Below are 72,089 nucleotides of genomic sequence, written 5' to 3'. Positions count from 1 at the left end.
AGGGTATACGTATAAAAATCTTCCCCGATGTTATATCTGTGCCCTTATATTTCCCAATACCTGCTTAAAATAGACACTAAGATTGTTAAAATACAAGCAATACTTCTGATTTGTAATCTCAGCACCCGACAGGCTAAGGCAGAAAGGTAAGCAAGTCAAGACCACCTCGGGCTACACAGTGAGAACCTGACTCAAAGAAGAAAAAGGAGGAAGAGGAGGAGGAGCAGGAGAAGGAGGAACAGGAAGAGGAGGAGGAACAGGAGGAGGAGCAGGAGGAGGAGGAGAAGGAACAGGAGGAGAAGGAACAGGAGCAGGAGCAGCAGGAGAAGGGGGAGGAGCAGGAGGAGGAGGAACAGAGGCAGGAGCAGCAGGAGAAGGGGGAGGAGCAGGAGGAACAGAAACAGGAGAAGCAGCAGCAGCAGGAGCAGGACAAGCAGCAGCAGCTAGGCATCAGGATGCACACCTTTAATTCCATCACTTGGGAAACAGAAGCAGTCAGATCTGAGTTCCAGGCCAGCCTGGTCTACACAGAGAGTTCCAGGCCAACCATGGGCACACACACACACACACACACACACACACACACACACACACACACACACGCACACACACTAAAATAAACAATAAATGTGAAAGGTTTTTTTTTAAAGGAAGACAGAACACCATTTTTCAAAAATAAGTACATATATATTCACAATTTATTCTAATTAACATTAGGGTGGTGAATGACAGTAAAATTCAAACAAAATAGCTTTTCTTCATTATCCCCTACAATGGCTTCTGCAACACATCTGTATTGGCCCTAAAATGAGGAAGAATAAAGACAAGCAATATAAAATGTTAGGTGTAGCTATTTCAAAGGCCTCTGTAAGAACATTTTTTCTTTTCTTTCCTTTTGTTTTGAGACAGGCTCTCACTATGTAGCCCAGGCTGGCCTCAAACTCACAGAGATCAATCTGCCTCTGTCTCCTGAGTGTTGAGATTAAAGGCATAAGCCTGGAAAGAACTTTTTCTTATCAGTACACAACATTGAAATTGGTTAATATATTGTGGTGAGAGGGATCAAACCCGGAACTTGATGCCTGTCTGTCAATATTCTAGCACAGAGCTAAATTCCCAAGCCCAATTTCATTTTCTTAGTTTTCCAGTAAGATAAAAATCTGCATGCCTTTTAAAACTGTGTATGCGTGCATGTGTGCATGCATGTGCATGCCTGTGTGTGAGTGCATGCGTGTGTGGTGGGGAGAAGGAAGTTGAACATGCCACATCATTCGGTGATGGTCAGGGGACATTTTCTGGGAGTCAAGTCTTTCCTCCTGCCATGGGAATGTCAGCAAGAGAATTTCATTCATCTTGGAAGTGGGCACCTTTATCCACAGCCATCTTACAGGTCTCTGCATGCCTTTTAATTCGGTGAGCAGAGAGTCCATTTGTTTCTCAATTAGAAAATGAGGATTTTTATAATTTCTTTAAAATAGCCACAAGAGTCCAGAGGAGCTGGCTCAGAAGGGAAGGGTACTTGCTGTACAAGTGTGAGCTCCTGGGTTCGAATCCCTAGAATTGGCATAAAAATTAACAAAATACCTAAAGCCAAAACTCTTGACCATCTTAATTTAGATAACTACTCGGGACTGTGGCCACACTACCCGGAACATGCCCAGTCTCCATTGAATAACTATTCTTAAAAGTGGTGAATTGTTTGTTTCAATTCTTAACACCTGTGGTTTGAATAAGAATGGCCCTCACATGGGACTAGAGAACTGGCTCAGTGGTGAAGAGCACTGACTGCCCTTCCAGAGGACCTGGGTTCAAGTCCCAGCACCCACATGGCAGCTTACAACTGTCTGTGACTCCAAGATCTGACACCCTCACACAGTCTATGTACATGCAGCAAAACACCAATGCAAATAAAATAAAAATTAATTATAAAAAAAAAAAGAATGGCCCTCACAGACTCATAGATTGAGTGCTTAGTCACCAGGGAGTCGCACTATTAGGAGGTGTGGCCTTGTTGGAGAAAGTATGTCACTGGAAATGGGCTTTGATGTTTCAGATGCTCAAGCCAGGTCCATTGTCTCTCTCTCTTCCTGCTTCCTGCCAACCCAGATGTAGAGCCCTTGGCTCTTCCTCAACCACCAGCCTGCCTGAATGGTGCCTTTCTCACAATACATTACTGCAGAAGGTTAAGCAAGCACAAATTATTTCTTATACAGTACCTTAGAAAATAATATTCCCCTGAAGGAAAATGGTACTGCTGTAGTCACAGTCTCTGAAAACCAAGCACAAACATTATTAGTCATCTTAGGTGATTTTTCAAAAAAAAAAAAAAAACGGAGTGTAGTTTATGGAGTGTTCTTACTAACATCAGAAGCATTTCTAAGGAAAAATGTAGAGAAATGACTCCTATATCCTACCTACTAACCTCCTACAGCATCCTCAGTGTGCCACCCTGATACCCAGGTGCACCAGAGCCTCTCTGTACCAGCCCATATCTCATCTCCCAGGGCATCCGAATTTTGTTTTGTTTTTGTTTTTGTTTTTGTTTTTGTTTTTGTTTTGTTTTTGGAGACAGGGTTTCTCTGTGTAGCTTTGCGCCTTTCCTGGGATTCACTTGGTAGCCCAGGCTGGCCTCAAACTCACAGAGATCCGCCTGGCTCTGCCTCCCGAGTGCTGGGATTAAAGGCGTGCGCCACCACGGCCCGGCGGGCATCCGAATTTTTAAGACCTATCAGTATCAGTGAATTAATGAATATATGCATCAAACTAGATTATGTATGTGCATACTTTACTTTTAGCTATATTACTGTACCTTTAGCTGGATATAACAGATAAGAATCTCCCTAAAGGCAGAAGAAATGTTTCTTTTTGCAATACTGAGGACTGACCCTGTGGCCTCATGCATCCCAGGCACAATGTCATCTGAGCTATATCCCCCATGAGATGGTCCAAACACAGCCAGAATACTTACAATCTTTCCAATCACACCACCAAGAAGCCTAAGGATTCAGCCTCTGTTTAAATAAGCAGCCTTGAGACTAGCCCTGCACAAGCCACAGAGCATAGAGGCAGACAAGCAGTAAATAAAGCCAGACAACAAAATAGTGAACTTGAGATAGAGGTAAGGTCAGAAAGGTAGAAATGTCTTGAATGTCAAAGAAAAGAAATAGTGGTCTTTAAAAAGCAAAAGTGTGTGTGTGTGTGTGTGTGTGTGTGTGTGTGTGTGTGTGTGTACACTGCATGTGCACAGCATGGCACAAAAATGGAGGTCATAAGATAACTTGTAGCAGTCAACTCTCCCCCTCTACCATGTGGGTTCCAGAAGTGGAACTCAAGCCATCAGGCTCTGCATGGTGGCAAGCATCTTTACCTAATGAACCATCTCATCAAATTAAGTATTTAACTACAAAAGTGTGTACTTGTCCCTGGTACCAAGAGAGTCCACAAGACAACTCCTGATTCCCTGGATCAGATGGGTGGGTGCTGGGAACAGAACCTGAGTCCTCAGTGCTCTTGGCCATCTCTCTAGTCCCTTAATCTAAAATTTTAACAACAATTCAAAGAATATTAACTAAAAGCCCATTTTGTTCCAGGGAATAATGAGACAATAGTGGTTAGCACATAATTGTCTCTTCCTGAAAACAAGTTAATTTATTCAGAACATAAATATGTCAAGAAACATACAATGTGCAATGGAAGCTGGGTGTGGTGGTTCACACCTTTGCACTCAGTACCCGGGAGCAGAGGCAAGTGGATCTCTACAAGTTTGAGGCCAGCTCAGTCTACTAATTGAGCCTTAGGCTAGCTAGGACTACATAGTAAGACCCTGTCTCAAAAAAAAAAAAAAAAAAAAAAACGATACAGTTAGAAAGGTGTGCAAGGTTGTGGTCAGAGTGACAGCCCTCAGTAACTCTCCCTCCCAACATATTTTGTCACAGGGTACCAGGTTGTACCCTCCATGCACTATCTTTTTTCAGGAGGGGGTTCACTCCCACATGGTTGCTCATTGAGCAGTACCCCACTCCTGACACTGCAGAGCATCCATCCCTGCTTCTGACTCTCCCTGCACCCAGAAACCACCAGAGACAGAGGTGACAGGTGGCAGCATGTGGGAATGAGAAGAGAAGTGTCGTGCAGGTCTCCAGCTGCCAGCAGAGGAATGGACAGTGGGAAACGAAAAACCCGTCGAGCAGGGAAAGAGGCACACACACCATTGTCTCATCAAGTGTCACTTACAAAGCATACCCTGGTAAAATTATTAGAAATTTAAAGACTACAATCACAAGCCACTAAGCCCCAACCATAAAGCACTTCTGAGCACAGGGTCTCATCGGGAAGCCAACCGGCGCCCACATGTAGAGGAAAGGAGAAGGAAATGGCGAAGACTTCGGGACTGGAGAAGGAAATTAGAAGGAACAGCTACGTTTCTGTCCTGGGGGCTGCACAAGCACTCAGCAGGCCAGACAAGAACTCCAGCCGCTCCTGCTGGGCAGGCCTCTTTGTCAAGGGTCTGTCTGTCTTGGGAAGCACCTGTCGTGGTCAGCTGTCCCTCTCTGGTTTGAGGGGGCATTAGCTGGAAGCCTCTGAGTACACTGAAGAAGCCAGAAAGTACCAAGCTGGACCAGAGAAAAGAAAGACAGACGCCCTCTCTGGCCCTTCTCTACTCTTCCAAAAGGTGTCCACACAGATGACTGGTGGTCCCAGACCAGATTTCTTGGCAACACTGCAGGTTGTAGGACCCAAGATCCTGTTGTAAAGTGAATAACATCTCCCCCAAAAGATGTGTGGTAAATTTAGTTCCAAGAGACCATGAGCTTAACCTTATTCAGAGCAGGGTGTCTGTGAATCAAGTGAAGATGGGCCCAAAAGCTCATAGGCTAGTGTCCTTATTTTAAAAGGGGCGGGGCCAGGGGTGTAGATGCTGAAACAGACAAATGGAAGACCATTTGAAGAGACAAGAAAAAAATGGAACCCATGAAACAGGAAGTGCCTAAGGACACTAGAAACGTGCAGTGTGAGCCAGAAAAGATCCTCACCCTGGAACCTGCAGAGGGAACATGACCTGCAGGCACCTGACAGCAGAGTTCTGTCCTCTAAATCTCTATCATTCTAAGCTACCAATTAATGGCACTTAACTATACTGTCCTTCTACAAGATTACAGTAGCAAGACTAAAAGATTTATTGAGTTTAAGATGCCCTGAAAGAAACATTTATTTATGTGCTAATGTGTTTCAGAAAAAAAAGAGAGGGAGAGATATAAAAAGCAATGATTGTGAGTAATTTTTATTTTATTTTTACTTGCCATATTCTCTAAATATCATGGCCTAAAGATGTCATGCAACAATAACAAAAAATAATAATAATAAGAGAGAGAGGTGGTATTTGGAAATTATTCTCTGACTTCTGGGGTCTCCTGATACACCAATGCTTCCTAAACCAAAATGTCCTAAGCTCTGAGCCCACATGCTCAGATGCCAGATGGATGTGTTTATATGAATGTTCCAAAATTACCTTGCCCTCAACATGCCTGAACTTGTTATCTTTCTCTTTTCAAATCTGCCCCTTTTTTTTTTTTTTTTTTGGTTCCTCTGTGTAGCTTTGAAGCCTTTCCTGGAATTCAGTCTGTAGCCCAAGCTGGCCTCGAATTACAGAGATCTGCCTGCCTCTGCTCCTGAGTGCTGGGATTAAAGTCGTGCAACACCACCAACTCGGCCGCTGCCACCATCTCCACCACCACCACTGCTTGGCATTTGCTTGCTTTTCTGAGACTATACAGTTTTTCTATGTAGCAATGGCTGTCCTGGAACTCACTCTGCAGACCAGGCTGCCTCAAATTCAGAGATTCTCCTGCCTCTGCCTCCTGGGCGCTTCGATCAAAGGTGAGCACCACCACGCCCAGCTTGTCCCTTCTGTGATACACGTCATCTCAGATAACACACTTTGAGATGTCCAACCAGCAGCCTTCAGTGGTTCTCGGTTTTACCTGATCTTTGCTTCAGCAAAGGCCTTAGTACGCCCTTCCACAGCCTCTTCTCAGAGCCCAGTAACGCCATCTTTTCATCCCTAATGGTCTGGCTGTTCTTCCTTCAGGGCAAGTTGTAAGTTGCCTGCCTCAGCCACCTCCTTCCATAAGGACACTACTTATTGACAAAAATGGCGATCTCTGTGGGCCATTACTTCCTACTTACCATGGGATGCAGTCCAACATTCCGGACATCACGTACATCCTCCTCACCCCCACCCGCTTTGCTCAGCTCATCTGGAGCAATCCCTCATGAGCATATTTCACTCCAAAAGAGCAAAGAGAAAAAAAAGAACAGAAACCACTCTCCAAATGTGGCTGGAGGGGGTTGCAGACACTATTCCCTCTCCCAGAATGTGCTTCCTCCTCACCTCAGCCTCTGCTGTTCTCAGACTGAACACACTAGTAAATACGCTGAAGATTCACATGTGTTTTCCTGTGACAAGTGTTAGACGACTGAATAGACAGAATAGTGTATAATTCTATTCATATTTGTGGCCTTCCTCTGCACATTTTGTCTTTTCTAGGACACAGTAGCTTTTTTTTTTTTTTGAGACAGGGTTTCTCTGTGTAGCTTTGCGCCTTCCTGGAACTCACTTGGTAGCCCAGGCTGGCCTCGAACTCACAAAGATCCGCCTGCCTCTGCCTCCCGAGTGCTGGGATTAAAGGCGTGTGCCACCACCGCCCGGCCGACACAGTGGCTTTTTAAAGAAGGATCCCAAACCATCCAACCTCCAGGACCAAAATCATGGTCTGCTCAGATGATGTTCAGTATGTATTTTTTGGAAAGGGTGGAGAGAGAGTAATCAGGCAGGCCCTGTTAATTCTGGTGCATCTTAGATATCAAGAAAATGAAAGTGAAAATTCTGGTAGACTGTCAGCACAGTCCCGCAGAGACTCTGTAAAATCATTGTAAAATAGTTGTCCAGAGAAATGCACAAGGGGCTGAAGGGGGTGCTTTAAAAAAAGGTGGACAGCTTAAAAAAAAAAAAAAAAAAAAAAAAAAAACAGGAATGGAAAGGAAGACGTTTTCTTTAAGGGAAAATTACGGCAGAGTGGAGGATTCCACACTGAGAGGCAGGGGGCCACCCAGCTGCTACTTCCCCAAGCTGCTGCTGACTCATCACTTGTGGGGCATTTACCCACCAACCTACAGTTCCCCAGAGTTTTCTTGAGTGCAATCAGCAGGAAATATTAGATAGAAGGATTTATTGCGGAGAATCTTGCGGAGATAAACAGATAGAAAATAAAGGATAGCCTCGAGAGGGCCTGGAACCTATTCCAACGGGCCCCGATTGTCTCTGGCCCAGGGTTTTTATAGAGACGCCAAGGGGTGGAGCAAAAGACCTCCTCCCCCAGCACAGCCAAGTGCAGACCATCTCAGACACCTGCATTCAGGCCCGTGGTCCTGATCATCCTCTATGCGGACCTGCTGGGTAAAGCCACGAGGAACCTGAGAACGGGCTCCCACAATCACTGAACCACAGATGTCATGTCCCTTGACTGTAAAATCAGGATCACGAGAAGACTTCTAGTCTCAGCATGATGGTGGGCTTCTGTGGACATGTGAGTCCCACAGTCCCCATTTTACCACTGAAGGAAATGAGGCTGAGATAACAGTCACCTCTCTGAGACTGTGCTGCTGACAGGCACAAAAGCTGAGGCACACACCCAGGTCCCTGTGCCCCTGAGCCACACGCGTAAGGCACTTCTCTAACTCTGTACGGAGCAGGCAACTTAGGAATGGGGTGAAAAGACAGGCTAGCAAGCTGCGAGCATCACTTACGTAGCAAGCTCCCTGGTCTTCTTAGAAACCAGGTTTGTTGTTGCTGTTGTTTTTCAGTTGGTAGCCTCATTAGAGCAGTGGTTCTCAACCTGTGGGCCGTGACCCCCTTGGTTGACATAGCAGATGTTCTGCCTATCAAATATTTGCATTACGATTCATAACAGTAACAAAATTACAGTTGTGAAGTAGCAACGAAAATAGTTTTATGGTTGGAGGTCACCGCAGCATGAGGAACTCTGTTGAAGGGTCGCAGCCTTAGGAAGGTTGAGAACCACTGTCATAGAGCAAAGTTTACGCCTTTTTGTCAGGAACTTTTATACTTCTCTAATTTCATGAATTCTATATCCTTGTCCTCCACTTTCATCCCATCTATTCCTAATTCATGTCATGCTGCTAACTTAATTGCATGCCTGTAAACTACCTTGCATCCTCTTTTTTAAAAAGACAGGTCTCAGAATAGTGGTAAATAATTATATGAGAAAAACAAATTTCAAGAGTAAGTTTTTAAAGTCAATAAAAAAAATTAATAATTTATTTATTTGTATTTTATATACATTGGTGCTTTGCCTGCTTGTATGTCTGTGTGAGGGTGTCAGGGCCCCCGGGGCAAGAGTTACAGACAGTTGTGAGCTGTTGTGCTAATTTTAAAAAGTCTTCGTGCTGGGCATGGTTGTTGGAGCCCACCGAGGCTTCCTAGTGGCTTTGCTCAGCAGGACTGCATAAGAGGATGATCGGGCCATGGGCCTGAGTACCAGGTGTTTGGAAGGGTCTGCACTTGGGTGTATCTAGCAAGGGGAGGTCATTTTGCCTCGCCCCTTGGTATTGTATATACCTTGGTATAAAAAGCCCGTTTTTTAGCCAGGCGGTGGTGGCGCACGCCTTTAATCCCAGCACTTGGGAGGCAGAGGCAGGCGGATCTCTGTGAGTTCAAGGCCAACCTGGGCTACCAAGTGAGTTCCAGGAAAGGCGCAAAGCTACACAGAGAAACCCTGTCTCCAAAAACAAAAAAAAAAAAAAAAAAAAAAAAAAAAATGGATCTCCTCTGTAAACCAGGCTGGCCTTGAACTCACAGAGATCCGCCTGGCTCTGCCTCCCAAGTGCTGGGATTAAAGGCATGCCCCACCACCGCCCCGCTATGTCTTGATTTTTTGAACAAGTATCTATTCAAGGAGTAAATTTAATTTCTTGAAAAGAAAATAAAAACTTGCAGCACAATATACTTGCAACTACATAAACAACATTCATTCATTCAAAAACACAAGAACTCATCCCTAATTGAAGAAAAGTCTCCTTGCAACAGATGGAGACAATTACAGAAAACCACAACAATCAGGGCTGTGGTGGCACACATCTTTAATCCCAACACTCAGGAGGCAGAGGAAGGTAGATCTCCAAGTTAGAGGCCAGCCTGGTCTACAGAGTGAGTTCCAGGACAGTCGAGGTCACATAGAAAGACCCTGTCTGAAAAACATCAGCAACAAAAAAAGGGGGGGGGGGCGGGAAGGGGGAGATGGAGGCATGAAGACTAGGAAGTTCAAAGCCAGCCTTGACTACATAAAGAGTTTGATACCATACAGGGCTCAAATGACACTCTGCCTCCAAAAGTCAATGATGGCGGTAATAATAATAACAATTCCAGGACTGAAATAAAGAGGAGATCATTAAAGAAACCAATACAAGTGTAGAGCAAAACCAGACAGGTGCCTATGGAAAGCAGACATGCAATGTTTAGAAAAAGACATCAGTAGCCAAAAGTAAATGTGAGATCTTCATCTGAAAGGTGAAAATTTAATATACCTTCCGATTCATTCATGCCGCACCATTTTAGTAATGACATGGGAACACTACTATGAAATATGTATGCTTCAAAGAGTGAAACTTTAGAGGGAACCCGAGCATTATTATCAGTAAAGGAGCTTCATGTCTCCAGTGTTTCCTTGTCCTAACAGCCTCGCAAAGAATTATGGTCTACAATGTAAGTAGCACAAATCAAATGCTTACCTCCTTTCAGAACTCTGCAAAAAGAATAATTATCATCATATCCGTGGCAAATAACTTCTTTGCGTATTGGCACCTCTACAGAGTTGACACTGATGAAGAGGTTGAAATATAATTTTTTTAAGTCTCTCCCTTAGAAAGAAAAAAAAATCCCATTAGTCCCTCCAGGAAGACATTCTTCTGTACAGAGTGTTTGTTGTGTCCTTAGTGTGGGCCTTGTGCTTTTTTCCTACATTGCTTCATCACGGCTGTCTATGAGGCACTAGTATCCTTATTCCACTAATAAAACTGAAGTTCCAACAAGGCAATTTTGTAGAAAAATTGAATGTTCCACAGTGACAGCTATGTAAAATATGACACACACACACACACACACACACACACACACACACACACACACACACACACACAACTTAGCCCTTGTCACAAAATAAAAAGCCAAAAGCACAGGTGTTAATACATAGATCAGAGGCCATAGCAAGTAGGAAGCCCTGATTTTAAAACACATGTTTTTATGACTCTCCAGAATTATTCATTTGTCCCAAAAGGAAAACACGTATAATGTTATATATAATGAAAACTTTTTTTTAAGACAGGGTCTCCTTGTGTACCCTTGGCTAGCCTGGAAACCACTAGGTAGATCAGCTTAGCCTTGAATTCACAGAGGTCCAGCTGCCTCTGCCTCTGCATGCTGGGGTTAAAGGCGTGACAAATTCATCATAAATCACTGTAGGTCAATAACAAGCAGCTTTTCCATTTTCAAACTGAGCCCAGCTGTGCTTAACAAAACTGTCAGACCCTCTCCTGGCCCCTCTCTGAGGCTGGTTCTACCACCTTCCATTGTCCCCCAAAATCTCTGACTCCTCTTCACTCTGTCATTGGGTCTTCTTTCATAAGGTTCTGTTGTGATATCTTATTTGTGCACCCCAATAAAGCATATCTGAAGATCGGGGGGAAGCCAGCCACTATATTACATAGAAGTCAGGCAATGGTAGCACATGCCTTTTATCCTAGCATTCGGGAGGCAGAGTCACCTGGATCTCTGTGAGTTCAAGACCACACTGGGAACAGAGCCAGGCATGGTAACACATGCCTTTAATCCCAGCACTAACCATAAAGGTCTGGAGGTCTGTACAGATAGACAGGAAGTGATGTAACTGGGCGGAGAGGGGAAGTGAGATTGCAGAACAGAAAGGTATATAGGAGGGGTTGGGGATTTAGCTCAATGGTAGAGCACTTGCTTGCCTAGCAAGCACAAGGCCCTAGGTTCGATCCTCAGCTGAAAAAAAAAAAAAAAAAAAAAAAAGACAAAAAGAAAGGTATATAGGTGTGGGTATACAGGACGTAGCTTTCTTTGGAGACTGACACTTCTGTAAAGTGGTTTTTACCCCAATATCTTGCTCCGGGTTTTTTTTATTAATAAGGCTATTTAACAATTTGTGTTATAAGGTTCATGTTCAGTTCAGTTCAGTTCACCCTGAACTTTCTCCCCAGCTTTCAATACCACATGACCATATACTTACTCTACATCTTTTGTCAAATGTTTCTTATTTCCCTCATACAACAAACTCAAAAATGATGTCCCCATTACGAACATCAAACTGGTGTTACCAGGAATGTTTCTGGAAAAAGCACTCTGATACCACCAAGAGCGGAAGACAGCTGTCACCCGTGGCTTTCTTCTCCTTCACTGACAGCAGAACCCTGCTGTCCTACTAAATCTTACTGGTGCCCTTTCTATCCCTGCTACCAGTGTCAGCAGAGTACACAATACTCTAGGCCTGAAGACCAGCAAACGGCCTACATTTTCTCCACATCGCTACTTCCTGGGTCAGGTGTGGGAAAGATTATTATGGGGCCAGTTAAAAATCTTTAAAAAAAAGGGGGGGGGTTGGCCCCATGGACTCTCTAAAAGCAGGGGTGTGTGTGAGTGGGAGAGATGATTCCACAAGGAATTCCTGAGACCCGGCGCTAGTGCTCTGTGCAGCACACATGGCGGACAGGATGACAGCACAAAGCCAAGGGCCTCTTTCTAGACCCCCAGAGGCCCAGCAAGCTTCCAGCCTCCAGCGGCTCCAGGAAAGGAAGTCCTGCTGCTGTGACATCTTAGTCTTGAGAAGCCTTTGGTCTTGGACATGACTCCGGTCATAGTTACAAACAATGGTTATGGCGACATATCACGTCTGAGGCTTAGCTGGTCAAGGACAGCAATGTGAGCTGAGTGCTGGAGTGGGAGATAAGAAGCACAGTGGCCATCATGACGGAACAAAGGGAAATAGTTTTGAATTTGCCTAGGACAACTCCAGGAACTGCCAGAAACAACACTGAAGGGACTTATTACATGGTTTGTTGCTGCAGGCGGTAGGAATATATCATAACTCAGCTGGTTATGGCAAAGTCACTACCTGGAGGGATCAGGGAATTCCTCCAGAGGAAGCCAAATTCCAAGGAGTTTTTGGTGTTACTTGGCTTGTCATATATCAGCTGTATTCTGTTATGAAAATCATGTGTGCCTTCATAGTTTTCCCAATTGATTTTTCCCTAAGAAGGGCTAACAGTGTGGACTGATCACTCTCTGGACTTACACATTCCAGGTATTTGGAGAACAGCCTCAGGAAAGGCTTTCTCTGGGATCAGCTATCTCCCTTGGCCACTTTCAAGGACGAACAGGAGACACCACCTAGGTTGACGCCCAACTTTCAAGGACTAACAGTGATAACAGCCCACATGTAGGTCTCCTGACTTAAGGTAAATTCCACAAGGAGACACCACCTAGGTCAGGTGGATATTAAGTAATAGCTTTACACAATTTAGCTCAGACCCTCCCATCTTATACCAAGACTTTCAGGGCACGGGACAGAGAAGGGAGAAGAAAAACGAAAATGGAAGAACTAGATGGGTAAGAATTTGAGAGGAACAAACTGAGATGGGAAAGAACTAGATTGAAGGGCTAGAAGAGAGTACTAGAGGAACGAGATGGAAGATGAGGAAGAGCCAGATGGGGGAGAGCCAGATGAGAGAGAAGGAGATGGCAAAGGAACTGATAGGGGAAAGAACTAGATGGATGAGAACCTTGAACAGACAGAACTAGATGAAGGAATTAAGATAGAACCTGGAGGGGACAACAGATAAATGTAAAGAGATATTGGTCAAGAAAGGAGCTAAAAATGAAAGCAGAGTATAAGCTTGTAGAGAGAAAACTGACAGAATAATAGAATGTATTGACTAGGGAATTTAGTGTACATAGATTCATTTCTTTTCATCAAAGATTAATTATCAGCTGGTTGTAGATTCTTCCCGGACCCTGGGAGGGGACTATCGAGGGGCTGGATCCCAATAGTCTCCAATAGTTTGTTTGCCGACTTGTTTTCATTATACAAAGACTGTCTAGTAAGCCTGGAAAGAACCAAAAGCTACCATTCCCATTCACACTCAATTTTTGACTCAAGCTTATTAATTATAGCTCTTATTAAATTTAGGTAGAAATAAAACCACAAAAACAAGCCTGGTTTTATGAATGGGTTCCAGGCTTTATAGAGATAATAGTAAATTCTAGGGATCATAATTGTGAAGTACTATAAAAGATGACTAAATAATTATTTTGCTACTGGATTAGTATAGTTTATTATGTGATATCGAGTGAATAATAACATATTTGTGGTGGCAATGAAGGTATACCACTCCAATTTCTTGCTAAAGAAACTGTTGTAGGAGGGTAGTTAGCTGATAGGCTATTGCTTCAGGACCTTAGATCTATTTAGCACTCAGTTACAGGCCTTACGCTTGGACCAGCTTACCCTGAAGTGGTCAAACTCTTCAAGCACCCTTGATGCAAGCTGTTCTTATTAGTCTTGACATGGCTGGTTGATTGGTTGATTTTGAGACACGGTCCCACTATGTAGCCCTGGCTATCCTAGAACTCTGTGTAGACCAGGCTGGCCTCAAATTCACAGACATCCTCCTCCCTCTGCTTCCCAAGTGCTGGAATTAAAGATGTGTGCACTGTAACATGAATCTTTTTTTTTTTTTTGGTTTTTCGAGACAGGGTTTCTCTGTGTAGCTTTGCGCCTTTCCTGGAACTCACTTGGTAGCCCAGGCTGGCCTCGAACTCACAGAGATCCGCCTGGCTCTGCCTCCCGAGTGCTGGGATTAAAGGCGTGCGCCACCACCGCCCGGCTGTAACATGAATCTTAAAAGGTCTTATTAATTAAAAAAGCCCAGAACCAGGTATTGGGGTGAACATTGAAAGATCCGAGAAATACAACAAGCCACATCCAACCTCACCTTGCCAACTTCTTAGCTGATTTTGTTTCCTCAGACTGAAAGCCTCTGAGTCCTCATCCAAATGGATCTCAGCTGAACTGCTGCTAAAAAGCCTAAAAGCTTAAAAGCCTCTGGTTCCTGGCCCTCACGCCTTATATACTTTTCTGCTCCCTACCATCACCTTTTGGGATGAAAGGTGTGTTTCTCTCCCAAGCAAGACATGAGATCTCAAGTGCTGGGATTAAAGGTGTGTGCCACCATGTCTGGCTCTATTAACAGTGTGGCCTTGAAGTCACAGAGATCCAGATGGATCTCTGCCTCCTGAATGCTAGAATTAAAGGCGTGTGCCAACACTGTCTGGCATCTATGTCAAATCTAGTGGCTCTTCTGTTCTTTGACCCCAGATAACTTTTATTAGGATACACAAACTATTGGAGGACACAATGCCTTATGTACTTTTCTGCTCCCTACACATTTCCCCTTTTTGTCTAAAATAATAAAAGGTTATAACTATTATTAAAAATACTATATCAGCCGGGCGTGGTGGCGCACGCCTTTAATCCCAGCACTCGGGAGGCAGAGGCAGGTGGATCTTTGTGAGTTCGAGGCCAGCCTGGACTACCAAGTGAGCTCCAGGAAAGGCGCAAAGCTACACAGAGAAACCCTGTCTCGAAAAAACCAAAAAAAAAAAAAAAAAAAATACTATATCAAATAAGTACAATAAGTGCATACAATATATACAGTCAATAATTACATTAACAATGTCCAGTCCATTAACATTTGACAAATTCAGACCCAAAAATTCATTATTTTATTTTGGTGAGTCCAATTTGTATACAATATAGAAAAATCCAATCCAATGTAAAATATTTAAAACAAATAGTTCCTTTATAAAAGTAGATTCACTAATCTACCTTTTTATCTTATCATATCCATATTCTCTTTTTTCTTTTCATAGTAGACTCAATAATCTACCTTTTTATCATTTCTGTATCTTCCCTTTTTTCTTTTCAGAGTAGATTCAATAATCTATCCTTTTATCCTATAATTTCTATATCTTTTTTTTCAGAGTAGATTCAATAATCTACCTCTTATCTAAATCTTTTTTTTCCTTTTTTTTTTTTAAACAAAAACCCTGAATCTAATCTCCTTGTTTAGCTTTTTGTCCTGACCATTATCAAGTAACAACTTGTAACTAACCATCCTAAACAATGACAATTATCCATAACCCATTGAATGACCAAAAACCACCCACCCCACCTCTTGGGAATGTGGGCATCACTTTCTTAAATTACTTCCTGCTTTCTGGGGGTGAAGGCATCTTTGGGGGTTCCTGAAGAGAAAATTTTGGGGTTAATTGTCAAGTCCTGAGAGAGTTAGCTGTATCAGTTGTCCAGTCTCTGCATAATGGGAAAATGCAGGGCTTGTCTGAAGTCCTTGCTCTAGTAGTCTGTGAATCTGGATCATCTCAGCTAACCATCTCAAAAATGTCTTGAGATGTTTATAGTCCAAAGCCAATCTTTGGGTGGTGTTTGTCAGCTTAATGGCATTATTACTGTCCTAATCAAATCATTGTTGTGGGGTCCCATCCTCGTTTTGGAGATTTCAAAGTCGCTGTTAGGTGTGGTCATGGTTCCCTGCAGAATTTTTGTGTGTGTGTGTGCCTACTCTGTGGTTTGGAGCAATATCGATTTTACCTGTGGCAGAATCATGTCTCACAGCCAGTCTCAAGTCTGCAATACAACAGGCTGGATTCTTCTTCACCAAGATAGTCTTTGATTTCAAATCTCTGTGAGCAATAACTGGCTTTCCTTCGGTATCAACAATCTCCATGTGAAGATGGACAGGGTGAGTTTGATCATCCCTTCTACTGTAACAGTGTATCTATCCAAGTCATCAAAAAGGGATCCATGCTCGTGGTAATCGGACACCAGCCACAGCTGAGTCCATGTGCCATTGTCTCTGTTGTCTGCTGATATAAATCCTAGGATGTTTTCATGGCATAACATCACAGTCTGATAGATCTCTGCCTCTCAGAACCACCAACGTTCTTCCCTAGAAGAGAATATCTTCACAGCAACTTCTCCCCACCAACCTTTGCTGATGTTTTCTTGTAACACGGGGGTCCTGGCGATTGTTCTCTGGACAAGCAGCAGTGAACCCTTCATCTCCTTCATCTCCAGCAGCAATGTCGCCACCGCCACCAACACAGTGAAAAACAGCCGGCAACTCGGAGCAGCAGCCACCGCCGCCTCCGCCTCTGTGGTCCCGCTGCCACCGTGTGGTCCGTCCAGGCCTCAGTCGCAGCTTCTCCTCAGTAAGCCTCCCAGGCTGGCCTCGAACTCTGGATCCTCCTGCCTCTGCCTCCTTCAGCAAATCTGACCGGTGTGCACCACCACAACCGGCAACGTGTAGCTCAGGCCTAAGCTGGGGACTGCAAAGCCAAAGGCAAGCGGCCTTTTTGTGAACTCCTGCCCCACAAGTTGGGCGCGAAATGTAACACAAAATGCTAAACAGTCTTATTAATAAAAAACAAAACTCAGAGCCAGATATTGGGGTGAAAATTGAGAGAGCAGGGAAATACAACAAGCCACGGCTAACCTCACCTCGCCACCTTCTCAGCTAATACTGTTTTCTCAGACTGGAAGCCTCTGAGTCCTCACCCAAATGGATCTCAGCTAAACTGCTGCTAAAAAGCTTAAAAGCTTAAAAGCCTCTAGTTCCTGGTCTTCATGCCTTATATACTTTTCTGCTCCCTACCATCACTTCCTGGGTGTGTCTTTCCTAAGCAAGACATGAGATCTCAAGTGCTGGGAGTAAAGGTGTGTGCCACCCTGCCTGGCTATTTCCAGTGTGGCCTTAAACTCAGAGATCCAGATGGACCTCTGCCTCCCAAATGCTAGGATTAAAGGCATGTGTGCCACCACTGTCTGGCCTCTATGTCTAATCTAGTGGCTCTTCTGTTCTCTGACCCCAGGTAAGTTTTATTAGGGTACATAATATATTGGAGGACACAATGTATTACCACAGTGTACCACACCCAGCTCCTGATTTTTTAATTAAAAGATTATTTCATTTTATTTTATTTTTCTATTCGTTTTGGATGTCTTGCCCATGTTTGTGAAACATTTGCCTGCCTGGTGCTGCAGAGGTCAGAAAAGGTCATCGGATCTCCTGGAACTGGAGTTACAGACAGTTGTGAGCCTCCATGTGGGTTCTTGGGACTCGAACCTAGGTCCAGCAGCTAATGTTCTTTCTTAACCACTGAGTCATCTTTCCAGTTCCTATTGATTTATTTTTTTATTCTGTATATGTGGGTCTGTGTGAGACTATTTGTATGTGTATGTAGTTGCTTACAGAAGCCAGATCACATCAGATCCCTTGGAGCTGGAGTTACAAGAAGTGAGCTGTTCCATATGCATGTTGGGAACTGAAGAGCAGCAAGTCCTCATAATTGCTACACCATATCTCCAGGCTCTGCCTTGGAACTCTGTTTTGTTTTGTTTTTCGAGACAGGGTTTCCCGGTGTAGTTTTGGTGTCTTTCCTGGAACTCACTCTGTAGCCCAGACTGGCCTTGAACTCACAAAGATCCACCTGCATTTGCCTCCCAAGTGGAATTAAAGATGTGCGCCATGACCGCCTGGCATGCCTTGGAACTCTTATGACAGATGATCTTTATACTGGGAGTCCTCAATGACTTGCACTCGATGGTGAATTTCTGATTGATGATGATCATCCTAACTCTCTTCCTTTCTTTTCCCTTTTCTTTTAGGTTGGTTGGTTAATAGGTTAATTTAAGTGTAAGAGTTAGCTAATAACAAGCCTGAGCTATCGGCTGAGCATTTACAGTTAATATAAGCCTCTGTGTGGTGATTTCAAAATGGCTGCTAGGACAGGAAATTTCCACCTACAGATATGTGCTGTGCTAAGCCACTAGACTAAGAGCGTGGTAACGTATAGTATGGCAGTAGGTAACAAACACAAATATATTTGGAACAGAATTATTCTGGTTGAATTTCTAAAACCCTTCAGCTGATTACAAAAATGAAAGTCTCTACTTGTACTTACTTGGAATAAACTTGACATATATAAATCCACTGGTTCCTTTCAGTGTTATACATGGTTCAACAGTAATCGTAATAGGGAATTTCATGTTATCTAAAAGGAATAAGGAAAATGTTAGCACATTACTGTAAATAACTTCCAATAAATGTAGCATTCTGAATATCAGCCCCCAAAAGATGCTTTTTGTGTTAAAATTATATAATGAGAACAACTGAAGATCATTAGAAAATCTCTCTCTAGAAGACTAGCACTTGTAGTACAGTTGAATAAGAGGACCTGTGTTTCCCCTCAAGTACAAACTCCACGTGTAAAAAGCCAGAAAGGAATGAAGCCTCCAGTACCTGCAAACACATAAACTGTATTTCCCAGTGTCCCTACAAAGATTCAGGACATCCTCTCTTCAGAGACTCTGACCACAGTACCACCATACAATTAGGAAGCGACTTCCAGACCCCCTGGTTTCACCTGCATGCTCAGTACCCTAGCTCTTCCAATTCAGCTCCCCAAAGGACTGACTTCCAGGCCTTGCATCTTAGAGTTCTAATAATCTGGTGCAGTCTAGCTACACAGCATCTGAGCTGGCAGACACTACTTCCTGTTTCTCCCCTCTGCTCAGCATGTGTGAAGACCAAAACTCCCAGCTCTTAGTGTTTCCATGGTAAGGGAAAGAACTGATAGTCTTCTAGCACCTCCAGTTCTCCAGGGATCCATCTCACTAGTCCTGGAATTCTGATGAGTGTGGATGACACTGAAGGGAACAGGTACAAGTCTGGGCTAGCCTGCACTACTGAGTGAGTTCTAGGTCATCTTGGGTTACGGTGAAACCCTGCTTCAAAAAACAAAAAAACGTAAGGTTTCACTTCTTTTTTTTGTGGGGGGGGGCAGGTTCGAGACAGGGTTTCCCTGTGTAGCTTTGCACCTTTCCTGGAACTCATTTGGTAGCCCAGGCTAGCCTCCAACTCACAGAGATCCACCTGGCTCTGCCTCCTGTGTGCTGAGATTAAAGGTGTGCACAACCACCGCCCAGCCCACTTCTTTTTTTGGGGGGGGGGGTCTGGAGGGGGACAGTTGGAGACGGGGTTTCTCTGTGTAGTTTTGGTGCCTGTCCTGGATCTCGCTCTGTAGATCAGGCTAGCCTCAAACTCACACAGATTTGCCTGCCTCTGCCTCCCGAGTGCTGGGATTAAAGGCGTGCGCCACCACCACCACCACCACCACCACCACCACCACCACCACCACCACCACCACCCTGCTAGGTTCAACTTCTTACTGCTATTACAAGGACAAATAGATTTGACATGAGTTTGGCAGTTTACACATTCAAAAACCATAGCACCTCATCAGCAAGCCAAGGAGAATCCAAATGTGCCAAAATCTTGATATTGAATTCCAGATCAGTCCAAAATAAATGTTTCTTGTTTAAGCCTCCCAAACTATAGTGATTTGGGTGTTGGTTGGTTTTTTGTTTTGTTTTGTTTTGTTGATTTTGGTTTTTGGTTTTTCCAGACAGGGTTTCTCTGTGTAGCCCTGGCTGTCCTGGAGCTCATTCTGTAGACCAGGCTGGACTCGTACTTAAAGAGATCTGCCTGCCTCTGCCTCAATGTGCTGGGATTAAAGGCTTGTACCACCACCATACCTGGCTCTATAGTAATTTGCACAGGCAAGCCAAAATAACTAAGCCTGTCCAGATAAAAATGTAACTCCTCTTTCTTGGAAATTGTCCTCACAGTCAAGACTGAATCCGATGTCCCTGTCACTAACACTTGCCTACCGATTCTAGAGGAATTAATGCTTTCCAAAGGGAGGTGTTTTGTCTTAGTGGACTCTCCCAGAGGAGTGGTAATGCTCTGGTATGGCAACCTGCAGGTCATAGGGTAGAGACCCTTGTTGCTCTCTCCCAGCCTTGTATCAGGGTGCCCCAGGGAAAGCCCACCAGATTTGTTGGTGTTACAAAGCAAAGGGGTTAGGCTGTACCTCAAAAATTCTCATCAAAAGCAAAGGAAGCCAGGTGTGTGCCAGGTGTGGTAGCCCATGCCTTTAGTCCTTGAAGGCAGAATCAGGCAGGTCTCTGAGTTTGAGACCAGCTTAGTCTACATACCAAGTTCTAGAACAGCTAGTGCTACATAGAGAGACTCTATGTCAAAAAAAAAAAAAAAAAAAAAAAAAAAAAAAAAAAAAACAACCAAGCAACCAAAGAAAAGTGGGGCTAAATTGTAACTAAAAGAGTAAAGTTGAATAATGTTTATTATACATTACTAATAGGCATATGGAGAGTCACTGTGCAGTACCAAAAGAGGGGATTAGGGACTACAGAGTTGCCTCAGTGGTTAAGAGCACTGGCAGAGGACCCAGGTTCAATTCCCAACACCCACATCAGTCAGCTCAAAGTAGCCTGGAACTCCAGTTCCAGGGAATCTGATGTCTTCTTCCGACTTCTGGGTACACACACATATATATACATATACCCAGAACACACACACACACACACACACACACACACACACACACACACACACACACACGTAAATTGACAAAGTAGGGGGCCAAAAAGGAAAGGAAAACAGAGATTGGCAGACTGGGGACCTTCCTAATACCCCAGAGGAGACCAGACACTAGCCCTCATTAGAGGGCTTCACAAGTCAGTCCCCCCAAATAATCAAGCTGGAAATGCTGTCACTAGGCAGGCGTCTTTACCACGAAAGCCCTCAGTGCTGCAGGGGTTCTCAGAGTGCATCTGTAGAGTCCTGGCTCCACTTCTGGACAACCAGGCGGCAGATCCTGCTCTTCAAGGAACTGGCATTTTGGAAGGCATCACTGCAACCATCCAGATATTTTGGGACGGGGCAAAAAATGGACAACCAACCGAGTGATCCAGGAAAGAGAAAACGAGCTGGAACAGCTCTCAAGCCCTCCGTGCTAGGTCTTCAGAACCAGGCATCTGCTCCAGTGCAGCTGAGCGGTGACAATAGCATTGGTTATGAACCATTAGCAGCGGAGTTTAGCTCAACTGGAAAATATTTGCAGTTCCAGCTCTGGAGAGGCTAAGGCTACAGGGAGCTTGAGTTTGAGGCCAGCACAGTGTATATAGTGAGTTCCAGGCAAAAATAAGCAAGTAACTCAAGAGGCAGAGGAAGGGGGAAATCTCTTCAAGTTCCAGGCCAGTCTGGTCTATATAGCAAGTTCCAGGGCACCCCAGGGCTACATACTGATACCCTGTCTAAAAAATAATAAAACATGCAGGGTGTGGTGATGCATGCATTTAATCCCAGTAAGTACAGGCAGGCAGATCTCTGTGATTTCTCGGCCAGCCTGGTTCCAAGCCAACCATGGCTACATAGTGAGATCCTATCTCAAAACAAATAATAGAGTAATAATTGCTAACCTAAATCCAAAATCAACATTACTTTTTCTAAGTGTCTCTGCGGTAAAATTCTTCACTCTAGCAAGCCTCATGAAGCAAACTCTAAATTCACTTTCATTTTGCAACTTAAAAAAAAAAAAAAGAGGCCAAGAATGTCTAAGTACTTTCTTTGCTCAGGGTCATACAATTGATGAGAGAGAGCACGCTAACACCCCAAGAACAGAGATGCTCCCAGGAGCCCTCTAGGACCACCGGCCGATCAGGAAGCAGCCACCTGCTGCTCAGAAGGAACCAGTTTGTGCCGGGGCCGGGACTCAGAAGCAAACAGTTCTGCTGGAACTGAGAGATCTTGAAACTCGGCTCGGAGTCCTCCTCGAGGGGGCTGACCACAGCAGCACACGGAGGTTAAAAACAAACAGTTCAGAGATCTATAAGGGCGGAGGGGGGTTAGCTCCACATCCGGAAGTGATCGGCATGGCTCCACCCCCACCGCCCCACCCCACCCCCACCCCAGACCTCAGCAGCCCCCACAGCCGAGCCGCGGAGGCTTTCTCCCCTGCCCTCCAGGTTCGGGTTCGGTGAAAACTTTCTCTGAGAGTAGTTGGCCGCTGAGGTGGCGATGCGGCGTCACTTACCGCAGTAACTGTAGGAAAGAGTCGCGTCGGAGGAGTTGCAGATCCACTGTTGCTCAGATTCAGTAACTAGGGGAGAAAGCAGCGTAGAAAAGAGGATAAATGGCAGCATGATTTAATACTGCCAACACTTCACTCGAGGAAGATCATCGGACTGGACAGTCAGGAGGAAAGATTAAACTTAGTCACCAGTCATGTGATTTCCAAGTTCCCATCAAACTGTTTCCTCATTTTATTCGCACGGTGTGTGTGTTTGTTTTCAGTATCTCAGCACTTCCTGCTGCAAGGCAAGAGAGAAAAAAATGACCTAGACTATACTGTTTCTGAACACTTAGTGTAAATTAGAGTAATTAGCACTTAAAACACAGCAAGTTTTCAGTGAGACCAAATGCCCTACAGGAGACCCTGTCTTAAAAAGAAAGTCTGCTGGGTGTATTGGTGCATGACTTTAAACCCAGCACTTGGGAGGCAGAGGCAGGTGGATCTCTGTGAGTTCCAGACCAACCTGGTCTACAGAGTGAGTTGCAGAGCAGCCAGAACTACATGGTGAGACCCAATCTCGAGAAAGAAGGGCCGTGGTTCTCATTACTTTTCTGTGTACACGCTATTCTCTCCTGCAGGTTCATACAGTGCTTTCTCCAGGCCTAGAAAGCTGCATCTAGCTATGTGAGCTGATTGGTCTCTTGAAAACTATTTCTACCCCAAAACAAGCAGGTTCAACCACAAAATAGACAGGCTAGATGATACCCCCACACGGGGATGTCAGCTGCTGTTCCCAGCTGGGACCTCATCAGTCTTGAGAATATACTCAAAAGGAAGTTGAGCTTGAGGCAGTGGTGTTGAGCTGGGGTGGGTTGGATTTGGATTGGTGCTTGCCTTCCAATAAGTGCTCCCCTACTGAATAACACTTTGAGGTAAAGATTGAATCCCAATAATAAAATGGGATTGCTTTGTTCTGGTATGCATATCATGTCAAAATTCAGTTTTAGGAAAAAATGCCTCTTCCTTCAGCTGCGTTGCTACTTCAAATCCTTCAGAGAATATCAGTTTAGGATTAGCAGCCAAAATGGCTTGGAATTGTGGCCTACAATCTTGTTCTGGTAGTAACACTGAACAGCCCACACAGATCTGTAAAAGTAGCAAGGAAACTTTATTGAAAGCAGAGCAATAGAAAAGATCAGAATAGGGCTAGAGAGATGGCTCAGTGCTTAAGAGCACTGACTGCTCTTCCAGAGGACCCAGGTTCAATTCCCAGCACCCACACGGCAGCTCACAACTGTCCGAACAGGCACAAGGGGAGTCAAGATCATGATGGGGAAATCTACAGAGACAACTGTACCAAGCTGGTAGGAACTCAAGAACTTTAGACCCACACCTGTGGAATATGTGTGGGATCGAACTAGGCCATCTGCATGTGGAAGTCAGTTGTGTAGCTTGGTCTGCTTGAGGGGCCCCGCACAGTGGGATCAGGATCTGTCCCTGGTACATGGGCTGCCTTTCTGTAGCTCATTGCCAAGGGTTGTTCACTGATGCAGGGGGGAAAGGCTTAGTCCTGTCTCAAAACTGAATGTACCAGGCTTTGCTGACTCCCCATGGGAGGCCTTACCCTTTTGGAAGAGGGGATGGGGGGGAGTGGGAGGAGGGATGAGAGGGGTTCTGTGGTTGGTATGTAACATGAATTTTTTTAATTTTTTTTTTCGAGACAGGGTTTCTCTGTGTAGCTTTGGAGCCTGTCCTGGAATGAATAAAAAAAAAATTGTTGTTAGTTTTTTTGTTTCGTTTTTGAGACATGGTTTCTCTGTGTAGTTTTGGTGCCTGTCCTGAATCTTGCTCTGTAGACCAGGCTGGCCTCGAACTCACAGAGATCCGCCTGGCTCTGCTTCCTGAGTGCTGGGATTAAAGGCATGAGCCACCACCGCCCAGCACACACACACAAAATTTGTTTTAAGATTTATTTATTTATTATGTATACAGTATTCTGTCTGCATGTATGACTGCATGCCAAAAGAGAGCACCAAATCTCATTATAGATGGTTGTGAGCCATGATGTGGTTGCTGGGATTTGAACTCAGGACCTCTGGAAAAGCAGCCAGTGCTCTTAACCACTGAGCCATCTCTCCAGCCCCACAAAAAAAATTTTTTTAATTAAAAAAAATTAAATTTTAAGAAGGAAATACACTGGGATTTGCTTTAAAATAACATAGTAAAAAAAATAAAACAACATAACATAGTAGAGTAAGTGGCCTGGGTCTAGAAGAAAGAATATCAGCTACAAATCTGTCACTAGAGAGTAGTCAGTCAGAAGTTCAATCTAACAAATGTAATGAAAATAGGTATTTTTAAAATTAAATTAGTGAAATAAATGCACTATCGTAAGTTCCAAAATCTACTTACTGAAATGAATTGTCCTCTTATTTTCTGGGAATAGAGTTAGTGTGGTTGGCATAAAATAAAGAGCTGAGTGTAGTGGAACTGATATTCATAAATCAAATGCAAACAATACCGTCATTTAATCTTGGGAGCACATTCTAAACAATCACGTTTTCTCATGTGTAATAGATTGGTAGGGGAGTAATGTTTGTCAAAGTAGTATTTGGAGTGTGCTTGGCCCAGAATACATATGCCACTTGACCTTTCTCAAATCTGTTCCTTTCCTGGTAGACAGCTACTCTCCTAGAAATTAATGACCTTCTGTATAAGAGTATATAGTGGTAGCTATGAAAGTTGACTAGTTTCAGAGAATGCCAAAACAAATTGGAAAGGAACTATCTTTCCGATGACAAGAATAACTTAGCTACAAACCAAATGTGCCCAGTATATAACTTAAATAGCTAATAATTTTTAAAAAATGTTTTACATTTTTATTTTGGGGGCTGGGGGTAGGGACTCATGCTACATTATTTATGTGGCAGTTGGAGGACAACCTGTAGGGGTTAGTTCTCAGCTTCCACGGTGAGAATAATGAGAGTCAGACTCAGGTTTTCAAGCTGGTGTCAAGTGCCTTTTCCTGCTAAGCCATTTCTCTCGCCTCTAATAAAAATTTATAAAAACATGAACTAGCAGTTACAATGCTAGTTATACAAAGTTTAGATTTTTGTATTTTTCAAATAACCCTGTGTCCTAACACAAATGCTTATTATCTACTGCCATATTATGAGAGTAGACTTAGTCATTAGAATAGACCCCCTTTTGAAGTAAGAAGAAACTGATACTAGGCCGGGCGTGGTGGCGCACGCCTTTAATCCCAGCACTCGGGAGGCAGAGCCAGGCGGATCTCTGTGAGTTCGAGGCCAGCCTGGGCTACCAAGTGAGCTCCAGGAAAGGCACAAAGCTACACAGAGAAACCCTGTCTCGAAAAAACCAAAAAAAAAAAAAAAAAAAAAAAAAGAAACTGATACTTGATTTTCAAGTAATATAGTATTTATTTTTGATACATTAATTTTTTTAAATTGCTTAATATTGTCATTAAAGGAAGTAAATGAGCAAAACTGGCTTTTGAGGTTTTTTTTTATTAGTAGCTAAGAATTTAGTTGCAATAAACTCTTGATTGCAACAGAGTTTGATTGCCTAATTATATTATTAAGCTCTTCTCGTTTCAGTCAAACTCAGCGAAGTCCCCGTGTATTTTATCATCATAACTTAATCAATCAACTTCAGCACAATCATGCCCTAGTTACTTTGGTAGCAGAAAACCTTGCAACTTACATGGAAAGCATGAGACTGTATGCCAGAGGTATGTATTGTAAGATAACTGAAACAGTGATCGCTGTTTTCTATTGATTACCTTAGGAATGATAATTTTGTTTATAAAAAAAAAACTCAAGACAATTGGCTTTATGAATTGTTATTTCATTTCTTAAGATCCACATGTACTCCCAGATCTTATATAACTTAAACATCAGTCTAGCATTCAAAACTTTTTGCTCAGTATTTGCCTTCCTCAGTTAATATAATTTCTTTTTCTTCCCTATTTGTAGTTCTGCCAGTCACTACTAAGAATTTCTTCTTTGGACCTTTTGAGATATGTGTCTGATTTGTTTTATGACTACACCTCCTTCATCTTTTAAGAAAACATGTTTTCTGTAAGCCTTTTTAAGTGCCATCCATGTGTGGAGCCTTAAGTCAACATTTTGCCTTCTAAACAGCCACGTCAGAACCTCTTCACTGGGGTGCTTTTTAGTACACACTCTCCTTTGCCTTACGCCAAATTTATAGTTCAGCACTCCCAAAAGAAAAACCATCTCATAGGTTCTGATATGTTCCCACAGCCATAAAGAACATTACATACTATCAGCATTACAGGCTGAGTTAGACATGGTTCCTATATATACCATTCATTTGATATTTCTTGGGATCTGCGATGGTATATATTAAAAGTGAGACTATTTATAACACTATGTCAATTGAATGGACTAAGCATTAAATCAAATTCATGGCATTTATAAATCATCAAACTTGTTTAACACTAAAAATTCATATAAACAAGATGAAAAATCAACTCTTAAGATAGTCCTACTGATTGTGTTGACTCTGCTCTTAAATTTCTCCCTTTTAGGCCAGGAAAGTCCTCCTAGATAAGGTGCTAGAAAATAGTTAAAGTATCAGCCAGCTGAGGAGAACCAAATGGTGTTCTTTGATCATTTTAGTCTTAAGTTCCTTCTCATCACCACACTGAAGACCATATAGGTATACAATCATATGGTATTGTAGATGTAACCAACCGTCTTATTAAATAAAAAACACAGAACCAATGTAAAAGAGAAAGACAAGAGGTCAGAAATCAGAGCTTAAATCTCACCCTTCCTCCTGCGGTGGTCCTAGCTTCCCGAAAGAGAGCTACTTCCTGTGTGTATGTCTTTTCATAGTCTTTTTTTTCTGCCTTCTCATTGGTTGTAAACCCAAACACGTGACTGCCTCATCACTGCCTGTATGTACAGCCCCCCAGGTCTTAAAGGCATATGTCTCCAATGCTGGCTGTATCCCTGAACACAAAGAGATCTACCTAGCTCTTCTACCAAGTGCTGGGATTAAAGGCATGTGCCACCACCACCACCACCACCACCACCACCACCACCACCACCACCACCACACTCTTGCTATGGCTCTAATAGCTCTGACCCCAGGGCAACTTTATTTATTAACATACAATCAAAATCACATCTCAGCACAATTAGAATACCACTACATGGTATAAATGTTTTATACCAACAAAAACCATAATCAGTGAGAGAAATAGAAGGTCATAACACTATATTTTTCTATGATCTCTTGGTAATACAGAATCATTGTAATTATCAGTGCAGTCTTTGCCCCAAGTAAGAGCCATGCAGGTTATGTGTGCTTTGCTGTTGATTTTTATGTACTTGCATTTCATTGTCAGAGGTTGGGGACTCTGCTTTGGGGTACTTAGGAGGTGGTACATGTGTAGTTTAGTTTCTACTCCATTGAGTCAAATTCTGCATGAATTATTGTCTTGTCTTAGTTTCATGGTCACAAGAATGCTTGCATTCTTCAAGGTTTTTTTCTAATATTGCCTATTTCTGTATGCAAATATGTGTCAGTCTGCATACATATTATCTGATTCTGAAATAATGACCCAAACATAGTATCTGTTATGACCTTAAATGAGTTATTTATGCTGAAACAATATCTGGGGCACATAGTAAGCTCTGGATTTTTTTCTCCCCTCTAAATTCATCAACATCACACACCTTCTCTATGTCCTAATCAGTCCTCATACCATTTCTTCTTCTAACTCACAGCACTATTCTAGTGAACACTAGCCTGTAGATAGTTCAATATGGGCAAGAGGTAATTTTTAAAGCTACTAAAATCCTATTGAACTCACATTAAGTTACTTCTGTGATACTATCTGCCAACATTTCTGAATTTGCAATTGTGTAGTAAATTATAGAACTTGCTTGTGCATAGTTAAGGTTTTGTGTGAATCTCATTATAGATAAGATGTATGGGCCAGGCGGTGGTTGTGCACGCCTTTAATCCCAGCACTCAGGAGGCAGAGCCAGGCGGATCTCTGTGAGTTCAAGGCCAGCCTGGGCTACCAAGTGAGTTCCAGGAAAGGCGCAAAGCTACACAGAGAAACCCTGTCTTGAAAAACAAAAAAACAAAAAAACAACAACAAAAAAAAGATGTTCAGCAGGCTAATGTCAGAATTCCAGTTTACTGATACTCTGAATTATAGGTAACCATTGCATCAGCATTGAGTATATGTAGGCATTGTTTTCTGTCCTGCCAACCCATTCCCAAATAACCACACAGAGACTTACTATTAATTATAAATGCTTGGCCAATAGCTTAGGCTTGTGATTAACTAGCTCTTACAACTAAAATTAACCCATATTTCTTATCTATGCTCTACCATGTGGCAGTACCTTTTTTCAGCATGCCTCACATGGCGACCCCGCCTTCCTTCTTCCCAGGACCCTTTCTGTCCTCAAGTCCTGCCTAACCTCTATCTGCCTGCCTAACTGTTGGTGATTCAGCCCTTTATTAGACCAGTGAGAGCAACAAATATTTAAAGTGTACAAAAAGATTGTTCCACAGCAAGTATATGTTCTGTTCGTGTTCCATCACCACAAGCATTTTCAGCTTGGAGGGTGGGTGGGCATATCCTTAGTCAAATGGTCAGCAGATTCTACCTTTTGCTTTTGGGTGTCTACCAATCCCCTCTACTCCCACCCAACAGGGTCTTACTGTGTAGCTCTAGCTGTCCTGAAATCCACCTTCCTCTGTCTGCCTCCTGAGTGCTGGGACTAAAGGTGTGCACCACTTTGCCCAGCTCCACCTTCTATGTTAGCATTCTTAGATAAAGGAAGATGGACTTACTAAAAATTCTTACCAGTATTTGTTTGTGTTATAACAAATTATTTTCATAAAGCTTACCAGTCTTCTTGAAGTTTTTCTGCGCATACAGCAAAGTGTAAACCACCTTTCAGTTATCACAGAAGCTTTAATTGGTAATTTAATTGGAAGTCTTAATTGGTTTCCTGAATGGTAGGATAGTTAATCTACCAACTTAATGAAAATGTGATTTACATAATTTACCATCATTTTTCCTTGCTTATTAGCCATGAGATACTAAGTCTATGTGGTTTCTTCCTGGCTTTAAAGAAAAATAAAAAATTAGAGGTAGAATTAACTATTTTGTCAATGTTTTCTACCTACCTGGAGAAATGGAGCTGTTTTCAGGCCTGAAGCAAGGACATCTTACTGGGAAAAGTATGAAAGTGACCAAAGAATTGTGTTTATGTGAAAAGAATAAAGGATTTGGCTTTTATTGGCCAAAACAGAATCAAAATAATGAAAATAACTGTACCCATTGAATAAATAAAACATGAATATATTCATAAAGGAAAATACCAAATATTGGGTGGAAAGAAAGTAAGTAATTGAAAGATTTAACTTCTGGAGCTATAAAAATAAAACTCATTAGACTTTAACAAAACAACCTTGATAAAATTAAGCTGGGCGGTGGTGATGGCGCACACCTTTAATCCCAGCACTCGGGAGGCAGAGCCAGGCTGATCGCTGTGAGTTCGAGGCCAGCCTGGTCTACAGAGCGAGATCCAGGACAAGCACCAAAACTACACAGAAACCAAAAAAATAAAAATAAAATAATAAAAAGTTTAAGTGCCTAGAAATTGTTGTTAAGGAGTTGTAAAAAATAAGATCCAAATCTCAGAAATGGCATTGGAGCCACAACTTGCTCCTTTGTCTCCAGTCAGCTTCACCATGTGGAAACTGTTCTGGACTGGTTTGACTAAGGAGTAGTTCCCTCCTCCCCATGGCTCCTAGTTTTGGGCTGCACTTGGCCTCTCACACAGCAAGCGGCTGACCCTTTTATCCTTAGTCTTTTGTTACAGAAGCCTCTTATAGGCAGATGTGGCTAAAAGGACTCTGTCTTCATTATCCTGCCCACTTAGTACCCACATAAGGTGAACTGTAACTCTAAGCATTATAGGCCCAAATTAGGGCCCTAGTTACCACTACCACAGCTGACTCCAATGCTCCATACCAGGGGAAATTAGTGACCCTATTTTCACCCCAACACCTATTGCTAAGGCAGGGATATCATTTTTGGAGAAGCAGCTGCTGTCCTGCCTCTGAGTCCTATCCAGTGTCAGACATTCTGCCCATAAGGAAAAGAGAAGAAGCCATATGGACAGAGTTCTACAGTTGGTCATACCGGAAGGAGCCAGAACATTCCATGCCAAGTGAATTGTCTACAAAAAGTGGAGGTGGGTGAAGAATAACTAAAAAGGATGGCTGTAGCTCCCTTTTACTTCTGTCACCAAGGGAAACAGTACAGCAAACAGAAGGCAAAATGAGCCCTTCTGTGGTTCCAGTCTCTCTGAGGGCTCAAGTGTGCTGTGTGAATGCATGACGCTGCATTACCTACTCAGAGCTGGATATGGAACAGGTTGAAATTTTTCCAGATAAGCTATAGATAGCTAATAAGAACTTTAAAAGATACTCAGTATCATTAGCTAAAGTAATGTGAATCAGAACCACGGTAAGATAAGAGTACATCACACATACTAGGCTGATAAGGTGGTATACATTTGGTATTGCTGAGACTGTCCAGAAATTGGAGCTTCATTCTTTGTGTGCTTATAAATTAGTACAGCCACTTTACTAAATAGATTGGCAGTTCCTCAGAATATTAAACAGAATTTACCATAATATAGCCCACACTCAACTAAAATGGAAATAAACATAAAAACTTGGATTTGAATGTTCATAGCAAACTTTTTGTAATAGCCAAAATGTATTAACTAGTCCAAATGTCTTACTTGATAACAGACTTAATAAAAAGTGATATGTCCATACAGTATTGTCCAAAATATTCCTCAGCATATCAAAAGAGTAACATGGTGTAACACATGAATCTTGAAAAACCTGCTAATTGGAGGAGGGCTCACTCAGAAAAGACTATATAAAAGGCCTTAGGGTTGGGTATGGGGAGGAAATGGAGATGATTCGTATAGTCTTTGAGGTGAAAACGTAGTATACTACAAGAGTGATGCTAATTATACAGCTTTCCTAAAAACCTAAAAATTTAAAGTTGGTAGGTTGATGATGATTGAAACATATTTCATTTAAGTCTTTTTTTTTAAACAGAACTTAATTGTTTTAGATGTATTTTATTATTTTATATGAATGAGTGTTTTGCCTGCATGGATGTATGTACTATTATATATACATGTCTGGTGCCTGAAGAGGTCAGAAGAGTGCATCAGATCTCCCCAGAACTGGAGTTATAGACAGTTTGAGCCACCTTGTGCTGTGTTGGGAACTGAACCCAGCCCCTACTTAATTTTTTATAATGCATTCTGAAATGACTCTCACAACTTGATATTTAAAGAAATAACTGATCTATGTTGGTTCCCAGCTGTGATTTATTACCACTTCCCACCCATTTTCAGAGATACCTGAGTTGATCTCTCTCTGTCTCTGTCTCTGTCTCTGTCTCTGTCTCTGTCTCTGTCTCTCTCTCTCACACACACACACACACACACACACACACACACACACACACATTTCCTCCATGGGATACCTGCCACATAGTCTCTCACAAGTCAGCAATAGACTTCTTTATTTGCTAACAAATCAAAGAAGTGTTAGAACTGAATATTTACAGTCAAAAGTATGGACTTTTGTTTTTGAGGCAAGATCTCTTTATATATCCATGCCTGGCCTGGAACTTGACTGTGTAGACCAGCTGAACTCAAACTCTCAAAGATCCGCCTGCCTCTGCCTCCCCAGTGCTGAGACTAAAGGTGGGCACCACCATGCCAAGCTCAACTATGTTTTTTGCTCTGGTTGTTGTTTTTCCCCCGACACAGAGTTTCTCTGTGTAACAGTCCTAGCTATCCTGGAACTCGCTCTGTAAACCAGGCTGGACTCGAACGTACAGAGATCTTTCTGCTTCTGCCTTCCAAGTACTGGGATTAAAGGTGTGCACCACCACCACCACCACCACCACCACCACCACCACCACCACCACCCAGCTCAACTATATTTTTAACAGTCTGATGCTTCCTGTGGAAGGCCTCTCTTCCATGTAGCACAAAGCTACTGTCAGATTTCTTGACTTTTCTTGATTATTTGGCTTTCTTGAATTTTTCCAAAGCTCTATGTCCAAGGTGTTAAGAACTAGACACAGAATAGAGCACGGCTGATATTAGTGGGGAAAAACAGTATCTTGACCGTGGAGAAGCCCGGTGGAAACTACTTCAACTATGTGATCAAAGTGAGCGTCGTGAGGATTGACTCAAGGTGATGGGATCTGCCTTCCGATTGCAATACCAGGAGGATGCAGCATCACTTCTCTAATATTCTTGGCCAGAACTTACAGCATATGAAAGAGGAAAAGGATTGGGCTAGAGAGTTTTAATAGCATATTTAACAGATCATTTACTTTGGTTTGTATCAAAGGAAAATACATTTTGTTAGGATATTAAATAGGTTGGAAAGCACTGATTATCAACGTACCAATTACTAGTAGTTTTGTTTTTTTTTTTTCCGAGACAGAGTTTCTGTGTAGCCTTGGTAGTCCTGGAACTCGCTCTGTAGATCAGGCTGGCCTCGAACTCATGGAGATCCACCTGCTTCTACCTCCCAGTGATGGGGTCAAAGGTGTGTGCCACCACGGCCCCAGCCAGATTAATGATTTTTTTTTTAAACTGACAGACCATTGGTTAAAATCAGCAGTAGTATGTTTATCCATATGAATAATGCATTGTATTTTTCTCAGTTTGCAGATCACAAAGACTGTGACCCACAAACTGTGAGTCTGGGAAGTAGATATAGTCATGTTCAAGAAGTCCAACAACGGCTTAACTTTCTTAGGTTTGTTTGATATTTGAATACGCTCTTTGGTGGGTTTTTTTGTTTTGTTTTAGTTTGGTTTTTCCTTTTGCCACATCTTATTTTCCCACATAAAAAGTCCCATGTCCAGCACTCAGGAGGCAGAGCCAGGCAGATCTCTGCATGTTCGAGGCCAGCCTGGTCTACAGAGTGAGGTCCAAGGCTACACAGAGAAACCCTGCCGGGGAAAACCAAAAGAAAACAAACACAGGCCAGGCATGGCAATGGTAGTGAACTTCCTACTTGGGAAGCAGAGGCTGGCAGAGGCTGGAGGATCAGGAGTTCAAGGTTAGTCTCAATTGCATAGTGAATTCAAGGCTAACCCGGGCTACCATAGACCAGAGTTCAAATAAATAAGCTAATAAAGAAATCAGAAAAACAAAGCCAGAGAACATAGAAGACTGAGAAAAACTGCAGTGCCCTCACTTGGACACCATAATTAGGTCCTAACACATCAATGGCACCACCACTGGCCCCAAGCCCCGCCCCCCCACATCTGACACCTGGTGTGTGCTGGGGGAGGGGAGATGGGGACCTACAGTAAGAGAACACTCAACTGAGCCGGGCGGTGGTAGCGCACGCCTTTAGTCCCAGCACTCGGGAGGCAGAGCCAGGCGAATCTCTGTGAGTTCGAGGCCAGCCTGGGCTACAGAGTGAGTTCCAGGAAAGGTGCAAAGCTACACAGAGAAACCCTGTCTCGAAAAACCAAAAAAAAAAAAGAAAGAGAGAACAGTCAACTGTCACCCATGCTTTACTCAGTTCTACTTGACATAGCCCAAATTTTCATCTGTCTGTCCGTCTGCCTTATACCTGTGTAAGCCTACCCTGCAGCTCTGCATCTTGGCTGGACTTTACTATGCTGGAGTTCTGCTACCTCCAGCAGCTCTCCAGTGGAATTTAATATCTTCTGACTGTCTTACAACTGTAACAGCTCTTGGAATTCTGCCAGCCTCCTAAACTCCTTTGTAGACATCCTATAACCTACATATATATAAATGGGCAGGTGCAATTACTACATATGTAAATATGTGATCTGAGAGTTAATATTAGTCATTAAAATTGATTTAAAAAAAAAAAAAAACAACTGTGCTTGCCCCATGGCCAGCTACCCAGGGACACTGAGACTACTTGGCAAATTGCAACCAACAAAGTGATATGGTCAAATTCTGCTAAAATAAATGCTGACGTCCCATGCAACCTAAGTCAGAAGCTCATTTATTAGTAAAAGGGGGACCTGTAGGTCCCTGGTCCCCGTTTTGGGTAACTGTTGCTTTGCTTGCTGACCTTGACCTTGACCTCCTCCCTATGCTAATTCCCTGCCGGGTTCCACTCTCCTGAATACTTAAGGGAATCCTGCATAATGGGCATTAACAGCCTAGATGCAAGATTGTACATCTGTAGCGAACTTCTGCCTCCAGGGTTCTCCCATTGTGCTGTAAACCTGTATTCAAGACCTCCTCCCTCCTTCAATAACCGGCATTCATCATTAAAAAACAAAAAAAACGAGGAAAAAAAAAGGGGGGGGGGGCTGGAGAGATGGCTCAGAGGTTAAGAACACTGACTGCTCTTCCAGAGTTCCTGAGTTCAATTCCCAGTACCCACATGGTGGCTAACAACCATCTTTAATGAGATCTGGCACCCTCCTCTGTGTACATAATAAATAAATAAATAAATAAATAAATAAATAAATAAATAAATAAATAAATAAATAAATGCTGATCCCTTCTATGTCCTGGTCTCACTCCATACTATGCCCTTCAGAGGTCTTATCCTCTCTGGGCTTCCCTACCCCCAAACAAAATGTCATCTGAATGTCAGTTACAAACTATAAAAAACTTTCTCACAAGTGACAAAATGATTACATGTATGCAGGACATTTTAAGCAGGGCAGTGACACACTCTGGCATCTCTAATGATCCTGTTTCCTAGGTTTGCATCTTCTGAAAGTTTTTTTATTTTGTTAAAGGTTAACCATTCGTATAAATTGTAGAAACTGGGTAGTCCTCCCCCGAAACCCTTCTGCTCTTGGGAGTTCTTTCTCCGCTTTTCTGTAGTAAAAGAAACATTAAGTGGACATGCTGGAGCTTGCTTGTGATCCTTACAGTGAGGAGGCTGGAGCAGAAGGATCAGCTCAAGTTTGAGGCCAGAATGGGTTATATACTGAGTTCAAGGCCAGCCTGAGCTATAGTGACCAGCCCTGCCTGTCTCAAAACAACAAAAAACTTTGTACATATGTCTCTTACTACATCAGAATCAGCAGGAGAGGTCATTAGGACTAAAACAAGTTATAAAGATCCCTATCCTAGCCGGGCGTGGTGGCGCACGCCTTTAATCCCAGCACTCGGGAGGCAGAGGCAGGCGGATCTCTGTGAGTTCGAGGCCAGCCTGGACTACCAAGTGAGCTCCAGGAAAGGCGCAAAGCTACACAGAGAAACCCTGTCTCGAAAAAACCAAAAAAAAAAAAAAAAAAAAAAGATCCCTATCCTGACTACTTTAAAATGTCGGGACCGAGGAAGTGGTTCAGTGGTTAAGAGCATTCACTGCTGTTGTATGGGACCAGGGTTTGGTTCTGAGCACCCAGATCAAAGCTCACAGTGTTCTGTAACTCCTGGTCAAGGTCATCTGACTCCTCTTTCTGGCTCCTGCAGGCAAAATGCTCATACACATAAAATGAAATTTAAATTAAGAATTTAAAGTTAACTAATGTTCTTCCCTAGGTGGAACTAATGTTCCTGGAGTTTTTAGGGTCAAAGCCTCAGCCTTCACAACCTTAAAAAGTTACGATTGGCCACTTGTCCCCAACACCACCAATTAAGGAGACAGTAGGGAAATGCTGGGAGAGAGACAGGGTGAGAAGATGCTTTGGGGAAGAGAAGATACAAGAGCTGCTCTTTCTGGAGTTCAGTTGATGCCAGCTGAGAATTCCATCACACTGACGTCTGTGATGGTTGCCAACAGAGACAGTATTTCTTCTGGAGAGAAGTATTTTTAAATGTTAAAATAACAACATACCAAGCTTAAGGCATCCTTCTCCGGTGTATTCTGGGGATCTCAAAACTATTAACCTTTGTTAAAAGTAAAAATAACCTATCTTCTGGCATCCCTGTGATGAAGTTGTTCTTACATAAACTTACTAATTGTATTACTGCCGTGCAAACCTAAGGTTTACCAAAATCATTGTGTATGTGTGACTACTGTAACTCAGAAGTGTGTGACTCCCCTCTGAAAAGCCCATCCACACTCTGCCATGCCTCATTCTTCCTAAGCATCTATTCTAACCATTGTGCTTAATTTGTTCATGTTCATGATGTCGTCCCCACCCCCACCCCAGCTGAGAACCGAACCCAGGGCCTTGTGCTTGCTAGGCAAGCGCTCTACCACTGAGCTAAATCCCCAACCCCTCATGACGTCTTTTAACAAACCCTGAGCCTACCTCAAACTGGCTCAGTCTGAGATTCTTTTCTGTAGCGAAATCAGCAATCTGCTTTTACCTGAGTGGGTCTCTGAAAAGAATGCTCAGGCTGCTATTGACGGCAGCATGAAGCTACAGCTCTGCCTCCACTGCCGTCACATTGCAAAGAGGAGCAATTCAGGAGGTGCAGTGGCCCCACGTCTATTTTTGGGGTCATGACATGCAGGTTAGGTTGAAATAGTTTCAATGCAAACAGCATGTGTTACTAACTAAGCAGTCCTGACCATTGCTGACCATTCTGTGGCTCCTGGCTCCAGGAGTACAGCTGTCAGAACTGTGTGTAATCTGTTCCTGGGAGACAAGCTCCCCTCTGGCTTGCACCAGGGCCCCCAGCATGAGACTCCTGGACAGAGTCCACTTCTTTGGAGTCCATTGTGTCAGTAGTCTAACAGCTAGCAGAAGGGAATGATTCAAGTGTCTCTCTAGGGTCCCTCACTCCTGCCAGGACTTAACATCTCGGTAGAGTACAGGTTGATGACAGGAAAACTTTTTCTAGGGAAGCATCTCATTCACCACTAGAGTAACAATCAGCATGTATCTGTGCAAGAAAGCAGCAAAGGCAGAGGCCCAAACTGAGATCAAGACAGCACAGCTAAATGTCCAAGTTCCATCTGCTGAACTGCCTGTTCAGAACACACTTTCTAGGTCCTAGGAAAATGGCTTCCTGCCTCAAGCTATCCCCTAACATAAGCTTCTAGCAACCCTAGATTTAAACGATCTTTCTCCTGAATGGTGTCTGTAATGCTCAAGCCCACTTACACAGTCACTTAAATTTATTATGTCCTGCCACAGATTCTAGGTATCTCTGTAAGACAACCTGTGTTTTGCTCTTTAATTTCACTCTGGTATCCAGCAAAGTACTAAAACCCAGGTGCTTAATAAGCATCTACCGATCCAAATCCAATGGTTTGAAGACTTGCTCTTGGCTGAAATTTTTCTAAGAGTCATGTTTTCCTGGGCATGGTGGTATACACCAGTAATGTCTGTCTCCCAAGAGGTTGAAGCTGGAAGATCCTGAGTTCAAGAGAAGCCTTGGGGGTACAGAGCAGCACACATCCTGTCTCAAGAATTAAGAAAACAAAACCACCGAGCGGTGGCCCGCAGAGGTAGACGGGCTCGGCGGCAGTGACAAGCAGAGGTAGGTAGGCCCGCAGCAGCAGCTGGCAGAGACATACAGGCAGCCCACAGAGGCAGACAGACCCAGCGACAACTGACAGGGACATACAGGCCTGGCGGCGGACCGCAGAGGTAGACAGGCCCGGCGATGGAGACAAGCAGATGCAACTTGGAACAGGGAAGCCTCTAACCCCAACACCCGGGGAAGAAGCTATCTCTGTGGGACGGAACCAGAACGAATCTGAAAACTCCATCTGAGGACAACCCAGGGCCCAGCTGCTGATCCTGCGAAACCCAACAACTTGGAGGTGTTGGTGAGACTACCCCACTCAGCTGAAACCCATCAGGGAGAGGATTCAGATGCCTACAGTTGGAAGTCTGAAGAAACAAGATCAGCTGAGGAGTTGACGAATGAACAAAACGTGACCTGGGAACACAGAAGAAGGCGCTGCCCAGCCACCAAACCAGATCACCAGAATCATAAGTATATACTTCACCGACTGAGATCAGCTGCCCCTGAAGAAATAGCCCAATAGCACCAATTTAACCAAGAACTGCTACTAAACCAAGACTAAAAATTAGAACAAGAGAGGCACTCTCAGACACAGACACCACCTGCACCGCACAGAGGAAGAGATGAGTAGACGCCAGTGCAAAAATACAGGCAACAACATAAAGACCTATATGGCAACATCAGAACTTAGTGATTCTACACCTACAAGACCTGAACATACCAAGACAGAAGAAACAGAAGAAAACAACACGAAAAAATGACTTTAAGAAGATGATAGAGGCCCTTAAAGAAGAAATAAAACATTCCCTCAAAGAGGAAATAAAAACTTTCCTTAAAGAGGAAATGAAAAACTCCATTAAAGAGGAAATAAAAAACTCCCTTAAAGAAATGGAAGAAAAAATGAATAAAAAAATGGGAAGAAATCAAAGAAAGCCAAGAAAAAACAATTAAACAGATGAAAGAAACATTCCAAGATCTGAAAAATGAATTTGAGACAATAAAGAAAACACATGCTGAGGGAATGCTGGAAATAGAAATCCTGACTAAACGAAGAGGAACTACAGAAACAAGCATAACCAACCGATTGCAAGAGATGGAACAGCGAATCTCTGACACTGAAGACACAATAGATAAAATAGATTCGTCAGTCAAAGAAAACACTAAAGATAAAAAAGTCGTAACACAAAACATCCAGAAATTTGGGACACCATGAAAAGACCAAACCAGCTGGGCGGTGGTGGCGCACGCCTTTAATCCCAGCACTCGGGAGGCAGAGGCAGGAGGATCTCTGTGAGTTCGAGGCCAGCCTGGGCTACCAAGTGAGTTCCAGGAGAGGCGCAAAGCTATGCAGAGAAACCCTGTCTCGAAAAATCAAAAAAAAAAAAAAAAAAAAGAAAGAAAGAAAAGAAAAGAAAAGACCAAACCTAAGAATAATAGGGATAGAAGAAGGGGAAGAATACCAACTCAAAGGCCCAGAAAATATATTCAACAAAATCATAGAAGAAAACTTAGCTAACCTAAAGAAAGAAATACCTATGAAGATACAAAAAGCTTACAGAACACCGAATAGGCTGGATCCAAAAAAAATGTCCCCTCGCCACATAATAATCAAAACACTAAACACACAGAATAAAGAAAAAATATTAAGAGCTGCAAAGGAAAAGGACCAAGTAACATATAAAGGCAAACCCATCAGAATAACACCAGACTACTCAATAGAGACTATGAAAGATAGAAGATCATGGACAAACCTCATGCAGACACTAAGAGACCATGGATGCCAACCCAGACTATTATACCCAGCAAAACTCTTAATCACCATAGGCGGAGTAAACAAAATATTCCAGGATAAAACCAGATTTAATCAATACCTGTCCACAAACCCAGCCCTACAGAAAGCACTAGAAGGGAAAATTCAACCCAAAGAAGCTAAACACATCCATGAAAAATCAAGCAATAGATAATCCTACACCAACATACACCACAGAAGGACAACACAACACAACCAAAAAAATAACAGGAATTAACAATCACTGGTCATTAATATCCATCAATATCAATGGTCTCAACTCACCTATAAAAAGACACAGGCTAACAGAATGGATTAGAAAACAGGACCCATCCATATGCTGCATACAAGAAACACACCTTAACTCCAAAGACAGACACTACCTCCGCGTAAAGGGCTGGGAAAAGGTTTTCCAAGCAAATGGACCTAAGAAACAAGCTGGTGTAGCTATCCTAATATCTAATAAAATAGACTTCAAACTAAAATCAATCAAAAGAGACCAGGATGGACATTACATATTCATCACAGGAAAAATCCACCAAGATGAAGTCTCGATTCTAAACATTTATGCTCCAAATACAAAAGCACCCACATTCATAAAAGAAACACTACTAAAGTTTAAAACGCACATCAAACCCCACACATTAGTAGTGGGAGATTTTAACACACCACTCTCACCAAAAGATAGATCTACCAGACTGAAACTTAACAAAGAAATAAAGGACCTAACAGATGTTAAGACTCAAATGGACCTAATAGATATCTACAGAATATTCCATCCTAACACAAAAGAATATACCTTCTTCTCAGCACCCCATGGAACCTTCTCAAAAATTGACCATATGCTTGGACACAAAACAAATCTCAACAGATACAAAAAAATTGGAATAACCTCCTGTATTTTATCAGACCACCATGCCTTAAAGTTAGAACTCAATAACAACAAAAATTATAGAAAACCCACAAACTCATGGAAATTGAATAATACCCACCTGAAACATCAATGGGTCAAGGAAGAAATAAAGACAGAAATTAAAGAGTTCCTAGAATTCAATGAAAATGAAAGTACAACATACCCAAACTTATGGGACACTATGAAAGCAGTGCTAAGAGGAAAATTCATAGCTCTAAATGCACACATAAAGAAGATGGAGCAATCCCATACCAATGAATTAACAGCACAACTGAAAGCTCTAGAACAAAAAGAAACAAACTCACCCAGGAGAAATAGACGCCAGGAAATAATCAAATTGAGGGCTGAAATCAACGAAATAGAAAACAAGAGAACAATACAAAAAATCAATGAAACAAAGAGTTGGTTCTTTGAAAAAATCAACAAGATAGACAAACCACTAGCCAAATTAACCAAAAGGCAAAGAGAGAACACCCAAATTCACAAAATCAGAAATGAAAAGGGAGACATAACAACAGACAATGAGGAAATTCAGAGAATCATCAGATCATACTTCAAAAACCTGTACTCCACAAAAATGGAAAACCAGGAAGAAATGGACAATTTTCTGGATAAATACCAAATACCAAAATTAAATCAAGACCAGATAAACCATTTAAATAGACCAATAACCCCTAAAGAAATAGAAACAGTCATCAAAAGTCTCCCAACTAAAAAAAGCCCAGGACCAGATGGTTTCAGTGCAGAATTCTACCTGACTTTCAAAGAAGAACTAATACCAATCCTCTTCAAAGTGTTCCACACAATAGAAACAGAAGGAACACTACCAAACTCTTTTTATGAGGCTACAATTACCCTGATACCCAAACCACACAAAGATGCAACAAAGAAAGAGAACTACAGACCAATCTCCCTCATGAACATTGATGCAAAAATACTCAACAAAATATTGGCAAACCGAATCCAAGAATACATCAAAACAATCATCCATCACGACCAAGTAGGATTCATCCCAGGGATGCAAGGATGGTTCAACATACGGAAATCAGTCAATGTAATACACCATATAAACAAACTGAAAGAAAAAAACCACATGATCATCTCCCTAGATGCTGAAAAAGCCTTTGACAAAATCCAACACCCCTTCATGATAAAGGTCTTAGAAAGAATAGGAATACAAGGAACATTTCTAAACATAATAAAAGCAATTTATAGCAAGCCAACAGCAAACATCAAATTAAATGGAGAGAAACTCAAAGCGATACCACTAAATTCAGGAACAAGACAAGGCTGTCCACTCTCCCCATATTTATTCAATATAGTACTAGAAGTTCTAGCTAGAGCAATAAGACAACAAAAGGAGATCAAAGGTATACAAATTGGCAAGGAAGAAGTCAAACTTTCACTATTTGCAGATGATATGATAGTATACATAAGTGACCCCAAAAACTCTACCAGGGAACTTCTACAGCTGATAAACTCCTTCAGTAAAGTGGCAGGATACAAGATCAACTAAAAAAAATCAGTAGCCCTCCTATACACAAATGATAAAAGGGCTGAGAAAGAAGTCAGAGAAACATCACCCTTTACAATAGCCACAAATAATATAAAATACCTTGGGATAACACTAACTAAACAAGTGAAAGACCTTTTTGATAAGAACTTTAAATCTCTAAAGAAAGAAATTGAAGAAGATATCAGAAAATGGAAGGATCTCCCATGCTCATGGATAGGTAGGATTAACATAGTAAAAATGGCAATCTTACCAAAAGCAATCTACAGATTCAATGCAATCCCCATCAAAATCCCAACACAATTCTTCACAGACTTGGAAAGAAAAATACTCAACTTTATATGGAAAAACAAAAGACCCAGGATAGCTAAAAGAATCCTATACGATAAAGCAACCCTTGGAGGCATCACCATCCCGGACCTCAAACTCTACTATAGAGCTATAGTAATAAAAACAGCTTGGTACTGGTATAAAAACCGACATACGGACCAATGGAATCGAATTGAAGACCCTGACATTAATCCATGCACATATGAACACCTGGTTTTTGACAAAGGAGCCAAAACTATACAATGGAACAAAGAAAGTATCTTCAACAAATGGTGCTGGCATAACTGGATGTCAATATGTAAAAGATTACAAATAGATCCATATCTGTCACCATGCACAAAACTCAAGTCCAAGTGGATCAAAGACCTAAACATAAATCCAGTTACACTAAACTTAATAGAAAAGAAGATAGGAAGCACTCTTGAACGCATTGGCACTGGAGACCATTTCCTAAATAAAACACCGACAGCACAGACCCTGAGCACAACCATTAATAAATGGGACCTCTCAAAACTGAGAAGCTTTTGCAGGGCAAAAGACACAGTCAGTAAGACAAAAAGACAGCCAACAGATTGGGAAAAGATCTTCACCAACCCCACATCTGACAGAGGATTGATCTCCACAATATATAAAGAACTCAAGAAACTAGACATCAAAGCACTGAACAGTCCAATTAAAAAATGGGCTAAAGAGCTAAACAGAGAATTCACAAAACAAGAACTACAAATGGCTGAAAGACATTTAAAGAAATGCTCAACATCCTTAATCATCAGAGAAATGCAAATCAAAACGACTCTGAGATACCACCTTACACCTGTTAGAATGGCTAAGATCAAAAACACCAATGACAACCAATGTTGGAGAGGATGTGGAGCAAAGGGAACACTCCTCCACTGTTGGTGGGAATGTAAACTTGTACAACCACTATGGAAATCAGTATGGCGGTTTCTCAGAAAATTAGGAATCGAACTACCTCAAGACCCAGCCATCCCACTCTTGGGCATATACCCAAAGAATGCTGATACATACCATAAAGATACATGCTCAGCTATGTTCATAGCAGCACTATTTGTAATAGCCAGAACCTGGAAACAACCTAGATGCCCATCAACGGAAGAATGGATGAAAAAAATGTGGTACATATACACAATGGAGTACTACTCAGCAGAGAAAAACAATGAAAGCATGAAATTTGCAGGCAAATGGATGGAACTAGAAAAAATCATCCTGAGTGAGGTAACCCAAACCCAGAAAGACAGTTATGGTATGTACTCACTCATTGGTGGATTCTAGATATAAAATGAACAATCAGACCACAACCCATAGAACCATAGAGGCTATATATATAGCATGGAGGTCCCTAGGACGACTGTGGCATATAATAAATTTCAGTTTTACTCAATTATTGAAAAAAAATAGCCAAATGAATGGAAACACATGAACTATGAACCAAAGACTGAGGGGCTCCCAGCTGGATCAGGCCCTCTGAATAGGTGAGACAGTTGATTGGCTTGATCAGTTTGGGAGGCATCTAGGCAGTGGGACCAAGTCCTGTGCTCATTCCATGAGTTGGCTGTTTGAAACCAGGAACTTATGCAGGGACACTTGGCTCAGTCTGGGAGGAAGGGACTGGACCTCCCTGGACTGAGTCTACCAAGTCGATCACAGTCCTCGGGGGAGGACTTGTCCTGGAGGAGGTGGGAATGGAGGGTGGGCTGGGGGTAAGGGCAGGGCGTGGGAGGGGGGAGAATAGGGGAACCCATGGCTGATATGTAGAACTGAATGGTATTGTAAAATAAAAAATATATATCACAAAACAAACAAAAAAAAAAATAATCAAAACACTAAACACACAGAACAAAGAAAAAATATTAAGAGCCACAAAGGAAAAAGACCAAGTAACATATAAAGGCAAACCCATCAGAATAACACCAGACTACTCAATAGAGACTATGAAGGTTAGAAGATCATGGACAAATCTCATGAAGACACTAAGAGACCACGGATGCCAAGCCAGACTATTATACCCAGCAAAACTCTCAATCACCATAGGTGGAGTAAACAAAATATTCCAGGATAAAACCAGATTTAATCAATACCTGTCCACAAACCCAGCCCTACAGAAAGCACTAGAAGGGAAAATCCAACCCAAAGAAGCTAAACACATCCATGAAAAATCAAGCAATAGATAATCCCACACCAACATACACCACAGAAGGACAACACAACACAACCACAAAAAATAACAGGAATTAACAATCACTGGTCATTAATATCCATCAATATCAATGGTCTCAACTCACCTATAAAAAGACACAGGCTAACAGAATGGATAAGAAAACAGGACCCATCCATCTGCTGCATACAAGAAACACACCTTAACTCCAAAGACAGACACTACCTCCGAGTAAAGGGATGGGAAAAGGCTTTCCAAGCAAATGGACCTAAGAAACAAGCTGGTGTAGCTATCCTAATATCTAATAAAATAGACTTCAAACTAAAATCAATCAAAAGAGATCAGGATGGACATTACATATTTATCACGGGAAAAATCCACCAAGATGAAGTCTCGATTCTAAACATTTATGCTCCAAATACAAAAGCACCCACATTCATAAAAGAAACACTACTAAAGTTTAAAACGCACATCAAACCCCACACATTAGTAGTGGGAGATTTTAACACACCACTCTCACCAAAAGACAGATCTACCAGACTAAAACTTAACAAAGAAATAAAGGACCTAACAGATGTTATGACTCAAATGGACCTAATAGATATCTACAGAACATTCTATCCTAACACAAAAGAATATACCTTCTTCTCAGCACCCCATGGAACCTTCTCAAAAATTGAACACATGCTTGGACACAAAACAAATCTCAACAGATACAAAAAAAAATTGGAATAACCTCCTGTATCTTATCAGACCACCATGCCTTAAAGTTAGACCTCAACAACAACAAAAATTATAGAAAACCCACAAACTCATGGAAACTGAATAATGCCCACCTGAAACATCAATGGGTCAAGGAAGAAATAAAGAAAGAAATTAAAGATTTCCTAGAATTCAATGAAAATGAAAGTACAACATACCCAAACTTATGGGACACTATGAAAGCAGTGCTAAGAGGAAAATTCATAGCTCTAAATGCACACATAAAGAAGATGGAGCAATCCCATACCAATGAATTAACAGCACAACTGAAAGCTCTAGAACAAAAAGAAACAAACTCACGCAGGAGAAATAGACGCCAGGAAATAATCAAATTGAGGGCTGAAATTAACGAAATAGAAAACAAGAGAACAATACAAAAAAATCAGTGAAACAAAGAGTTGGTTCTTTGAAAAAATCAACAAGATAGACAAACCACTAGCCAAATTAACCAAAAGGCAAAGAGAGAGCACCCAAATTCACAAAATCAGAAATGAAAAGGGAGACATAACAACAGACAACGAGGAAATCCAGAGAATCATCAGATCATACTTCAAAAACCTGTACTCCACAAAAATGGAAAACCAGGAAGAAATGGACAATTTTCTGGATAAATATCACATACCAAAATTAAATCAAGACCAAATAAACCATTTAAATAGACCAATAACCCCTAAAGAAATAGAAACAGTCATCAAAAGTCTCCCAACCAAAAAAAGCCCAAGACCAGATGGTTTCAGTGCAGAATTCTAGAAGAACTAATACCAACACTCTTCAAAGTGTTCCACACAATAGAAACAGAAGGAACACTACCAAACTCTTTTTATGAGGCTACAATTACCCTTATACCCAAACCACACAAAGATGCAACAAAGAAAGAGAACTACAGACCAATCTCCCTCATGAACATTGATGCAAAAATACTCAACAAAATATTGGCAAACCGAGTCCAAGAATACATCAAAACAATCATCCATCACGACCAAGTAGGATTCATCCCAGGGATGCAAGGATGGTTCAACATACGAAAATCAGTCAATGTAATACACCATATAAACAAACTGAAAGAAAAAAACCACATGATCATCTCCTTAGATGCTGAAAAAGCCTTTGACAAAATCCAACACCCCTCATGATAAAGGTCTTAGAAAGATCAGGAATACAAGGAACATTTCTAAACATAATAAAAGCAATTTATAGCAAGCCAACAGCCAACATCAAATTAAATGGAGAGAAACTCAAAGTGATACCACTAAATTCAGGAACAAGACAAGGCTGTCCACTCTCCCCATATTTATTCAATATAGTACTAGAAGTTCTAGCTAGAGCAATAAGACAACAAAAGGAGATCAAAGGGATACAAATTGGCAAGGAAGAAGTCAAACTTTCACTATTTGCAGATGATATGATAGTATACATAAGTGACCCCAAAAACTCTACCAGGGAACTCCTACAGCTGATAAACTCCTTCAGTAAAGTGGCAGGATACAAGATCAACTAAAAAAAATCAGTAGCCCTCCTATACACAAATGATAAAAGGGCTGAGAAAGAAGTCAGAGAAACATCACCCTTTACAATAGCCACAAATAATATAAAATACCTTGGGATAACACTAACTAAACAAGTGAAGGACCTCTTTGATAAGAACTTTAAATCTCTAAAGAAAGAAATTGAAGAAGATATCAGAAAATGGAAGCATCTCCCATGCTCATGGATAGGTAGGATTAACATAGTAAAAATGGCAATCTTACCAAAAGCAATCTACAGATTCAATGCAATCCCCATCAAAATCCCAACACAATTCTTCACAGACTTGGAAAGAAAAATACTCAACTTCATATGGAAAAACAAAAGACCCAGGATAGCTAAAAGAATCCTATACGATAAAGCAACCTTTGGAGGCATCACCATCCCTGACCTCAAACTCTACTATAGAGCTATAGTAATAAAAACAGCTTGGTACTGGTATAAAAACTGACATATGGACCAATGGAATCGAATTGAAGACCCTGACATTAATCCATGCACATATGAACACCTGGTTTTGACAAAGGAGCCAAAACTATACAATGGAAAAAAGAAAGTATCTTCAACAAATGGTGCTGGCATAACTGGATGTCAATATGTAAAAGATTACAAATAGATCCATATCTGTCACCATGCACAAAATTCAAGTCCAAGTGGATCAAAGACCTGAACATAAATCCAGTTACACTAAACTTAATAGAAAAGAAAGTAGGAAGCACTCTTGAACGCATTGGCACCGGAGACCTTTTCCTAAATAAAACACCAACAGCACAGACCCTGAGCACAACAATTAATAAATGGGACCTCTCGAAACTGAGAAGCTTTTGCAGGGCAAAAGACACGGTCAATAAGACAAAAAGACAGCCAACAGAATGGGAAAAGATCTTCACCAACCCCACATCTGACAGAGGATTGATCTCCACAGTATATAAAGAACTCAAAAAACTAGACATCAAAATACTGAACAGTCCAATTAAAAATGGGCTAAAGAGCTAAACAGAGAATTCACAAAACAAGAAGTACAAATGGCTGAAAGACATTTAAAGAAATGCTCAACATCCTTAATCATCAGAGAAATGCAAATCAAAACAACTCTGAGATACCACCTTACACCTGTCAGAATGGCTACGATCAAAAACACCAATGACAGTCAATGTTGGAGAGGATGTGGAGCAAAGGGAACACTCCTCCACTCTTGGTGTGAATGTAAACTTGTACAACCACTGTGGAAATCAGTATGGCGGTTTCTCAGAAAATTAGGAATCAAACTACCTCAGGACCCAGCCATCCCATTCTTGGGCATATACCCAAAGAATGCTGATTCAGACCATAAAGATACATGCTCAGCTGTGTTCATAGCAGCACTATTTGTAATAGCCAGAACCTGAAAACAACCTAGATGCCCATCAACAGAAGAATGGATGAAAAAAATGTGGTACATGTACACAATGGAGTACTACTCAGCAGAGAAAAAACAATGAAAGCATGACATTTGCAGGCAAATGGATGGAACTAGAAAAATCATCCTGAGTGAGGTAACCCAAACCCAGAAAGACAGTCATGGTATGTACTTACTCATAAGTGGATTCTAGATATAAAATAAAGAACAATCATACCACACACACACACACACACACACAAAAAAAAAGGGACACTTGGCTCAGTCTGGGAGGAAGGGACTGGACCTGCCTGGACTGAGTCTACCAGGTTGATCACAGTCCTGGGGGAGGATTTGCCCTGGAGGAGGTGGGAATGGGGGGTGGGCTAAAGATAAGTGGGAGAGGGGAGAATAGGGGAACCCATGGCTGATATGTAGAACTGAATGGTATTGTAAAATTTAAAAAAGAAAAAAAAGAGTAGAAAAAATAACTGGAAGATTTCTATGCCTCTCAGAACATGTGGCCTGAATCTCTTAGCAAAGAAGCTGCAAAGGCAGTGCATGATGCTGCCTTGGTACATGAATGACTTGCTCAGGTGGTACTGGTAGAGGTGCCCTGTGAAGGGTTAGGTGGGCAGTCTGCTACCATCAGAATGGAGAGGGCTGAGAGCAACTCTGCAGAGGTGTTAACAAAATGAAAGAAAGGCATCTGCTCTATTTGGAAAGAGAGGCAGAAGCTACTGTGTTGTGGGATAATGCTCTTGTACACTGTGAAGATTTGTCACTTGAATTGGTTTAATAAAACATTGATTGGCTGTGGTGGTGTTCTAATTGTACTGAAATGTGATTTTGATTGTATGTTAATAAAGTTGCTCGGAGGTCAGAGCTACTAGAGCCATAGACAGAGTGTGGCGGTGGTGGCACACGCCTTTAATCCCATAGATCTCTGTGTGTTCAGGGATACAGCCAGCATTGGAGACATATGCCTTTAAGACCTAGGGGGCTGTACATTCAGACAGTGACGAGGCAAGGCCCAAACAACCTCTAAACAGTTTACAATGTGTTTAAAAATACATGTAGAAAAATAAAAAAAAAATACATGTAGGCATGGGAGAGTAAAGAGAAGGTATAGACAGTCATAAAAAAGAAATATATAGTTTTAAAATATTAAAATGCTTAAAAAGAGAATAAAGTAATGTAAAAAAGCCATGTAAAGATGGAAAATACACAGAGAGTCTGGATACTGTATGTTATTATGTTGTTTTTGAGTTGTTTGACTACTGAGGAAAGAGCAACAACTGCTAAGAGACATTTGATTATAAATGTTGCTGAATTAATCTAACCTATATGTTTTGAAAATGCCTTGATTTCAAAATTTAAGTCAAAAGACATGTTACTTTGGAGGGGAGGTTATGCCTTTATTTCCACAGAAATGAGAGGCTGTAGACTCATTCTGTGTGAAGAAAAATCAGATTTGACCAATGAAGATCTGAAAAAATTCTAGTGGGAACAGATGGCCCAGTTGATCCAATGGTTCAGAGCACCTGTGTTGCAGTTTCCTCTGAGTTCTGCTTCCAGAAAGGCTTCAAGGCTGCTGACTGAGATGACCCAGCCTTACAGACTATTCCAGTCAAGACTTGACTATAATCCTAAATTTTCTCAGGGTCCCCATAAGATTAACAGTGCCCCCAATCAGCAGGAAGTAGCCTAGAAAACTATGCCCACATTCACAAAAAAATGGATTATAGATTGTCGAGTCCGCCTCGACCAGCAAGGAAGACACAACACCAGGCTCTTCTCCAAGCAGTTTATTCAGGAACCTGGAAACAATCTTCTGACTTCTGACCCCGGGGAAAGTCAACCCACAACCTAAATAGCTTCTGGGCAGCCAACCCCAATCTGCCACGTGGGTACTGCGGATAGGTCCAGATGCAAGGAAGCAAGCCAAATCCTTAGCCTTAGCCAAATAAGTTGTTTATCACAGAGAGCACTCACCGTCGGGAGGGTGGAAGGTGGAAGCCAGCGCCATCTTTGAGGCGCGGCTGCATGCAGCTCTCTACAGATGTTTGTTTTTGTTTAGGGGTTTTGGATACAAATTGTTATTGGTCATAATCGATCTCTTTCTAAAAGAAGAAAGGGGGTATGATACAGAAATGATGAGAAAAAGATTATTAAATCTACTTTAATCCAAAAAACAACTCTTAATCTTACATATTTTACATCAATATGGATCTTAGTTTATTGATGGCAAATTTAAAGTTAATTTTGTTATACTGTATGTATATTTCTATTCTTTAGGTGCAACACATTTAAAATGTAATATATAATTTAAAAATATGGATTAATAATCATCTATAATTGCAAAAAAACCCACATAATTCCATTGTACACTTAAGAGATAAAGATCTTGGTTTTGGACAAGATTTGGGGTTGGATGTAACCCAGGCTGGATTTATGTAGCTAAGGGCAGCCTTAAATTCCCGAGCCTCCAACATTTACCTCTTAAATGCTTAGGTTGCAGGTGTATAAAAATCTGAAAATGCAAACTCTCCAGCAAGCTAACACAGATGGCTATTTTATGGGAGGTAGTGTGAATGTATTCAGTACCAATGATTTGCCTACTATCATGAGGAGTGTTGAGGGACAAATGGGGTAGAGAACAACTAACCAAACTTGGCTGTATATCCATTCTTACTATGGGCTATCACACCAGAGGATTTAGGCAGAAACCAATATTCTAAACCAAAAGACACAGTAACTGCTTCTTATAATTTATGAACTTTACACAAATGTTGTTTTGTTTTTGTTTTTTGGGCTTTTTTTGGATTTTCAAGATAGGGTTTCTCTGTGTAGCTTTGTGCCTTTCCTGGATCTTGCTCTGTAGACCAGGCTTGCCTCGAACTCACAGAGATCCACCTGCCTCTGCCTCTTGAGCGCTGGGATTAAAGGCGTGCGCCACCACCTCCAGGCTATGCAAGTGTTTTTAAGTAGAAGTATATTCATACACTTAGCACTCAGGAGAGACAGAGACAGATAGATCTCTATGAATTCAAGGCCAGACTGGTCTACATAGCAAGCTCTAGGCATCCAATCTTACATAGTGAGACTATGTCTAAAAACAAAAAGAGATAAAAATAAATGTAGCTATACATATAGCAGAATACACATGACTATCCACATTTTTTTTAAATGCCAAATGCTGTTTATTGAAGGAGGGAAGAGGTCTTAAATACAGGCTTACAGCACAATGGGAGAACCCCGGAGGGCAGAAGTTTACTGACATTTTACAATCTTGCATCTAAGCTGTTAATGCCCATTATGCAGGATACACAGACAAGGAACTTCCCTTAAGCATTCGGGAGGGTGGAACCCGTAAGGAAATAAGCACAGGGAGGATATCAAGGTCAGACTATCCACATTTTTAACAGAAACAATGTATTTTATTTCACAGGAACATCATCTGAAAATTAGTCAGCAATTCTGCTTAGTAGTTTCCATTTTTTCGTTTGTTGAGATAGGGTTTCTCTGTGTCCTGGAACTCTGGCTGTCCTGGAACTCGATTTGTAGATCAGGCTGGCCTCCAACTCATGGAGATCCTCCTGCCTCTGCCTCTTGAGTGCTGGGGTTAAAGGCATGCACCACCCTTACCCAGATCAACTTTCTGTTTTAAAGATAGGGTCTTACACAGTCCAAGCTGACCTCAAACCTACTTCCTACTTCATCACCAAGGAAACCCCAAATTGCTGACCTTCCTACCTCCATTTTCCAAGTCCTGGGATTATAGCGGTTCACAAGTACTCCTACTTATATGATGAGGGTCCAACCCAGGGCCTCATGTAAGGCAAACACTATACCAACTGCACTGTATCTTCACATTAACAATAACAAAATATAGGCAATCGTATTATACACTGAAACAGATATGACATAAGCAAAAACAAACAACATGTTCATTTTTCATCCCCATGCAGTTTCTTTTCACTGACTTCTTCTATATCATCAAAAGTGAATGGTTTGTCATATCCCATTAGATGGTTATAGTCTTCAGGGTTGGGAAAGAGCATTGGATTAACTAACAGGGATTTTGTTTTAGCATAAAAGCTGGTAAATAGATGTGAGCTCTCTGGAATCTTCACATCATTTTGTTGGAACACCGTGCTTATTTCCGAAAGCATGGCATTGTAAGTAATGGCTTTGTAAGTGTCGGTTGTGGCTTCATGGTACAACCGAATGACGTAGCCTTTTGTAAGGAAGTGGAGCAACGTGGGAGTGATCACTGCGAAGATTCCCATGATCCCATAAAATAAGATTTGCAAAGGCAGACTTCCAAATGTCAAATTACTTTGTGAAAGATACGGTAAAAATGTAAGGCTGAGCACACTTGTAGAATAAGAGAAACATTTCACACCTAAAGAGAGAGGAAAAAAAGAATTAATAACTAAGTTTTATAAAACAATCAATCTATCCTATTAATTCCTCCAGCCTTTTCTTCCTATACCACTGTTATAATTTGAATGCAAAAAGATTCCCCTAGTTTCATGTGCTAAACACTTGGTCCCTAGAGGATAGCAAAATTGAGAAATTTCAGAACTTTAGGAGGTAGAGCTTGGCTATAGCACTCAGGTCAGTTGGTGGGTGCATCCTGTCCTGGCCCCTTGCTCTTTCTCCTATGCTATGAAGTGAGGAAGCTCCTCTGCCATATAATCACTAGCACCCTGATGCTCTGTTCAAGGGTATGGGGCCAAACAACCATGACCAAACCTTCTAAAATTGTGAACCAAAATAGATCTTTCTTCCATGAAGTATTTTTCTTGAATATTTGGCTACCGTGATGACAAAGCTAATACAATAATCATAAACCCACCATCAACAACAACAGAAAAACACAATAGAGTGCTTATTATATGCCAGGCTCTGCCTTCTGTCTTAAGCAATTTACTTATTCTAGTCATAAAATATATAACAAAGTCCTAGGAGAGATATCTAATTATTATCATCACTCTATTTAACAAATAAGAATTGGTGAGTCAGGAAGATCACAATTTTGAGGTGACCATGGACTACATTGTAAGACTGCTTCCAAAAAGAGAGGACACAAGAGAATAGGTATCCGAATTAGCCTATAGGGTGTATTTGCTTAGCATGCTTGCTGCCCTAGGTTGATCCCCAGCACTGACAAAATCTTAAACACTGAGGAGAACAGAAGCTGAGTGGCTCATATCCCAGTACTAGAGGCAAGGGCTAGAAGATCAGACCTTCTGATCAGATCAGATCAGAAGTTTACAGCAAGCCTGGGATAGAGAGTGAGGTACAGGTCAGTTGAAGCTCCAGGCTGGGGGATCATTCAGCAGGTAAAGTGTTGCTGTACAGCCTGAGAACCTGAGCTCCGATCTCTAGCACCCACAGAAAAGCTGAGCATGGCAGCACACCTCTCTAACTCCATAGCAAGAGAGGCTAAGACAGGTAGATTCCCATTGCCTTGCTAACCAGTCAGTCTAATCAAAATAATGATCTCCAAGCTGGGTATGGTAACACATGCTGCCTTTAATCCCAGCACGCAGGAGGCAGAGGAAGGAAGATCTGGAGGTCAAGTTCAGTACAGACTGAGTTCCAGAACACACAGAGCTACACAGTGGAAACCCTGTCTCAAAAAAACCAAAACCAAAAATCTCCAAGTTCAATGAGAGATTGTCTTGGTAGAGATTTGTTGTAGTTAGCTTTAACCATCACCTTGGCATAGCCTAGTCACCTAAGAAAGGAGTCTCAGCTGAGAGACTGTCCAGATCAGACTGGCCTGTGGGCATGTCTAGAGAGGACTGTCTTGATTAGTAATTGATAGAGGAGGGCCCAGCCCACTTTGGTGGCACCATTCTCAGGGCAGGTGGTCCTGGGATGCAAAAGAAACCTAGCGTAGTCTGTGAGTATGCCAGCAAGCAGCATTCCTCCAAGGTTCCTACTTCAAGTTTTTGCTGGAGCTCCTGCCCTAACTCCCCTCAATGATGGAGTGCAATCTGGCAGCTGAAATAAATCTAACCTTCCACAGTTGCTTTCAGGCAGAGTATCGTGCAACAGGAACAGAATGAGAGTAGAACAGGTGCAACAGAGGCGAATACTGGACATGGATCTCTGTCTCTCTCTCTGTCTCTCTCTCTGTCTCTCTCTCTCTGTCTCTCTCTCTGTCTCTCTCTCTCTCTCTCTCTCTCACACACACACACACACACACACACACACACACACACACACACACACACGCCCTCCCTCACCCCTATAACCACCCACAGCCCCACACATAAGGAGGGGAGGAAGCAATATACAATGCCATATAACTAGTTACTAAGTAGTTGGGTTGGGATTCAAACCCAAGTAATTTGACCTTCATGAACGAGGCTAAGGCAGGAGAATTGTGAGCTCAAGTTCAGCCGTGGCTATACATCAAGACTCTGTCTCAAAAAATAAAACAAGAAAAATAATTTAAATACCATTTACTTTGAAAATATGTAAGTTGAGATTCTAAAAAGTTGATTATAAAGTACGTTTGGGAAAAAAAAAAAAGAGGGCAAAGATATAAGGGTTAGCCCTCTCAGATATTAACATCTAATAAACTATAAAATAGTGTGGCACTGCCCCCCAGAGAGAGAGAGATGGAGAGAGACTAGTATAACATTGATGCATACATAAAGAGACAAACAGAGCAAAATAGAAAACCCCAAAATACATTGAATTATGTTGAATTTAATACAGAATAAAGACATAATCAGCGGGTAAGCTGGGCATGGTGGCACATGCCTCTTAAAAAAAAATCTGGGGCCAGCAAGATGGCCCAGAGGTGAAAGCACTTGCTGTACAAGCCTGACAACCTCATTTCAACTCCCAGAACCCACATAAAAATAGGAGAACTAACCCATGTTGTTCTGCTTTGGTTTTGAGACAGGACTTCTGTGTAGCCTGGGCTGTCTTGCAACTCATTCTGTAGACCAGACTGGCCTCGAACTTAGAGAGATCCTCCTGCCTCTGCCTCCTACATGCTAGGATTAAATTCAGGTGCCACCATGTCCAGCTATAATGTTCTTTGACCTCTACACATGTGCCATGTCCCTCCCTCCCTCCCCCCCCCCCCCCCCCCGCCACTAATAATAATATTTTAAGAATTTAAAAAGAAAATGATAAAATTCAACCCATATATTGTACCATAAGCCATCAAAAGTCCAGAGTTCAGAGATTTAAATGTGGAAAAAAAAAAGCATCATAGAGGTATCCATGAAGTCCTTTATAATCTGGAATGGAAAATTCTGAGTATGACTATAAATACAGAAACAGAGCTGGACATGCTGGCACAAACATGAACTCCTAGAACATGGAAGGTGGAAGCAGAAGTGAATCCCAGCTTCAGTTACACAGCAGGTCTGAGCGAGGAGAGCCTGGACAACATGCGATTCTACACACAAACACAGACGGGGTGGAGGAGAGATGCCCTAGCCGTCCAGAGCCAGCACTGCTCTTGCAGAGTTCAGTTCCCAGCACCCACATCTAGTGGCTCCAACTGCCTGAAACTCCAGCCTGAGGGATCCAATGTCTCCAGCCTCTGAGGACATCCGTACTCGTGTGACACACTCCCACGAGGACACAGTCACATACACATTTAAAAAGTAATTAAATCTTTTTTTTTTTTTTTTTAAGTTCCAGAAACAACCAGGGTCAAAAGACTGACAGTCTGACTACATTTTAAAAAAGAAAGAAGAAAAGGAGAACACAGCCGGGCATGGGCAACACCAGTAATCTCAGCATGTGAGACGGAAGATCCGTCAGTCCAAGGCCAGCCTACTTCACATAGCAAGTTAGAGACTACATCCTGTCCCTGACAGAAATATTTTGAATTTTTATCAGAAGGATTAGTATCCCCAACATACAAAATGCTTGTGGAATGAGAAAACCAAAAAGCTTGACATTTTAAGGGCAAATATATAAATGGCCTTTTAAATAAATTAAAATAAATTGGTACAAAAATCTCACTCATAAGATACACATAATTAAAACTGATGTTACTGCTCTGACCCAAATTGACAAAAACAAGTCTAACAACTGTTTATGAAGCTGGAACTAAGCAGCCACTCTTACACACTGCTATTGGCTGAAAGTTTAATTACATTGTCAGTAATTTAAAAATAGTTCCTTTCCTCTTCCCACAGATGGTTGCTATGACATCAGTATGCACGAGATAAATGAGGACCATGGTGCCTTCTATATAACTCACCCCTTCCAAAATCTCTTTTTTTCCCATTACTTTCGTTATATTGAAGTGAGTTAAGTAGTGTCCCCTAAAACTGATGCCTAACTAGAACTTCATGTGTCCTTATTTGGAAACAAGATCTTTGCAGATCTAAAGAACAAGATGACATCATGCTGGATTAAGGTGGGCTCTAAATCTAATGAGAGTGCCCTTATAAGGGCAGAAAAAATAGATGCAGGGAAGGCTGCCACAGGAAGAACCAACAGCAGTCAAAGTCAGGCAAGCTACAAGCCACAAATGCTAAGGACTGCCAGGAGCCACCAGAAGCTGGATGGGGTAAGAATACTTCCTAGAGCCTTCGAGAGCTCGGCCCAGCGCACACCTCACTAGATACTTCCAGCCTGCAGAACTGCAAGAAAATACATTTCTGTTGTTGCCAGTTTCTAAAAAGAAACTATTAGCTAGGAAAGTGGAGGAGCAGGAACTGGATGTGACCAGGCACACTGCACCTAGTCAGGAGATAGCTTTCTCCTCTTTATTCAGCCCAGGACCCTACATATGGAATGGCAAAACCCACATTTAGGGTGGATCTTCCACCTCCACTACACTAATCCAGGCAATGTCTCAGACACACCCAGAGGCTCTCTGGATCCCTTCAAGCTGACAATCAGTAGGAACCATGACAACCTTCCTGCCTCTGTGCTCCTTTCACATCTCTTCACAGTCAGACACGACCTGACGGAAGCCATCGGATGCAACCACTTTGTTCTTCTCTCCTCAGCTTCAACTCCTATCTCATCGTAACACTGCACATATGGCTGCTTATAGGGCACATTCATCTTTTTCCCACCAACTTGGAGGTCTGCATTACCTGCTGGGCGGCGGCGGTGGCGGTGGCGGTGGCGGTGGCGGTGGCGGTGGTGCATGCCTAATCCCAGCACTGGGAGCCAGAGCCAGGTGGATCTCTGTGAGTTCGAGGCCAGCCTGGTCTACAGAGTGAGATCCAGGATAGGCACCAAAACTACACAGAGAAACCCTGTCCCGAGGAGCGGGGGAGGAGAGAGTCTGCATTACTATCCCTAAGACACGGCAAATATGGTACCTGTACTTATCTAGGGCGTCTACCCATGTGGCAGGTAGAGAACTTCCAGAATCACAGCACTATCTCAGTGTTGCTCCCTGAGCTCCCACACAGAAAGTAGCACTGACCTCTGACCCATCGACTTTCCATTATCCATAGCACTGAAATACTCAGGCAAAAACTTCCTCTACAGTCTGTAACTGTACTGTTTTGTTTTTCAAGACAGAATTTCTCTACGTAGCCCTGACTGTCCTGGAACTTACTGATTAGACCAAGCTGCCCTAGAGCTCACAGATATTTACCTGCCACTGGCTCCCAAATACTGGGATTAAAGGTGTGTGGCACCACACCCAGTTCCAAGCAACCATTCTAAGGTATTAATTACCAGGGCCAGGCACACAGGACAGTCAGGACTACAAAGAGAGATCCTGTCTGAGAAAAAACAAAAAACACGTGTAACCAGGCTTTTAGTCACACCTTTTGTATTATGATCAGATACTGGAGAAAAGCAACTTAAAAGAAGGAAAAGGTAGCCAGCAGCGGTGGCTCATGCTTTTAATCCCAGCACATGAGATGCAGAGACAGAAAGATATCTGTGAATTCGAAGCCAGTCTGGTCTACAGAGTGAGTTCCAGGACAGGCACCAAAACTACTCGGAGAAACCCTATCTCTGAAAAACCAAGAAAGAAAAAGAAAGAAAGAAAAAGGTGGGGGCTGGAGAGATGGCTCAGTAATTAAGAGCACTAACTGCTCTTCCAGAGGACCAGGACCAGGGTTCAATTCCCAGCACCCACATGGCAGCTCACAACTGTGTGTAACTCCTGTTCCAGGGCTGACACCCTCACACAGACATACACACAGGCAAATACCAATGAACACAAATTAATTAATAAATAATTAATTAATTAAATAGATAAATACTTGGACATGTGATTTCTGAGATCTCAGCCCACAGTTGCTTAGTCCTACGTACTTGGGCAACATCATGCCAACAAGTGTATTATATAGTGGAAGACCTTCATGACAACCTGGAAGCAGAGAGAGACAAGGAGCCAGGAACAAGATACTCCTCCCTCCAAGAACTCACCCCCCAGTGACCTACTTCTAGAGGAAGGCCTAAAGTTTCCAGAACTCTCAAAAACAGTGCAACCAGCTGCGGAAGTTTAAATCAAACCATAACAACATCTTCCCACTTTCTAAAGACTATTCAAACATTTTCATTTTCCTGTCGAATACTCTGAGACAAGTGACCTAAGGGAAGCTTCAATGCCTCAATGCCTAGTTGTAATATCACAAAACCGGGGAGCTGGAGAGATGGTTCAGAGGTTAAGAGCACTGGCTGCTCTTGCAGAGGTCCTGAATTTGATTCCCAGCAACCACATGGTGGCTCACAACCATCTGTAATGAGATCTGGTGCCCTCTTCTGGCCTGCAGTCATACATGCAGGCAGAACACTGTATACATAATAAATAAATAAACCTTTAAAAAAAAAGATCACAAAACCACAATTCAGCCTTCAACCATCTTTGTTTGTTTTCGAGACAGGGTTCCTCTCTGTAACAGTCCTGGCTGTCCTGAAACTTGCTTTGTAGACCAGGCTGGCCTCAAATGCTCTGCCTTCCAAGTGCTGGGATTAAAGGCGTGCACCACCACCACTCACACCTTCAAACATCTTTAAAACTCCTAAAAGGGAAAGTATCCACCTCTACATTGAATCAATAGCTTCAAGGAAAAAAACAATTTTCCTCATGTTTGGTGGTATTTTCTTTGTACTGAAATGTGATTTTCATTGTATGTTAATAAAGTTGCCTGGGGGTCAGAGCTATTAGAGCCATAGCAAGAGCGTGGCGGTGGCGGCGGCACACACCTTTAATCCCAGCACTTGGTAGAAGAGCTAGGTAGATCTCTGTGTGTTCAAGGATACAGCCAGCATTGGAGACATAACGCCCTTAAGACCTGGAGGGCGGTACTTAAAGGCAGTGATGAGGCAGTCATGCGTTTGGGTTTACAACCAATGAGAAGGCAGAACAGAAAGACTATTTAAAGACAGACACACAGGAAGTAGCTCTCTTTCGGGGAAGCTAGGAGCACTGCAGGAGGTAAGATTTTAGCTCTGAGCTCTGACCTCTCGGCTTTCTCTTTTACATTGGTTCTGTGTTTCTTATTTTAATAAGACGGTTGGATACATATACACTCATGTGTTATAATAATTGAGTGATGCTAAGAACATAGGTGACATGCTAAACAAGTTTACTGGGTAGGGACAAGCCCAGGAGGCCTCAACTCCACACAAAGAAATATAAGCAACTGAGTAAAGCTGGGCTTGGGAGAAGTGGTCCTCCCCAGAGAAGAGCACACCAATTGGTTTTCTAGTGCAAAACTGTCAGCCCTGAATACACAAAGAAGTAGCAGGTTATAGTTAGGTGTATGTGTGTGTACACGCACGCACGTGCACGCGCGCACACACACATACATATACATACATATGCATACGATAAAAATTAGTGAAGAAAAGAGGCCATGAATTTAAAGGAGAGTGAGGAGGAATATATGGGAGGTTTGAAGGCAGGAAGAGGGAAGAGAGAAATACAATTAAATTATAATCTCAAAAAAAAAAAAAAAAAGAGGAAAAAAAAAGGGAATGACATCACTTCAGATTACCCACCAAATACTGTGCGGGCCAGGTTCCCAGTATAAATCAGTCTTCCATCTTCTGGTTTATCCAACTGTGTATGTAAGCAGCGGACACATTGCTTCCAACAAACAGATATCTATTGAAACAAGAAACCATTGACTAACTGGCTTTTTGAATAAATTTTTAGTTTCTAATCACAGCTTTATTATTATTTATTTATAATGAAGACAACTTGTTACAATGTGATATAAAGAACTTCAGATTAAGAAAGACCTTATCTTTTTTTTTTTCTCCTTTTTTTTTTTTTTTTTAATTTACCCGAGACAGGGTTTCTCTGTGTAGCTTTGGAGTCTGTCCTGGATCTCACTCTGTAGACCAGGCTGGCCTTGAACTCACAGAGATCCACCTGGCTCTGCCTCCCCGGTGCTAGGATTAAAGGCATCCTCCTCCACCACCACCCCCACCACCCCCACCCCACCCCGGCTGACTTTATCTCTTAAAAATCAGGTTAACCCTACCCCTAACCCTGAGGAGCCTTTAATCCCAGCCCAGCACTTGGGAGGCAAATTCAGGTAGATCTCTGTAAGTTCGAGGTCAGCCTGGTCTAAAGATCGAGATCCAGGACAGGCTCCAAAACTATACAGAGAGACCCTGTCTCGAAAAACAAAAATAAAACAAAACAAAAAATCAGGTTGAGGGATGGACGGAGAGGCTCGGTGCTTAAGAGGGCTTACTGCTCTTCTAGAGGATCAGAATTGAGTCCCTACCCCCAAATGGCTGCTTACAACCTTCTGTAACCCACGTCCATGGGATCTAATACCCTCTCCTGGTGTCCATGGGTACTGCATGCATGTAGTGCAGAGAGATATATGAAGACAAAACACCCATACATATACAATAAAAATCTTAAAATAAATTAAGTTGAAAATGATAAAAAAGACACCCAGCCAGATAGTAGTGGTGCACCTCCTTAATACCAGCACTCAGGAAGCAGAGGCAGACAGATCTCAGAGTTCCAGGTCAGCCTGGTCTACAGAATAAGTTCCAGAACAGCTGGGACTATACTGAGAAACCCTGTCTCAGAAAAAAAAAAAAAAAGATACCTAATGTTGACCTTCAGGTGTGTAAACATACACTACATATGCACAAATAGTTTTTAAAATTAATTTTAATGCAATAATCTTAGCAAAACACTATGAATTGAGGTTGTGTATTGGTAGATGTGCACACGTGTGAGTAAATCAATGTCCAGAGATCAAACCATAGTCATGAAGGCAAGTGCCCACACAGGCTAGATCATCCTGCCACTCCTGTAGCTTTAATGTCTGTATGCCTGCCTCTGCCTCCCAAGTGCTGGGATTAAAGGCGTGGACCACCACTGCCAGGCTTACAACTAGTATTTTTTAAAAAGACTGTCTCCCTAAAAGCCTTGTAAATACCTTGTACCTCATTTTTGTTTTGAGGATAAAGTAGTCCAGGTTGGCCTCCTACTCATAATAGAGCCCATGCTGATCTCTTGCCTCAGCCTCATGAGCTACCCCTGGGATTATAAATGTATGACACCATACCCAGCCCTTTTATCTCTTAGAAAATATGGCTTGAATGCTACATGAAATTTCAAGTATCAGAAGTTTTCCAAATATATGAAAATGAATATCTAAAAATGAATTCCACACTGCTCATAGTTAAAAATGTAAAAAGTAAGCCTAATTTCTTTGTGTTCAAATTCAGCTAAGAATCTATTATCTGCCCGGGATGGTGGCACATGTCTTTAATCACAGCACTCAAGAGGCAGAGGCAGGAGGATCTCTGAGTTTGAAGCCAGGGCCAGGCTGGTCTGTGTGTTCCAGAACCCTGCTCCAAAAATACCAAACAAAACCAAATAACCCAATTTCCACTTTAGGCATTTCTTCAAAGATTATTATTATTATTATTATTATTATTATTATTATTATTATTATTATTATTATTATATGTTTTGGGTTGTTTTTTGTGTGTCTTGAAACAAGAGTTTCTCTGTGTAACAGCCCTGATTGTCGTGGAACTAGCTCTGTAGACTAGATTGGCCTCAGATTTAGAGATCCTCCTGCCTCTGCAAACACCACCAACCCGCCCCACCCACCCCCGCAAAGTTTATTAGTTCTTATATTTCTCTCAGCAACCAAAGAAATTCCTAAAAACAGAGATAAACACAGAACTCATAGTGAGTTCTTTCGAATCTGTCTTCAGGCACTGCACCAATTTCTTAGCAAATCAACCTTTCTGACCTTCAGTTTTGGGGTAAGAAAGAAACTAGTTCCAGTGTGGTGGTGCACGCTTTAAATCCTAGCACTAGAGAATCAGAGGCAGGCAGGTCTTTTTGTGAGTTCGTGGCCAACGTGGTCTACTTAGTGAATTCAGGCCAGCGGAGACACCTTGTCTTTAAACACACACATGCACGCTCGCAAAAACTAAACTCAGCGTTGTGATCACAAACCACACAAACTGGAACCACCTGTGAAGTGCCCGAACAGCCCAGGAAAGAAGAATCACTTTCTCCCTTGGCAGGCTGTTCATCCCTGGACCGCCAGCCGCAGCCGGACCGGAGGCCGAGGCCTGCTCTCCCCGGGCCCGCACACGGAGGGCTCCCCCGCACTGGAGCTCAGGACAGGAGGATCACACGCCACGCCCGCTCCCCGCCACCCCAGCCCACGCACGGCCGACCTGCGCTGCCCCGGGTCGCCGGCCCGGCCCGGCTCGCTGCAGGAGCCCGCCGCTCAGCAGTCGCGAGGGCTCGGCGCGGGAGGCCGCACGCCAGAAGGCGGCCCCGGAACCTCGGAGCGCAGCGACCGCACACCATGTAGCCCTCCTCCCTCCGGGGCCCGCGGTCCACCGGCCGCCCAAAGCCACGAGCAGCATGGCTGGCGCGAGTTCGGTGAAGCCGCTGACACCCAGCAGCTGCGACCAAGGACGCCGAAAAGCAGCTCTTCGCCGCCGCAGAGGCCCGGAAGTGCGGCGAGGCCCCGCCCCTAGGGTTGACCAGGCAGCCGGGTTGGTGCCCGCGCGTGCGCAGAATATGCGACCGGCCTGCAACCTTCCCTACCTAGTTGGTTCCAGGCAGCAAAGGATCCACGAATTCCAACTCCCTGCCTAGAGTGGGTTCCGGGTTCTTAGCATTTGGTCGGCTTTATGACCATGTGCGAGGACTGAGTGGGGAGGCATGTGAAAAGACAAAGCCCAGAAGCCTTTAAATACTTCATAACCGAGTGGCGGTGGCGCATGCCTTTAATCCCAGCACTCAGGAGGCAGAGGCAGGAGGATCTCTGTGAGTTCGAGGCCAGTTGGTCTACACAGGGAGTTCCAGGACAGGCTCCAAAGCTACACAGAGAAACCTTGTCTCGAAAAACCAAAAAAAGTGGCTTTGGAAAGCCAGGCTTGGTGGCGCACGCCTTTAATCCCAGCACTCAGAGGACAGAGATAGAACAGCAAGGGCTGTTGTACAAAGAAGCCCTGTCTTTGGGGGGCGGGGGTGAGAAAGTGATTTGAGAAAATGATTCTAGGGGTTGGGGAGGGGGGGGGGAGGGAGGGAGAGAGAGAGAGAGAGAGAGAGAGAGAGAGAGAGAGAGAGAGAGAGAGAGAGAGAGAGAGAGAGAGAATGATTCTAGCCTATCAGAAATAATCCTAGCATATAAGCCCCAAAAGAATGCAATACTTGGGCTGGAGAGATGGCTCAGAGGTAAGAACCCTGGTTGCTCTTCCAGAAGTCCTGAGTTCAATTCCCAGCAACCACATGGTAGCTCACAATCATCTGTAACCTGATCTGGTGCCCTCTTCTGGCGTGCAGGCAGAACACTGTGTACATAATAAATAAATCTTTAAGAATAAAATAATAAAAAGAATGCAATACTTTATATGCTGTGAACAAAATGAGTGATAATACAATTCAATCACTGAGGTAGGAGAAAATGGAACTTTTCAATTTTGTTGGCAGATATTTTTATCCATACGCACATTTGTTCTTTGCCCATTAAAGAGGCATGATGTAGGGGTGGGGAATGCAGCTTGACTATCACTCAGTGATTGTGGAGTGTCTATAAAGTTGCAAATCCAGATCCATTTTATCTTGGGCCATCAGCAGATCTCTTAATAGTCATTTATTGCTCTCTTCTGTAAATGGAAAAAGAAAAAAAATAAAAAGGAAAAAGAAAGGAAACATGACTGCTCCTTGTATGGTAGAGAAGTTTATTGTGTAGATATGAGGGAGAGCACAGCCAGAGGCAGGGATATCTGAGAGGGTTCGGAGTGTGGAGGGGAGGGGAAAGGAGACTTAGACAAGGGAAATAGAGGAAGGATAAGTGTGGTCACAGGAATCTCAATCCAGGGCATCCCCAAACAGACTGAGATTTGTTAAAGAGAAATGTTCCAAATCACAGAGGAAAGGCGTCGCTTGTCCTTGTGACTGGGGCCCAACGGTGGTGAGAGGAGCTTCCTGGCACACTGGTATGGCTTTATAGTAGTAATAGTACCAAAGCAGGGGGCTCTGGGGTGACACCCAGCAGACAAGGAGAAAGGAGTGCTTAGAGCAGGTACAGAAGACAACTGGATTGGAAGAGGCTTTGGGGAAAAGGCAGGGTTTCAGCAGAGGGAGAGGAAAGTATGGAGAGATGCCCAGACAGACTTGGTGGGTTTCAGGAGCCCGAAGGACACTTACTCAATAGTCTAGGAGAGTGGTTAGAGCCAGTTGCAGGGAGAGCAGCTGAAGAGCTGGACTCTAGAATTTGGAGCCAAAATATGCCCAGTGGCAGAATTCAGCCTGAGCAAGTGTTCCACACCCAAGAAAGCAAAATTGGTAATTTGGTTCAATTAAGAGAGGCTGAGCTTGTTGGAGGGAGGATCAGTTTTAGTTTGGGTTTTACTGCTGTGAAGAGACACTGTAACCATGACAACTCTAGCCGGGCAGTGGTGGCGCACACCTTTAATCCCAGAACTCGGCAGGCAGAGGCAGGCGGATCTCTGTGAGTTCGAGGCTAGTCTGGTCTACAGAGCGAGATCCAGGACAGGCACCAAAACTACACAGAGAAACCCTGTCTTGAAAAAAACAAAAAACAAAACAAACAAACAAACAAACAAAACCATGACAACTCATAAAGAAAACATTGAATTGGGGTGGTACGCTTACAGTTTCAGAGGTTCAGTCCATTATGATCATGATGGGGAGCATGGCCTTGTGCAGGCAGACATGATGATGGAGCTGAGAGTGCTACATCTTAAAGGCAACAGGGAGACAACTAATAATCACACCTAGGGAAGCTTGAGCCAAAAAGACCCCAAAGTCTGCCCTCACAGTGACACTGTAAGAATGATAAGAGGTACTGGTTCCTGGCACTGGTTACTTCGTGGAAAGGTCACGGCCACGACAAAACGCTTTATCAGAGCTTTATTAGGAGGAATCGGGGAGGGGTGGGCAGAAGAACCAGGCCTGAGGGAGACACGTGTGCAGAGAGCAGAGAGAAGAGAGAAAAAGATGGTGGGGGGAAGAGAGAACAGAACAGAGAGAGGAGGTAGGGGTCTGTCCAGCTCTTTAAGGTACAGGTGGACTTACCAAGCTATGCCACGGATGTGCAGATTGCATGACTACACCTTGCTTATGTAATCATCAGCACACACTGATGATGGAAGATGCAAGACTCCCTTGCCTAGCTCCTGAATTGCCCATGTGTGGTCATGCAGCTGGAGCACAACAGAATCCCAAACAGACACACTTCCTCCAACAAGATGGTTGTAAAATATTATTTTAAGATGTGTTATTGCTGGTTGTTGGTGGTGTACACCTTTAATCCCAGCACTCAGGAGGCAGAGTCAGGTGGATCTCTGTGAGTTTAAGGCCAGTCTAGTCTACAAAGCGAGATCTAGGACAGGCACTAAAACTACACAGAGAAGCCCTGTATCAGAAAAAAAAAAATGTGTTACATTTGTTTATGCTGTGGAATATTTGCATTATTTAATGATGCAAAGATGTGTTGCATTCCTTTATATTGCATTTGTTTAGCTCTGTGAAGCTGTGTTACTGTGCCTGTCTAAAACACCTGATGGGCTAATAAAGAGCTGAATAGCCAATAGCAAGGCAGGAGAAAGGATAGGCGGGGCTGGCAGGATAGAAGGAAATAATAAATAAATAAATAAATAAATAAATAAATAAATAGAAGGAGAAATCTGGGAGGAAAAGAAAGAGGAGCAAGAGAACAAGAAGAAGAGGATGATTTGCAGGAAAATGGATGGAATTAGAAAATATCATCTTGAGTGAGGTATGCCAAACCCAGAATGACAAACATGGTATGCACTCACTCATAAGTGGATACTAGATATAAAGCAAAGAACAATCAGACTGCCACCCACAGACCCAGGGAGGCTATATGGCAGTGGGGACCCTATGATGACTGTGGCTTATAATAAGTTTTGGTTTTACTCAATTACTGGGCAAGCCTCAGTGAAACATGTCACTATTAGGGTAAGAATTTATACTGTATCAAGCTGATAACAGAAAAATAGATAGATAGATAGATAGATAGATAGATAGATAGATAGATAGATAATAAGAAGAGGATGCTAGGGGCCAGCCACTCAGCCACACAGCCAGGCACAGAGTAAGAGTGAAAATAAGATACACAGAAGAAAAGGAAAAGGCCCAGAGGCAAAAGGTAGAAGAGATAACTTAAGTTAAAAAATAAAATAAAATAAAATAAGTTGACAAGAAACAGTCCAAGCTAAGGCTGGCCTCGGTGTGCGATTTCTTTGGGAGTTGGGTTGCGCATCCCCCCCACACACACACACACACACAAAAGAGCAAAACAACCAACAACACAAGACCACAGCTCCCCACAGTGCCACTGCCTTTGGGGGCCCTCTGCCTTTGGGGGCCCTTTTCTTTCAGACCACCACACCCCTTTATGTCTCTCCCAGGTCTTCAGCAGCACTGAATGAAACGCTCCCAGTACAGGAACTCAAACAGCGGCTCCATGGGTAAAAAGGAAACATCTACTCCAAACTGCCAAGGGGCTCAGGGAAGCGGAGAGAAGGGATTGTGGGGAGAGGGGGTGTCCAAGGCTTTAAGGGAAACAGTACTTGGGAGGAGGGGAGTCTGCAAGGTGGGGTGAAGGACTTTGAAGTCTTTAATAGAGCTTGATATGCCAATAGGCACCGCAGGTATGTGTTAATGGAAGAGCCACAGCTTCCTTTTGCTGGAGAGAGAGATAAGGAGACTGCTTCCTTTTACAGGTAGAAGCTATTTTCCCAACTTCCTGATGGGGTCCTGGCTTCTTGTCTAAATGCCAGACTTTGGGAAAAGGGATTTCTTGGGCCCAGACACTCTGTAGATGATATCTTCATGAATTCATCTGGAACACACCAACAGAGAGCATAGAGTTTTTATTTGGAATGTACAGAGAACTAGGTTCCCAACCAACCGAAAACCTAAAACAGATTTCCCCACCTTGTTTTAACCTACCTAACTGTTGGGCCCCATAAGGCCCGGGTGTGAGGCCCAGGGTAACTTCCCGAGCCTAGCTCGAGTATGGTGACCTGTCTTCGGTCACGCCTTCCGCATCGCAGATGAGTGACTCAGCTCTACCCAACCTAGAATCACCTCTGCCTAGTATCTGCTGAGACAGCATCATCTCATTGGCCAGTTATCCTCACCCCATCCCACCCCCAGCACCCCAACCTATATAAGTCCACTCCTTATGCAATAAAAGGAGTTCTTGCTTTGACAAGACTCCTGGCCCAGTGTGCTTCTCTCCGGTGGAATGGGGAGGTCTGGGCCCTTGACACTCACCATAAGCTCAGCCCCGTGGAGAGACCGGCTGGACCGGTCCTGCCTCCGCCCTACCTGTAGGTCAGCCCAACACCTGATGGTTCCACCAATGTGGAAATGTGTCTTGACTGATGACCTTCATTTTGTTCTGTTACTATAAAAGCTTCATGAAAATACTTTCACATTGGAACATGGAATATGGGTGACCTAAATCTGTGTTCCCTGCCCATGGCCACTCATTTGGCCCCCGGGGAAATTATCCTGTTATGCCCAGATCTCAGAGACCCCCGAAAAGACCACCACAGAGACCGAATCCCAAATGTAAAAGTAAAGAGTATTATCTTCACGCTCTGAGCTTGGTCTCCCTGTCTGTTGGACACAGCGGTGAGAGCAGAGTTTTTATCATAGCAGAAGTTGGGGTGAGGGGATTTCCAGGGTTCAGGACCCTGATTGGCTGACAATTGTCTAGGGGTATCTGTAAAACAAAAATAGGTGTGTGCTAGACTCAAGGACAATGGCCACCTTATCTAATGGTTGGAATGTTTGGGATGTCAGATACTTCCCCATCCCTGGGTGGTATCAGTTTAAGGCTTTTCCTGGATCTGGGTGTTGTCTGCCAATAAGCCTGTCACAGAAGCTGTGTCTAGGCCCCTAGGCCTGTCCTGGCAGCTGGGTGGTTAAGCTGTTTTGGGGCCCCTCCACCATCTTTTATCTCCTTTGAAGTAAGAGTTGTTTTTGTATCAACACTCTATACCTTCCCCCCGGCAAAGCAGAGGATAATTAGTGACTATTGCCAGGACTTAGTAATAGAGGCACCACAGCTACTGAATAAATTTGGAAACCCATGATGCGAATGTGTAATGGGACAAACACCCAAAAATAAGCTAGAAATACTGCTGTTGTATTATAATGGAAACACACTGCTTTACAAAATGCTACATACGTTTCCAAAAGAGAACTTGGTAAATATGTCCTCCCAATGTTTTCAGATCAACCTCACCGTCAGCTGCATCTGGAAAAATTATCATCTAGCTCAGCATTCTCATCCTGTGGGTCTCCACCCCTTTGGGGGTTGCATATCAGATATCCTGCATATCAGATATTTACATTACCATTCATAACAGTAGCAAAATTACAGTTATGAAGTAGCAAATAATTTTATAGCGGGGAGGGGGGACGTCACCACAACATGAACTGTATTAAAGTGCTGCAGCATTAGGAAGGCTGAGAACCACTGCTCTATCTGGAAAGAGATGACGGATCAGAGGAACCCACCTCTCCCCGGTGTACTTCAGCAGGAACCAAGTATTGTTAGAACGCTATTAAATGATGAAAGCCGCTGCTTATTAAATAATCCTCTCTGTGCTTATTTTTCCTTTGAATAAATTGACGGCTCTTGGTCAATTCCCTAGTGCACTGGATGTTTCAAACACAGGCTTTATCAAGCTAAGGAGCCAGGCAAATTGCCCCAATGTCCTCAGGCTGCAGAGAACACTCCACAGATGCATTGAAAAAAAACGGCACACAACAGCTGCCTGCTGCCAAAGCTCAGCTCTGGCTCCTGAAGGTACTACCCCAGCCACAGTTGACTCAGTTTACACTGGGCCTTTCCCCTTCCAAGTCTCAGTGCACTCTAGATGACCTCTAAGCCATTTTCCGCTGGAGCAGCGGTGTTACTTCTCCCAGCAGCCCAGCAGAAAGCCTGAGATTAGAGCCAACACAGTGCCCAGCTGAATGAAAGACTACCAGTTTGGTGCAAGCATTGACCTGCATTTGCGTGAAAGCTGCCTTGAAGGCAGGACAGTGGTGGTGCACACCTTGAACCCCAGCACTCAGGAGGCAGAGCCAGGAAGATCTCTGTGAGTTCGAGGCCAGCCTGGTCTACAGAGCAAGCTCCCCGACAGGCACCAAAACTACATGGAGAAACCCTGTCTCAAAAAAATCAAGAAAAAAAAAAGCTGCCTTGAATAGTGGACAGTCCTTCTTTTTTCATAAAAGATTGCCATGATTAATGTAGACGTCCTTGCCATACTCTTTCTGCCTATATAAACTGACTATTCAGCTTATTTGGGAAGCCAGACAGGAGCCATAGGAGCCGTGGCTCAGCAGTTTAGAGTACTTGTTCTTGCAGAGGACCTGGGTTCAACTCCCAGCACCCACATGGTGGTGGCTCACAATCTCCTGTAACTCATAATTCTAATTGCAGGAGATCTGATGCCTTCTTCTGATGGCCATGATAACCAGGCATGCATGTGGTATACATACAGACAAAACATTTACACACACATATCTAATTTACCTGTTCCCAGTCGGTGTCGGGTGGACTTATGATTCTGGTGATCTGGTTCGGTGGCTGGGCGGCCCCTTCTTTTGTGTTCTCAGGTCTTGTTTTGCTCACCAACACTTACAAGTTGTTGGGTTTTTCAGGATCGGCAGCTGGGCCCTGGGTTGGCCTCGGGCAGAATGTGACTTTACTTCTTTTTTTTTTTTTTGGTTTTTCAAGACAGGGTTTCTCTGTGTAGCTTTGCGTCTTTCCTGGAGCTCACTTGGTAGCCCAGGCTGGCCTCGAACTCACAGAGATGCGCCTGGCTCTGCCTCCCGAGTGCTGGGATTAAAGGCGTGTGCCACCACCGCCCGGCTGTGACTTTACTTCTTAAACGGGGCCCAAGAAAGCCAGGCGGTGGAGGTGCATTGAAATTCAAGAGAGTGAGCAGGAAAGGTGTAGATTTTCTTTCTTTCCTTTTTTGAGAGAGCCACCATGTAGACCAGGCTGGCCTCCATCTCAGAGATCTACTTGCCTCTCCCATGAACTGGGAATAAAGGCATGTGCCACCACACCCAGCCAAAAGTACATTTCTCCTAAGTGTGAGAGCTCCAACAAAGGAATAGTGCCTCTTTGTCCAGTCCAGTGGCCTTTTATGTGTCTTTTAAGAGGGAATCCTGTTATTTTTCAGCATATTGCAGAATTAACCTGCAAAGTCCACCCTCTCTCTGCTTGCCTCTTTAGCTCCCAACCTAAGGGATAAATGGATCCAGAGTCAGAAACATAATTGACCTTGGGCCCCACCCTTATTGCCTAAAGGGAGATTAACTCAGGTCTCACTAGGTTTATTCAGATTTTCCCTTAGTTTTATCTTCTGCAACCCAATGCCTCTCTTCCCATGAAACCATTTTGAGCTATGGTTACAACCATAACACTTATTTTTTCCCAAAGCCTTTGAAAATTAATTCAGGGCCATGTGCTCCATTTTAGCCTTTTTTTTTTTTTTTTGGTTTTTCGAGACAGGGTTTCGCTGTGTAGCTTTGCACCTTTCCTGGAACTCACCTGGTAGCCCAGGCTGGCCTCGAATTCCCAAAGATCCACCTGCCTCTGCCTCCCGAGTGCTGGGATTAAAGGCGTGTGCCACCACCGCCCGGCTCATTTTAGCCTTTAATTGTCTGCAAATCAACTTAAAAAACAAACCAGCTGGGAGATGGTGGTGCACGCCTTTAATCCCTGCACTCGGGAGGCAGAAGCAGGCGGATCTCTGAGTTCCAGGCCAGACTGGGCTACAGAGTGAGTTCCAGGAAAGGCTCGCAAACTACACAGAGAAACCCTGTCTCAAAACAACAAAACCAAACCAAAAAACAACCCTTTCAGAGCCATGCACAGTAGCCAACACCAGTAATTTCAGCAGAATTATAAATTGGAGTTGGAGGACAGCCTAGGATTACATCGGGAAATTCTGTGCATGGTGGCAGGAAGAGATAGGATTGACCCAAATACAAGGCTAGTCTGGGCTACATAGTTAGATTGAGAGACCCTGGCTCAAAAAGTCGAGAACAAAGCCCCTTTGGAAAATGTCATTAGTTCCAGGCACTCCAAATCGCACGTACATATTTCCTTTGGTGGACATTATTTTCACAACTGCGACTAGTTGAGTCAGAGTATGTTGAATCTACATTTTCAAGCCCATTTCATGAAACACCAGAGAAGAAACCTGACTAAGCTGTTTTTCCAGCTTTCTAGGAAAGGTCCCCGGGCAACCACGGGAGAGCCAATGGAATGCCTTGGGTGGGGGTGCGGAAATGAGGTGAGCTTCTGGGGGTGAGGCGCGGGAATGGTGCGCCCGCCCACTGGAGCAATGGTGGCAGGCAGCTGCACGGTAGGCGAAGGAGAGCAGGGCGGTGGGCGTGGCCTGTTTTCGGTAAACACTGACCTATGCCGGGAAGGGAGGAAATGAGGCAAACACAAGCGCGAGCTTGTTAAGATGCTTGTTGATGTGTATTACTTATCACAAAAGGCCAGATGCCGCTTCCTTCAGAATACGATCTTCTTTTGTACACATACTGCATTTCCACATCTTAGGCTTCCT

General features: G+C 42.9%; 2 protein-coding genes across 2 annotated transcripts; both read right to left on the bottom strand.

The window, feature by feature from the left end:
• Positions 1 to 665: 665 nt before the first annotated feature.
• Positions 666 to 22,340, bottom strand: Ly96 (lymphocyte antigen 96). The gene is made up of 5 exons (XM_006974721.4): positions 22,130 to 22,340; positions 18,137 to 18,226; positions 9,808 to 9,936; positions 2,217 to 2,269; positions 666 to 802 (listed from the first exon to the last, which is right to left on the bottom strand). Exons 1-5 carry the CDS (start codon positions 22,236 to 22,238, stop codon positions 704 to 706), a joined length of 480 nt encoding a protein of 159 aa, XP_006974783.2. The 5' UTR covers positions 22,239 to 22,340; the 3' UTR covers positions 666 to 703.
• A 28,841-nt stretch (positions 22,341 to 51,181) lies between these two features.
• Positions 51,182 to 62,956, bottom strand: Tmem70 (transmembrane protein 70). Its single transcript, XM_006974720.4, has 3 exons — positions 62,649 to 62,956; positions 59,976 to 60,081; positions 51,182 to 52,410 (listed from the first exon to the last, which is right to left on the bottom strand). The coding sequence occupies exons 1-3, from the start codon at positions 62,841 to 62,843 to the stop codon at positions 51,953 to 51,955; spliced, it is 759 nt and encodes a 252-aa protein (XP_006974782.3). The 5' UTR covers positions 62,844 to 62,956; the 3' UTR covers positions 51,182 to 51,952.
• Positions 62,957 to 72,089: the final 9,133 nt, after the last annotated feature.

Source organism: Peromyscus maniculatus, chromosome 2 (genome assembly GCF_049852395.1).
Source record: "Peromyscus maniculatus bairdii isolate BWxNUB_F1_BW_parent chromosome 2, HU_Pman_BW_mat_3.1, whole genome shotgun sequence".
Taxonomy (NCBI): Eukaryota; Metazoa; Chordata; class Mammalia; order Rodentia; family Cricetidae; genus Peromyscus; species Peromyscus maniculatus.
This window is presented reverse-complemented; position numbering and strand designations above follow the sequence as displayed.

Coding starts and splice junctions, on each gene's coding strand:
- Ly96 (XM_006974721.4), bottom strand. CDS start 22,238: ATGCTGCCATTTATCCTCTTTTCTACGCTGCTTTCTCCCCTAGTTACT. Junction 9,937..18,136: donor ATATGTCAAGTTTATTCCAA/GTAAGTACAAGT, acceptor TTTCTTTCTAAG/GGAGAGACTTAAAAAAATTA. Junction 2,270..9,807: donor TTGCAGAGTTCTGAAAGGAG/GTAAGCATTTGA, acceptor CTTGGTTTTCAG/AGACTGTGACTACAGCAGTA.
- Tmem70 (XM_006974720.4), bottom strand. CDS start 62,843: ATGCTGCTCGTGGCTTTGGGCGGCCGGTGGACCGCGGGCCCCGGAGGG. Junction 60,082..62,648: donor GGCGACCCGGGGCAGCGCAG/GTCGGCCGTGCG, acceptor TTGTTTCAATAG/ATATCTGTTTGTTGGAAGCA. Junction 52,411..59,975: donor CCTGGCCCGCACAGTATTTG/GTGGGTAATCTG, acceptor CTCTCTCTTTAG/GTGTGAAATGTTTCTCTTAT.